The sequence below is a fragment of the Telopea speciosissima genome, chromosome 7 (assembly GCF_018873765.1).
Source record: "Telopea speciosissima isolate NSW1024214 ecotype Mountain lineage chromosome 7, Tspe_v1, whole genome shotgun sequence".
NCBI classification, from domain to species: Eukaryota; Viridiplantae; Streptophyta; class Magnoliopsida; order Proteales; family Proteaceae; genus Telopea; species Telopea speciosissima.
Window position 1 is genome coordinate 43,386,561 of NC_057922.1, and position 72,089 is coordinate 43,458,649.

Here is a 72,089-nt window from a genome sequence, read left to right on the forward strand (position 1 = left end):
ACTTTCTTCTTCAAACATATTGTTGTTGAAGATCTTCACAACTTTCAACGCATCCACCTTGTCATAATTGAGAACTTACTTTACCTCCTTCTTATTCATGGTGAAGAAATCTTTCAAATCTCTGAAAAGTTGTTCTTTCTTCATGGTTGGGAGGAACAATCTTCCTCGAGGGGGTGCCTTCATGCAAGATCGGAATTCTTCAATGGTTGGAGCCAGCCAGACTTTTTCAAAATGGAATACATGTAATTGGGGATTCCAGCACTTCATCACTTCTCTTAGTAAGTCATGATGGAGCTTGAAACAACCGATTCTTCCCAGTACAGTTAGATGGAGATCCTCTAGAAGTGTAGGCTCATCTACATTCATTCGGAGAGTCCACTGGCGCAACTATTCATCCAGCCCTTCTTTCTTTGGTCCCCTCATACTACCTACATCAAGGATTGGGTTAGCATTTTGTGACATAAAATGAATAAATCCTTTGTTAATAACTAGTTCCAAATGACTCTATACCTAAGCTAAGTCACCAAAAATGGATTTAAGGCCAAATGGCGGGATTTACCCATATGTGCAAGGGATGCCGGCTGGCAGAATTGTGGAAGGAAACCAACACAGTGCCCTCTCTTTTTTTTTTTATTATTACTATTTTTTGAGACCGTACCCGAATACATCGAGTTGCCTACATATCCCTTGGGAGGAATCAGGTCAAACGTAGTTCAAGTTACTTCACATATCTCAGACAAAATACTTCTTTAACTGGTTCATGTTGACCAATCCCCGAAGATCTTCTCCTTCAAGATCAGAGAGTTGGGTTACCTGGCCTGGAAATATGGTCTTGACTTTGTAGGGTCCACTCCAATTGGGTCAGAATTTTCCTCTTGGGTCATGAATCGGAGCTCACTGTTCTCTAAGGACCAAATCTCCTTCTTCAATGCTTTGGGTGCAGACACCCTTATTGAATGCCCTAGCCATTCTTTGCTGATATTTCTTGAGATTGTCCATGACCTTCATCCTTTTTTCATCCAGGAGGTTGAGCTCTTCGTATCTAGCCCTTACCCATTACCCTTCTGGTAATTGACTATCCAGTAAGACTCAAAGAGAAGAGACTTGAATTTCTACTGGCAATACAGCTTCTGTCCCATACACAAGGGAGTATGGGGTAGCTCCGGTAGAGGTTCGGATAGATGTCTGATATGCCCATAAGGCCAATAGAAGTTTCTCTACCCAGTCATTGTGGGTATCTGCCATCTTTTGTAATATGGCCTTCATATTTTTGTTGGCTGCTTCTACGGCTCCATTAGTTTGTGGACGGTAAGTAGTAGACTTATGCCTCTTAATGCCAAATCGGTTACAGAGTTCTTCCATTTTTCCTTAAAAATGCAAGCCTTGATCAGAAATCAATTGCCGAGGGACACCGTATCTGTAGATGATGTTCTCTTTTATGAATTTTGCCACCTTGGCGGAAGTCAAGACTGCATAAGATTGAGCCTCCACCCATTTTGTGAAGTAGTCGATGGCGACTAACACGAATTGATGTCCATTTGAAGCTTTCAGAGTTATCTTACCAACTACATCAATTCCCCAAGTAGAAAACGGCCAAGGGGCATTTAATGAGTGTAACTCTGTTGGAGGAATATGAATGATATTGGCAAATATTTGGCATTTATGGCATCGCCTTACAAAGGCAGCACATTCAGCTTTCATAGTGGCCCAATAATATCCCATCCTGAGAATTTTCTTGGCTAACATCCTTGCATTCATGTGTGGTCCGCATATTCCTTGATGGACTTCTTCCATGATGGTTTGAGCCTAATCCTCATCTACACATAATAATTGGATGCCATTATAAGACCTCTTATACAACAAGTTTCCTTGGAGGATGAATTGAGTAGCATATTTCCGTAAGTGCCTCTTCTCTCTTTCTGAAAACTCTTCAGGGTACCTCCTTTCCTTAATGTAATCGATCACTGGAGCATACCAAGGCCTTCCATCCTCGGTGAGTGCATTGACTGGCTCTCTATATGCTGGGCGGGTCCTTCTTTCTATCAGAAAAGGCTGGATCTTATCTTGAGTATCACATTCCACCATGGATGCCAAAGTGGCTAAAGCGTCAGTGAACCGATTGCTATCCCTGGGTAGATACTCAAAAGAGACTTCCTTGAAGCATTGGATCAGTTGCTTCAAATAAACTTGGTAGGGTTTTAACTTCTCATTCTTAGTCTTCCACTTTCCTTGTGTTTGATAGATCACAACGGAGGAATCTCCATAAATTTTAATCTTGTCCACCCCTACAGACAAAGCCATTTCTAACCCAATAGCACAAGCTTCATATTCTGCTATGTTATTGGTGCAACTGAATTCTAATCGGAAGGCCATCGACAAGTAAAAATCATCTGGGGTTATTAGTAATACCCATGCGTCAAATCCTTTTTGATTGACGGCTCCATCAAAGTATAATTACCACCCTTTATTTGGTTCCGCTTCTATGGAGTGCAAATCTTCATCTGGGAAAAGGTCCTCTGTTGCTCGGGAATCAACTTCTTAGGGAAATGCTGCCAGATGGTCAGAGATTGCTCGCCCTTTCACAGATTTTTGATTGACAAAAGTTATGTCAAATTCTGATAATAGCAACAACCACCTAGCCATCCTCCCTGTCAATGCTGGATTCTCGAAAAGGTACTTAATTGGATCCATTCGCGAGATCAACTTGACGGGATGTGATACCATGTAATGCCTTAGACGCTTAGTTACCCAAACCAGGGGCATGCAGGTTTTCTCCATAGGAGCATATCGAGTTTCATACTCCAACAATTTCCTGCTCACATAGTAAATTGTATGTTCTTCTCCATCCGCCTTGCCAACATGGGCCATCATTGATCCGATCGCTATTTCTCCTACTGACAAATATAGGAGCAAAGGTTCACCGAGCACTGGAGGGACAAGTATAGGAGGAGAGAGTAGATACCCTTTGATTTTCATAAAGGCATCTTGGCATTTCTCATTCCACTCTTTCGGCTCTTTCTTCCTTAGGACTTTGGAGATAGGTTCACAAGTGGATGTCAATCGAGATATGAACCTGTTGATGTACTAGATGCGACCTAAGAACTCTCGTACCTCCTTTTCTGTCCGGGGTGGTGGCATTTCTGTGATGGCCTTTATTTTGTCAGGGTCTACTTCTATTTCTCTTTCACTGACAAGAAACCCCAACAGTTTTCCTGCCTTGGCCCCAAACACACATTTCTGAGGGTTCAGCCTTAGCTTGTATTCCTTGATTCTTTCAAAGAATTTTCTGAGGGCTACAAAATGGCCTTGTCGGTCAACAGATTTGACTATCATATCATCGACATACACCTCTACTTCTTTGTGTATCATGTCATGTAGGATAGTCGTGGCCGCCCTTTGATATGTTGCCCTAGCATTTTTCAACCCAAAAGGCATCACTTTGTAACAAAATGTTCCCCATGGTGTAGTGAAGGCAGTCTTCTCCCTATCCTTCGGGCACATATTGATTTGGTTATATCCTGAGAACCCATCCATGAAGGATAGCAGAGCATGGCCTACAGTATTGTCTACCAAAATGTCAATGTGGGGTAGCGAAAAATCATCCTTAGGGCTGACCCTGTTTAGGTCACGAAAATCCACACACATCTTGATCTTCCCATCTTTCTTAGGGACTGGGACAATATTCGATAACCATTGAGGGTATTGGGTTACTTGGAGAAATCCTGCATTCCACTGCTTGATGACTTCTTCCCTGATCTTCTCACTCCATTCTGGCTGCATCCTCCTTAACTTCTGCTTGACTGGGCGAGCATTCGGATATGTCAGTAATTCGTGTTGCACAATCTTTGGATCGATTTCGGGCATATCCTTGTAGGACCAGGCAAAGACTTCCTCAAATTCCTTGAGGAGAGGCATCATTTGGGATGTTTCATCATTATTGAGAGAAGAACCAATTTTGATCATTCGAGGGCATTGATCGGTCCCTATATTTATAGGATGGGTGTTCTCTCGAATGGGTTGAGCTATTCTTTGCTCGAATTGTTCTAACAGATTATGATGTTCTAAGACATTATCATCATCAGAAGAATAGGAAGAAGAAGAAGAAGGAACATACTCAGAATCAGCAATTTCATTCATGATAAAGGGAAGAGTACAGACAGACCCAATAGACTGGACATTTCCACGGGACTCAGATACAGACTCAGGGACAGACTTAGACAGAACTATGCTATAGGTGGTTATAACTTTAGACTCATTAATACGGAAATCTTCCATCATTCTTGCCCAATTTGCTATGGATCCTTGGAGGGGTTGTATGAGAAGATGTGGTGCTAGTCCCTCTTCCTCTTCTTCAATGATCATTGCCACTTCGAATAGTTCGCCGATCCCACAATCTCCTTGAGCTTCTTTCTTGCTGGCTTGATCCAATTCCATGGCCACCCAATCCACTTCATTCTCGAAGAATATTTCAAGCCCTGGTAGACGTTTGCCCTGCTCTTGATTGAACCATGGTTCTTGATTTCCACAGTAAGGGAAGTTTTCTCCCTCCTTCACGAAGTACCCGTTCAGAGTCTTAAAGTACGGAGTACCATTTGCCGCACTATATTTTTGTCCTGAGGCTTTCTTCTTTGGATCGTTCGAATTAAACCCTAGACCTTGATGGTTGGTATTAGCTTGTATCTCTGGGACTGTTGGTATCCTTTGTTGGTTCTTTCCTAACCCTAGTCCCGGAAAGTACTTCATCTTTTTCATGATCTTTATAGAGGCCTTGCTCCATATCATCGGGAATTTCTCTAGACTCCAATCTTCTCCATTTGCAGAGGTAGTGCGAATGTGGCCAATTTCAAACCCACCTAGCTGTACTTCCTGTGAGGGTGAACCACCTACTTCAATGTTGGTCAAAATGTGCACCATTTCTGGGTCTCCGAAGATGGTAATCACTTTTTGGTCATGTATGAACTTCAACTTCTGATGAAGACTTGATGCTAAGGCTCCTATTGAATGCAGCCATGGTCTTCCAAGCAACATATTGAAGGATGCTTGAATGTCGATGACTTGGAAGTCTATGATAAAGTGGGCTAGCCTGATCTTGACATTGGTGGTAAGAATCCCAATTACCTCCCTCATGGAATTGTCGTATGCCCTGATGGTTTGACTGGATGACTTCATCTTGTCAAGAGATAAACCCATGCATCTTGCTGCTTTGAGAGGCATTACATTGAGGGCGGACCCATTGTCTATCAGAACATTGGGGACTTGGTTCTTGTTACATTCCACAGTAATACAGAGTGCCCAATTGTGGTTCCTTCCTCCCGGGGGTAATTCCTCTTCTGAGAAAAAGAGAGATTGAATGGCATAAGTGGCCCCCACTATGTGAGATAATTGTTCAGGTCCCATTTCTATGGGTACTTGAACCTTGGTGAAAGCTTTCAAAATAGCTTCTCGGTGGGTTGGTGACGCCATTAATAATCCCCAGATTGAGATGTTGGCTTGGGCCTTTTTTAATTGGTCTAGTACTCGGTTTTCTGGCTCAATGACCATCGTTGATTGGCTAGACCGATATTTTTCCACTATTAAATCCTTATTCTTGAAGCTTCGGCCACTCTTGATTTCCGTAACTTCTTACTCTCTTCCTTTGATGACCAACTTGACTGGACAAAAGTTACCATCCTCTTCGTCATTATCAGTGATGATAAGGGGACCCTTGGGACAAGTTCAGATTTCAGCTCCCTCATTGGACAAGGCCACAATAGACTTCTGGCCTTGATCTAGGATTTCCGATTGGGTTTCTTGCTTCTTAGCCACTTGTTAGACTGTGTGAGAATCTTCTGGTATCAACTAGCTAAATCTTTCTTGCTTCCGCCAATGACTTGTAAAAGTTGCGATCCTTCCTTTCCCCTTTGGAACCTGAACTTTTGGCACTCTCTTCAGGGCTTGAAATAATGGGATGGATGTTCCCTGTAGGGTCATTAACCGTTCCTTCCTCATTGACATGACACATATGGAAATTATCATGCACTCTTACCCACGTACAGTATTCTCTGTTGCCCCGATTTGGGAACGGAGGAGGAATCCCACATAGGTCTTGTACCAGAGCTAAAGTTAGCTTTATAGAGTTCTCCAAGTGATGGATTGCTTGAGGGAGCGACCACTACTCTTTGACGGGTTCTAACTGTTGAAGCTCTTCTTGGTACTTATCATCCAAGACCACCGTCCTCATATGCATTTCCTGGATCTTGTCTACATCCTAATGGATCTTGTTCACCTGGAATGACAAAGCCCATGGTGCGGGTCCGTAGATGTTTTCATACTTTTCCCGACGTGTCCTTGGTTGCCAAGGTTCCTCATCCTCTGTTTCTTCTTCCCCTTCGGACTCTTCATCATTGGATTCTTCGGATGCAGATTCTTGTTCACTTTCATCTTCTTCAGATGATTGTTCTTCTTCTAACTGTTGTTCCCTTTCATCATTGATGTCCATAAGAAAGATGCCTTTGGTGGGGTCACTCTGAAATTCCCCGAGACTGATATCAATGCATCCCATGTTTCACTTCTTCAAGGTGGGTCTGGATAGGAGAATGAATCCGAATACAAGGCCAGATCTTCAGGAGGGGTTCCAAACAGGTCCCGAGCTAAAGCATTGGCTAACCAAGTCATGTTTTGCAACTCGTGGAGGGTCCAAGTGAGTACATCACTCTCATTTGGCATCACCAATTTCTCACATCATGCTGCGAAATTGCTGCACACGAGGTTTGGGAATAGAGAAGTGGCCTTGTAAAGGATCTCTTGAGTATTGGTGGAAACATCCAATATATTTGTCACCTGGTAGAATACGCTCATGCTCCAATGCTCAAAATCTTCTCTAGACACGGTCCAATCACTTCTGGGGACTTTTGGTGAGGATATTTCCTTGTCATCCCTGCTTTCGTCCTCATCTGATGATATGGGTTGGATGAGATTGGTCGGGTCGCTGTTATCATCGCTCCCGATGTTATTCACCTAATCCATTGCAACCACTCCTTCATCATCCATCGTCGGACTCTGCTCGGCATACTCTATCCATTCCTCGTGGATTTCTTGGTCGTCCACCTCATCTGAGTTGTTGTCAGTATCTCCCCCTATATGGATAAGAGAGACTTCTTCTAACAGAACTTGACCAATAGCCAGTGCTGAGACTACTTTGAGGAATTGGGGTGTGACTCTGGTGATTTCTTTTCCTTCTTCTTCAGGGACCAGGTGGCATACTTCGGATGGTGAGAAGCCATATTTGCACAATGGCGTCATTAACTCGAGACCTTCTAGTCCAAACTCTAAGAAATCCAATTTTCGAAGCCGATTGATGGATGCTATGCCTCTACCGCGATCACATGGCTGTTCACCTGTTTGAACATTCCTATCACAGTTAGTTATGGCACAATATATGCAGACCTACATCTTCTCTGCCCGTAGTTGCCGTGACTGCTCATCTTTCCCTAAATACCATGGAATGGGCTGGATCTATGTAGTAGGATCTTGGAACAATGCTTCTTCCTGCAACATGTTTACTGATCCTGTAGATGATTCCGGAGAATAGGTCCCCTTCACCAGTGGTTGTGAGACTTTCCATGCAGGCATCGGGTAATCCGCTCAGGTGGCACCTTCTGACTTTGGATGATAGAAAGGGGAATCGGGTCAATCCACTTCTTGAGACATCTCTTGTTGAGTCTGTGGTTCTTTTTCCTCTTTAAGTCTCTTGGTCAACATTGCTATATAGACATGCGCCTTCATTAGCTTCCTCTTCCCGACTGGGTGAATCAAAGCGGTACGATCTATATGCTTAGCATCTTCTTGAAGCATATTTAACCCATGATTGGGCAGAGGATTTGTGGTGACATTTGACGGCTGCTTCTTCTGAAGTTCAATTTTGCCCTCGTCAATCAAATCCTGGATCGCATGCTTAAGAAATTGGCATCTATTAGTGTGATGGCCTTGTTGGTCATGATAATGACAGTACTAATTGGGCTTATACCAGGCTGGTGGGTTGCTCAAATCCACAGGCCTAGGGGGAACTGGATTGATCATTCCCTAGTTCATGAGCTTGGTGAATAACAATGAGGGTGTCATTCCTTCAAAGTTAAAAGTCCTCTTGGGTGCTTCGGGTTCAGTTTGGATCACAAGAGGGGTGGATCCTGCGGTTACCACTTGGACTTCTACCACTTGGTTGCTTGTTCCTGCTGCATTTCCTCCTTTGGCTCTTGGACTCTTCCTTGTCGAATAGCTTCCTGAGCCCTCACGGGTCATACCCTGATTCTGCCTTTCTTTGAAGATTTTGTCTTCAATCTTCTTCCCAATCGTCATAAGAGCATCAAATGTCTTGATATGTTGGTAGTATATCCTCTCACAATACTCCCTGTATAGATTTTTTAACAATATCTCGACCTCCTCCTCCTCAATAGGGTGGTTCCACATCTTTGCGGCCTTCTCTCTGAACCGCATGATGTAGTTTGAAAACTCTTCACTTGGTTCTTGCCTCAAGGTCTCCAATTCTCTCCGGGTAATATCCATCTCAGTATTGTATGAATATTGCTTAGTGAATGCCTTAACCATGGAGGCCCATGACTGGGTTTGAGTGTGATCGAGCTGTGTTAACCACCCCAAAGCAGATCCGGCCAAAGAATACAAGAATGCCTATCCCATTTGGTTTTTAAAAAGTCCCCATGATCTGGCAATGGTGGCAAAATTCTTGAGGTGTGCCCTAGGATCTCCCGATCCATCGAACTTGTCCAATTTTCACTTGAAATCTTTGGGGATTTTTCCTTCAGGAAAGAACACCAGGTCTTCCTCATCTTTTTCTTTGACTTTTCCCTTGACAACCACTTCCAGTTCGGCTACTTTTTCTTTCATCTTCTTCTCCCTTTCAGTCTCAGGAGGGTTCGTAGGGTGACTGTCCTCTCTTTCTTCTACCACTATGGAGATTGGAGTTTTGGGGGTCGCGGAGTTGGTTTTCCGAACTTCCTGCTTTATTGGCCCAGATATGGATCCGCCCTTAGACTGTTCGTTGACTGACTGCACTAGTTGTGCCATGAGTTACCGCATTTCGGCCATGTCTGCTTGCAGCTTATCCACTCGATTTTTTACGTGACTTTCAGACAAATGGTCCTCTGTAGGATCCATGTTACTCACAAGTGATATCTCAGTTGATGAACTACAGGAATGAGAAGAGGTCGGGGATCTTGAGAAGAATGGTGGGCTGGCCCGAGTCAGCCAGATGGGCAAGGACGGAATTGTGCTACTAAGAAAAAGAGAAGAAGATCTAGTTCAGGTCCTAAGAAGGAATAAATATGTAAAAAAAAATTATTTTATTTCTCTTTCTTTTTTTTTTTTACCATTTTGTTTGATCATATATATATATATATATATATATATATATATATATATATATTTTTTTATTAAATTTTTTATTTTGTTTGGCTCAAGTAGTCGAAGCTGTCATCAGAGTTTCAGTTGGATCTCTCTGAATGCGAGCTTCGAATACCGTCATTGCCCAAGCATTTTTTGAACACAACATAAAAACAAACAGAAGAAAGATCCTAGTTATTGGGTTACTGACGATTGTGTCTGGGATCAACATGAGATGCCCTTATTTCGGGGGTCATGTAAGGTTCCATCATACGGAAGTGGACTTCCATATTTCTTCGAGGGACCATCGCGGGACTATGGAATTCCTTACCTTTGGTTGCATCTCGTATTGAATCTAGGTTAATCGTCAAGTGACCCTAAACTCGGTCTTTCTTACAGCTAACAAGGTTAGTTTGTGTTGTACCCTAATCGTATATGGTCTATTTTCCTACATGATGCATGTAATGGGTGGGCTTCCATAGGACAGAACAAGGTCACCCTTGACAGAACCGATATACCTATCGCTCGTGGTTGCGAATTGTAGGCACGTGATTCTTTTGATATACCTAGAGAATAGGTCACACAAACTCAGAGTAATCGAGCTAGTGCCTTTTTTGAGTGGCGAAAGCACTCCACAACACACTAGTGAATACCCTCACTGGTGATTCTACACTCGTACAGTAAATATCAAGGGCTGTAGCTTCGCCGCGAATTACCCATGACTACTCATGAGGTCCAACGACTAACTACGGGGGTAAGAGGGGTTCCCATACAGTGTGTGTGTGCAAGAGAGTGGTATAGGAAGCGGCTATCATCCAATCTCAGAGTACTTTGTATGATGTGCCTCACCTCCCCGGGGGTAAAGGCACGACAGGGAGTACCCTCGCTGTTTGATTTCACTTCGAGCACTATGCATGATGCGGTTAGTACACACACAAGGGTTAGCCAGACAAACATATTATGGTATTTATTGTTATTTTTTTATTTTCACACAAGAGTTTGGAGAGAACATTCTGTCATTTATTGGTAGCATCTATTTAGAAAATCTGACCTCGAGTGGACGTCTGTCCACTCATTATCCCCAGTGAAGGCGCCACTGTAAGTATCGTGGTCCTCGGGGTTTGATAAATGGGCTTCCGCAGCCTTCTTGGCGACCATATCGTATTGATATGGATAATATTGTCAATGTATAATATTGATAAATGGGAATTGGGATCATATAAAAAGATGCTAACATAATGTGAAGTCGCCACCTAGGGTTAGGGCCTAGGACCCATTAAGTGTAGCCCTATCCGTTGTGAACGGAATCGGACTACATGACTCCATATGGTCTGACCAAAGGTTCGGGTAAGGGGTCAGGTTAAGAGTGTGGGAAGGTTTTAGGCACCTACCCCGCCCGGCCGAAGCTGGTCTCTCTGTATTAGATGCTACATAAAGACGAATGTTCTCTCTCTTTTACTACGGGGATGGGAGATACTATGAACTACATTCAGACGTTATAAATTGAACTAGAACATAATAAACTACCTTACATATATGAAAGACACAGACTAAAGTGAGGAAATACGAAAGGACTACATTGAAACAACAAGAATGCGATAATTATACCTATACGGTTATATTCCCTTGGCTCAGGGGAGATGGATGAATGACTGACGTTGATTCCTTTTGAACAGAGCAACGGTTCTTTCAAGTGATTTGGTGGGGAGAAAACGGATAGAATAACGTCCGTAACGAGGAGTTTTGACTGTTAGCCGTACACTGACGAGATAACAATGCCTATGAGCAAAAATGCTCTCCGCTCGAAGGGATAATCGAAGGATCTACCCATGCGAAAGAAGGCTTCAATCACTCACACTCTCATAAGGGAAAGGGGAGAAAGGAGGGTAAAAATGGAACAAAGGGGGGTGGAAATCACTTGGGGAGGGTCTCTCTACCCAGAATTCCTTATTTTTTGGGGGAGGGGGACCCTCCTATTTATGGGGGAGGGGACCCCTCACCCTTGGGTCAGATAAATCCTCCACGGCGCCGTGGAGATGTCCACGGTGCCGTGGGGGACTTTTGCACGGCACCGTGGGTGACATCAGCAAGCTGATGTCACACCCCCTCATGGCACCATGGAAATTAGGTACACGCCTCCACGGTGCCGTGGGAGGGAGCCCCATGGCCCCGTGGGAGCGCAATACCTTTTCCCTTTGTTTTTGGGCCTAAAATGGGCCATTTTGTGTTCAGAATGGTTCTTGGGCTTATGGGTCAGGTATAGTGCGTCGTCCACCGTCCATGTCCTGTTGTCATCATCGCCAATCAGGGGGTGACAAAAATCAGTGTCTACAGAAATGCTTTCCATGTCATAAGATTAAATAACCAAAGCAGTAGGAAATTTTTGGTTTTGGCAAGGTTTTGGCTAACCCTAGCCCCAATCGATGGGTGTATACATGGTTAAACATGTTCACAAACAGATTAGGAGTTAAGGAAAACAAGAAGAATAAGATTTTAACATTATTCAAGCAATCAAACAAAATTCCATGAAAAGGGGAAGGGAAAACCTAGTTAAAAACCCTAGAAGAAGATCAAAAAAAAAAATCAACTCAAGGGAACCAAAATGGGAATGGATCTCATACTTTGAAGTAAGTGGGTTGGATTTGAGGTTGAAGGAATCTAAAATCCACAAACCTAAAGTGTAAGACCTCGAGCGGACAAAGTTTGGGCTTCCTTGCTCTGTGCCTCCGCCTTCTCCCAACAAGCCAAAATGAAAGAGAATGGCACGATTAGTATTCTTATTAAAATTTTTCGAACGGACGCACGACCGGACTCACTATCGTGAATCCATTGAGTATAAAAACCCTGACCTTTCATTTGTTGAACTGCATGGACGAACGAACGGAACCACGATCCAAGGGTCCATCTGTAGATCCGTTCGGCTCAGTCTTCTAGGCCAATGAACACCCTGAGAACGGACGAACGAATGGACTCATGTTCCACATCCGTTCGTTAGTCCGTTCAGTCTAATTTCGCGACGGAGTCACGAACGAACTCAGAAGATTAGATCCGTCCGTGAGTCCGCCCGTGTTCTAAAGGGCTATTGGCCTATATTTTTGGCTCAGCCTCACTCTTAGGGCCCTAGTTTCTCCTGTGTGTTGGTACACACACCTTGTGTACAATTTTATGCTTGCTTCCCTTAAGATCCCTTACCTTGCATTTATTTCCCTTGTCCTTGTGCTAACATGTGAGGCATCTTATCTATATCAGGTGCTAAATCATGGTCAATACTCGCAATCGGAATCGTTTCCCTCCTAGGGATGACGCCAGTGATGTTTCTGAGGAAGGTTTGCCTACACCGCCTCCAGTGAACACTAATGCGGATGTTGCCGCACTCTTAGGGAATATTTTGGCGACATGCAAAGGGAACACAGGGAATCCCAGAATGAGCAGCGTACTTTTATGCAGAATCTGACTGCCCAGCTTTAGAATGTTGGTCAGGAAGGACCAAGAGTGTCACCTCTAGTGCATGAAGTCCCTAATCCCACAGTTAATACCACTCTTATCATTCCTCCTCCTGGGCCAGCTGCAAGTGAGGTTCCTGCTGTGCAAGTGATTCAAAATCCACCTCCTCCTGCTTTGGCTACCTTACCAGTCAGAAATGTGGTACCGGAATGGGCTGATGCCTCCAAACTTTCTGAGAAGTTCCAAAAGCACCGTCCACCTACTTCTTATAAGTTGATCCATGACTCTATGTTCCTCGCTACCTGGATACGGGATCTCGAAAGGATCTTTAAGGTACTACCGTGTAGTAACCTTGAGAAGGTTCGATGTGCTACTTTCCAACTTCGAGGTGACACTGATGCATGGTGGCGTTCCTTAAAGGAACATTTCTGAGCCAAGTACAACTTGGGCTCAATGTAAAGAAGCCTTTCTCGAGAATTACTTCCCAAGGAATTTTTGAGAGAAAAAAGAAATTGAATTCATGAGCCTCAGCCAGGGATCCAAGTCGATCCTTGAATATCAACAAATCTTTGAGGAGTACTTCTACTTTGCTCCGACCCACTTGAAGACTGAGGACGTGAAAGCAAGAAGGTTTGAAAGGGGACTTAGGGCCAGCTTAAGTACTTCTGTGGTACTACACAAGTACCCCACCTATGCAGAAGTGGTTGAAGCCGCCAAGTTGATAGAAGATCAGCAGAGGGAGAACTATAGGGCCATACAAGCGGGTAAGAGGCCAATGCCATCACATGACTCTAGGGGGCCTAACAAGTTCGAGAGGAGAGGGGCCTACATCAATGTAGCTCCAATTCAGTCCCATAGACTTGATGTGGCCCAGGTGCCTAAAGCTACATCTACTCCTTATTATGGGACCCAGACTCTTGTTTGTTACAATTGTAAAGAGTCCGGCCACATGGTCAAGGATTGCTCACAACCTCGACAACCGGGTTCATGGCTAGTTGTGACTTCCAAGTTGCCCCAAGCAAAGACTGTTGTTCGCCCACTTATTTCTCCCCCAGCAAGCAAGACTCAGGGGCTAGTTTATTCTGTCACTCATGAATAAGCCCAGTCTGACCCTGGTGTCATCACAGGTATTGTACTCAACCACCTTAGTAAAATTCTTTATGTTAAGTTTATCATGTTTGGCTATTCGGTGTTTGTCAGGCATGATTTCTGTGTGCTCCTTACCTGCCTATGTATTATTTGACTCAGGAGCATTGCACTCCTTTATATCACCTTCCTTTGCCGAGAAATTACCAATTGAACCGGCCAGTATGGAACAAAAGCTGATAGTTTGTACACTGACTGAAAGCAAGGTCGAGCTCGACCAAGCCTTCAACTCTTGCCCTGTTCGAGTGAGCGACCATGGACTCGAGGCCAGTTTGATAATCCTAGATATGAAGGACTTTGATATCATTCTGGGAATGGATTTGTTGTCCACTCACGGAGCTAGCCTAATCTGCGCAGAGAGGAAGATACTCTTCAAGTCAGGGGAAGACAATGAATTTGTGTTCAAGGGCAACAAAAGTAAAAAGCCTAGAAAGACAATCATTTCGGCTCTCCAAGTTCAGAAGCTCTTAGCATAAGGTTGTCAATGTTACTTAGCCTCCGTGCTAGACACTGAAGCTAAGATTACACCTATGGAAGAGATAAGTGTAGTAAGAGATTTTTCTGATGTCTTTCCGGAAGACCTCACACGGTTACCACCCGATCGGGAAACAGAATTTATGATTGACTTGGTGCCCAATGCTACCCCAGTGTCTAAGGCCCCATACAGAATGGCCCCTTCAGAATTGAAAGAACTTCAAGAGCAGCTTAATGACTTATTGAAGAAGGGCTTCATCAGGCCAAGTGTTTCCTCGTGGGGTGCACCTGTTTTGTTTGTAAAGAAGAAGGACGGTAGTATGTGTATGTGCATTGACTACCGTGAACTCAACAAGCTTACGATCAAGAATCGGTACCCGCTACTTAGGATCAATGATCTATTCGACCAATTGCAAGGCGCAAGGGTATTTTCCAAGATTGATCTCCGCTCGGGGTATCATCAATTGAAGATCAAAGGTAGTGACATCAGCAAGACTGCGTTCAGATCATGATATGGACACTACGAGTTTCTGGTTATGTCCTTCGGACTGACCAATGCCCCGACAGCTTTTATGGAGTTGATGAACAGGGTATTTCACGACGTGCTAGATAAGTACGTTACCGTATTTATTAACGACATCCTGGTCTACTCCAAGAGCGAAGAAGAACAAGTTGATCAAGTTCGCTTTGTGCTGCAGCGCTTGAGAGAAAAGCAACTATATGCTAAGTTTAGCAAGTGCGATTTCTGGTTACATCAAGTGGCTTTCCTAGGTCACTTGGTTTCTACGAAGGGTATTGAAGTTGACCCCGACAAGGTACAGTCAGTAGTTGACTGGGAGACACCTAAGAATGTAGCAGATATTCACAGTTTCCTCGGTCTAGCCAGCTATTATAGGAGATTTATCAAGAATTTTTTAAAGATCTCTACTCCTATGACTCGATTGACCCAGAAGGGAGTGAAGTTCGAGTGGTCAAATGACTGCGAGAGAAATTTCCAGTTCTGAAGCAATGGCTGATATCGTCTCCGGTACTTACCATTCCAAATGGTACCGGGGGGATGGTAGTTTATTGTGATGCTTCCAAGATGGGCCTCGGCTGTGTTCTGATGCAGGATGAAAAAGTAGTAGCTTATGCTTCTCGTCAGCTGAAGGATTATGAAAGGAATTACCCAACTCATGACTTAGAGTTGGCGGTTGTGGTCTTTGCCCTAAAGATCTGGAGACACTATCTATATGGGGAGAAGAGTGAGATCTACAGTGACCATAAAAGCCTCAAATATTTCTTTACTCAGAAGGAACTCAACATGAGACAAGGCATTGGTTGGAACTCATGAAGGACTATGATTGCACCATCCATTATCATCCGGGTAAGGCAAATGTCATGGCGGATGCTCTCAGTCGGAAGTCCCAGACCTTGTCCATCACATCCTTGGCTATCAGTAAGGAACTTGTTGAAGAAGCTAGAAGGATGGATTTGGATTGTTGGAAGAGGGTGTTACTCTATCTCTAGCAGCCTTATCTGTGCAATCAACCTTAGTGGAAAGGATTCAGTCAACTCAGGCTTCAGATGAACGCTTTCAGGAGATCTTTGAAGCGATCCAGGGTGACACACAGTAAGATCTGGATTTCACATTGACAGATAGCAGTGTTCTCATGTTTAGAGATCGCCTATGTGTTCCTACAGACGATCAGCTAAGGAAGGAATAGTTGTCAGAAGCACATGATTCTTCCTATTCAATTCACCCAAGTAGTACTAAAATGTACAAGGACCTAAAAGGACATTACTGGCGGAGTGGAATGAAAAGGGATGTAGCTGAATTCGTGGCCTGGTGCCTCACTTGTCAGCAAGTGAAGGCAGATAGACAATGGCCCCATGGCCTTCTACAGTCATTGCTCGTGCCAGAATGGAAGTGGGAACATGTCACCATGGACTTCGTCACTGGACTACCTCGTACACCTAGAGGTGTTGATGCTCTATGGGTTATTGTGGATAGGTTGACAAAGACAGCTCATTTCATCCCAATCAAGGTCACCTATTCTATGGATAAGCTGGCCCACTTGTACATTGATAACGTGGTTCGTCTGCACGGAGTTCCAGTTAGCATTTTCTTGGATCGGGATCCTAGGTTCACATCCAAGCTTTGGGGCGGATTCCAAAGAGCTATGGGTACCCTATTGAGTTTTAGCATTGCCTTCCATCCACAGACCAACAGATAGTCAGAGAGGACAATACAAACATTGGAAGACATGCTCCGAGCCTGTGCCATTGATATGCAAGGCAATTGAGATGAGCACATCTCGCTTGTCGAATTCGCCTACAATAACAGTTATCAAGCTACTATCGGGATGGCTCCATTTGAAGCTCAGTACGGGAAGAAGTGCCGTACTCCATTGTACTTGGACGAAGTAGGTGAGCGGCCTATCCTTGGGCCGGAATTGATCCAAGCAACTTGTGAGAAGGTAGACTCGATCTATGAGCGAATCAAGGCTGCCTAGTCTAGGCAGAAGGGCTATGCAAACCAAAGGCGAAAGGATCTAGAATTCCTTATTGGTGACAAGGTATTCCTCAAGGTGTCACCGAACAACGCGTGATGCAGTTCAGCAAGAAGGGTAAGCTAAGCCCGAGATATAATGGGCCCTATGAGATTCTTGCGAAGATTGGACCGGTGGCTTATCGATTAGTGCTTCCACCATCTTTGGATGGCGTGCACGATGTCTTCCACGTGTTTATATTGCGAAAGTACGTGCATGACCCCAATCATGTTCTATCTCAGGAACCACCAGAGCTGGCAGTGGATATGTCTCATAAAGAACAGCCTGAGAAGATCCTGGACAGCAAGGTGGTGAATCTCTGCAATAGACCTATTCATTATGTGAAGGTAAAGTGGTGCAACCACTCAGAAGAAGAAGCCTCCTGGGAAGCCGAGGTGGAGATGCAAGCAAAGTACCCTTCCCTTGGATTCTTACAAGGTAAGACAAATTTTGAGGACAAAAATTTTGTAAGGTGGGGAGGATGCTACATCCGCGTCTGGATTTGCTATTAATTATAATTTCTCTCTTGTGACGTGTAGATTCTACTGCTGTGTACGCTGGTGAGCTATTTTCACTTGTGGTCAAACCTAGCCACAAGATAGTTGACCAGTTCACAGGTCTACTTGTGGAGGAGAGGTTCCTTAACAGGCAGTGGGGAAGATTTGTCGATGGTGACTTCGTCGACCATCCTCCTAGTACGAGTCCCCGGAGTGAAGAGTACCGAAAGGTGTTTGCTATGTCTCCACAACTAGACACCTCTTTTGGCGATGAGCTTACCATCGCGATTGGAAAATTCTTCGGGATCACGAAGGACACATCGTGATGGTCGAGGGGTAAGATACTGCCCTTATAAATGTTAGTATACCTTCCCTTTGTTGGCCTTGAAGTGCGGGCTAAAGCCCAATCAATTTCCTGAGGGTCCTGCCCTTTACAGCAGCAACGGACGCACGAATGGACTCACCAAGACTGTTACCGTCCGTTAGTCTGCCCGTGCTATTTAAGGCTTTTGGGTGACCCACATCCCGTGCCCCGGGCATCCTATCTAGGCACCTAGACAAGGTTGGCCCCACCCTTGGTTTCCTTAGTTTGTGGGTGTGCCATATAGGTGGACCCATTTGCCTAAGGAGGCTTTTAAATGAGTTTTGGCTCTTAAAGCCCAAGCCAAACGGACCCTAAGTGGGGATTAGTCTTAAGGGCAAGACTTGGCCATTAAGGCTTGTTACTTCCCCTATCAACCCAAAACGTTGGGACCTGAGGAGCATTGAAGGCCTCAGAGAAGAAAAGCTTGGAGGGACTACGGAGGTGGAAATCACCCATTAATCCATCCTTGAGGTAAATGTCCTAATCTTCCTCCCTCTCTTTTCCATTTTCGGGTTTGGGGATCCCCTTGGGATTGATTCCAAGCTTAGGGTTTCTCATGGAAACCCAATATCCTTATTGAATGCTCCCTTTGAGACTCACATTCCCTTTCCTTTAGTGCCTTCATGGCTTTGATGACCTAAATGTTGTTCAAGCATTAAAGACCTAGTTTAGGTTTGGGAAGAACCTTGGGGATGGATCCAATCCCTTGAATCCCCTAAATTCTTTAAAGGACTATGTGTTTTGGACCTCCAACGAAGGTTTGGACTCACCTCCCCAACCCTCGGACCTCTATGGTTCCATGAATGAAGGGCTAGAGGTGATGATCTTCACAGATTTCAAAAGAATGGCGACGGATCCACGAGCGGATCCACTGTCGTGTTTCTGCCCTTTAGTCCGTCTAGTGTAACCTAGCTGCTAGCCTGGGGCGGAGCCACGAGCGGACTCACTTGGTAAATCCGCTCGTAGCTCATGTTGCTCTCGGGAATGTCTCAAGGTTCGGACGGATGCACGAGCGGATCCATGTTCCATATCCACCCGTGAGTCCGTTCCATATATTTTTTGGGTTTGGCCTAGACGGATCCACGATCGAACTCACCTGGCTGCCTCCGTTCCTGCATCTGCCCCTGCTGTCTTGACCCAAACTTTAAATAAATTGTTGGGACCCCTTATGGGACCCACTTATACACTTCTACCGTTGTTCTCATGCATCCTCAGACTTTAGAATCTGTACGGAAGTACGTGCACCAAGGTAAACCTTACCAAACACATTGAATGACAAGCAAGCAAACTGTGAGTGGGCTTTGGTGATGTTTGGGCTTGATATATAAAATATAACAATATAGATCACATGATGGTTGACATGCTTGCATTCATTCTTGCCATGTTGCATCTTTGCATATAAAACCCTGTTGGATATGAATTGATGAAATGTGGATATCTTTATTGTACTGTATTTTATTGGGTTATGGTGTCGGATATGCCGATGCCGGAACCCCAGAAATTCTTATTGTATTCATTGCTTGCCATCCTGATCTGTATGCGTCGTGCCGTGCTGGTATCCGGGTACTAGATGGAATGGGACGTTAATGCTTCCGGAATACCTCTCAGGACGATAGGACTTGCATGTAGTATATCTATGGCTAGAATTTATGCTCCCTTATGCTACGACTCTTGCCAACAGGGGTTTATGTGTTGGATAGTCTGAGCACCTATTGCTTGTAGAAGTGGGAAAGGCCAGGTCAGGGGTAGTGATGACTATCGGGGTCTGCCACTAGGTGGTCTATGGCTTCTACCAACGTAGGCTCCCTCGTGATAATTGAGGTTTCACTGGGGCGATAGGATAAGTGACCCTTAGTGTCTTCCGAGTTATCACAGTAACATATACCATGACTTAGACTATTTGTTAGGAGGAAAATATATTTAACATTACATGCATCATGAACTATGTGTGATTGTGTGTTTGTGCACTCCCTTTCGGCTCAGTGGAGCTAACCCCCTGTGTACACAACTTTTTAGATTTTGATGCAGATGGTGGCTACTTGGCTAGCTTAGAGGCTCAACCAGCAGAGTATGACAGTATTGGTGCAGAGGAGCCTGAGTTTGTGTCAAATGAACATGGCGACGGTTACCCCTGTGATGATTGTGCTTACGGGCATTGATGGTGTTGGGGATTGTCCCCACTTTTGATTATTTAGGGACTTTGTGTCCGTCATTAACACTTTTTATAATAACTTACTATTATTCTGAGTAGTTATGTCATGGTCAGCGGTTGTCGGTGTTAGACTATTACTGTATCACCTAGCCATCTGAACACATTGTAACTGTTTATATAAATATTGCTTCCGCTCTTATTCTCTCTAATGTTTAATGGATTATTCCTTTCTTCTTAAGCAAATGTAATCATTTGGGTGGGTCCTTGATTTTTTACTATGGCTTGGGATACTGTGTCGTTGATCCTGGTAAGAATTGGGGTGACACGTGTCATCTAAATCACCCTCTTGACATATATGGCCGCGGTTTTTACATCCACGCGTGTAATGGTTTTTTCGCCGTGATTTTTTAAAACTGTGTCCATAAATTACAAGATACATTTTCATGACAGAATGTAATTATTTTATAAAAGTTTTTATTTTCAAATTTTATTTTTTAATATAATAACTTTTAACCAGGGTTTCTAAAACTGCAGCTAAGTAAAAAGTATTTATTAAAAAAAAAATCCCACCCCTGCCAGTTCCGGTAAGGGCAGGTTTTGACCGCCTCAGCAAACCACCAGCACACCACCCCTTCCCCTGGACTCCCATGCCCACGCACCACCCTGCCGCTGCACCCCCTGACCACCCGCCACCTGTCGCTACACCCCCATGCCCATCCGCCACTATCCCTGTGACCGCACCCCACTTCCCTGCCCCCTGCTAAGTATCACCTCCCCACCCCTTCCTTGCACCGCCATGCCATTCGCCACCACCCATCTCGTCTCTGCAACGACATAGAGACAGAAGGTTAGAAACTAAGGGGAAAAAATAAGTAACAGAGATTTGAAAGTGACAAAAGGTTAGAAAAATAAAATACAAACTTACCTTACGGCCTCTATAAACCTCCATCTCCCTACCCCTTCCCCTGTACCCGATGCCCAACCGCCTCCACACATCTCGTCTCTGCAACGAGAAATAACAAAGGTTAGAAACAAAAAAAGGTAAAAGTAACAAAGATTGAAAGAGACAGAGATTAAAAACAAAACAAACAAAAAAATGTAAATAAATACAAAACACAAATTTAGTTTACCGTGTCTCCTCCTCCTGCTCCTTCGTCTTCTTCTCCTTCTCCTTCTCCTTCATCTTCTTCTTCTACTTCTACTTCTACTTCTTCTACTTCTTCTTTTTTTTAGCTCCTTCTTCTTCCCGCGTTTGCTAAAGTCTAACTAAATAATAAAATAAGGTTTGTTTGCCTTCTTCTTCTTCTTCTACTCCTACTTCTACTTCTTCTACTTCTTCTTTTTTTTGCTTCTTCTTCTTCTTCCCGCGTTTGCTAAAGTCTAACTAAATAATAAAATAAGGTTTGTTTGCTTCTTCTTCTTCCTGCGTTTGCTAAAGTCTAAATAAATAATAAAATAAGGGAAAGAGACGGGGGAAGAGAGCGGCGATCGAAAACTTAGATGGGAATTTTAAATCTTAAAATTTCACTAATGACCAAGGTTTCTATAACTACGGTCGTATATATATATAGGGTAAATTATAGATCACCCCTTGGTTTTCAATTGAAACTCAGATCATTCCTTGGTTTTTAAAAAAACTCAAATGTCTCCCTCTATGGTAACGATGTTAATTTAAATCAAACCAAAAAATGAAAAGACAATTTTAACTTCAACCAAAATAAGATAAATAATGACAATTGAGGTATCCAACGTTTGTAGAAAATGCACTTTAGATACACAATTTCATATTTCCAATTATACCCCAAATCACCACCACCCTACAACCACCATTGCCGCAGCCACCACCATCACCCTCACTTGGATGCACTCCTCAGCTGCCAGCCCACGAGCCATTGTCACCTTCTTCCACATGTGCGACAGAAGACACTCCAACGTGTTGTACCGATGTTTTCCTCCCTCATTGACCTTCACCTTCAGCTTGGCTATGAATTCTGCCGAGATGTGTACAGCGGTGTTGGCGATGGAGGAAAGCAGAACCAGAGCTGCCATGAGAGCCATGTAGAGAAGTAGATTTTGGGGTTTTTAGATCTAAAAGCCATTTATGCTCACTAAAGTTTAACCATAAAGACCTAATAATAAAGAACAGAGAGCTTAATCAAGATTTTTGATTCGATGAAGAGCTGAAAAGAATTTGCTTAGCCTTCACTCATCCTCCACAAAGCTTAGAAATCACCCAAAAATCCCAACCAATTTTCTTTCCGTGTGTATTCCGACTGCAACAACTACGTCTCTCCGTCATGTCCCTCGGCGCCATCATCACTGCCACAAACCCTCTCAACACCCCTCAAGAGATCCGCAAACAGATCGCTGATTCCAAACCCATTCTCGCCTTCACCACTCTACCTCTCCTCCCTAAACTCTCCGGAACCGGTCTTCCTGTAATTCTCAACACGACAGCAACTGCAATTTTTTGTCTAAAATTCAGTTTTTATCTTTCAATTTTTTTCGCTTTTCCAACCTAATTCATCATTACTTGTGGTTGTCTCTACGCTTCGATTTGGCAACCCAATAGCCCGGGATGCTAATTGCCGAAGACCGAAGACCTTTTCTTCTTTGCTTCCGTTTGTTTAAACGGAAACAAAGGTTATTTGCTCAGCCCTAGAAGGGTGGGTAAACCCCTTTTCTTCTTTGCTCCCTTTGTTTCCGTTATTTGCTCAGCCCTAGATGGGTAGGTAAACCCTTAGGATAACTTTTTCCATTTTTTTTTTCTGTTGATCTTTCCTTTTTGATAATCTCAATGTTTATAGGTATAATCTTCTACATATTCCCCTCCCTTCACCTCCAGATTGTTGTTGATTAGCTGGGTTTTAACTCGTTTGGTAAATAGGAGGTAAACGTATCTTCAAACATAGTTCTTGCAAATCTTCATTATTATGTTTTTACAGGAACGCAATTATCTTCTTTCAAAATTGGGGGAAAGGAGGACAACGTTGCCCTTTTGAACACCCATCTCCGATAGGCAGGAGGTGACGGAATCAACCGCACGCCAGACTTCCGGGAAGGTGAGGTAGCAACCGATGGAGGCGTCGATGAAAGCGATCTTACCATTGTGGGCACGGGAGGAGATGAAGGTGGTGACATCAAGGGATTCGTTGCAGGGGAGAGCAATGAGTTTTCACTTGCTGTAGTAGACGGAATCGGACTTGTAGAAGCAGGTCCTTGGATCGATGTCGATGGGTTTGCTATCAGACGCCATGGTTAATACTCTACTCAACTTCCGATCTTCTCTCCAGCAACTCTTCTGCTTGAGATTGAGTTGCAGGTAATGTGACGAAGAGAGTGGTGTGACGAAGAAGATTTATTTTGGGATTTTTAGATCTAAGGGTTAACAAGTAACTTTACACTTGTAAGGGTAGTTTAGGGATTTAAATTTATTTAAGTGGCTGACATCATCACTTAACAGTATAAAACTAACGGCAGGTACTAATTTGTCATTTTGGGGTCTAAACCAAAGGGTGATTTGAGTTTTTTCAAAAACCAAGGGGTGATCTGAGTTTCGATTGAAAACCAGAGGGTGATCGGTAATTTACCCATACATATATACGTGTTTGCTTTTGATTGGTGAGTTAACCACTCATTCCACCGCGGTTAATAAAAACCATGGTGTTATATCAATATGGGAGAATGTTCTCTATGCCACAGCGTAGGCTACGCCAGACACATGGGCCTATGACTCAGGGGGTAGGGTGGTCATTATGCCCACCCCCATGTGTCTGGGCGCAGCCTGTGTTGTGGCACAAAGAACATCAGCCCTATCAATATTTAGCTATAGTTAATAAAAACCACAGCTTTCTACCAATATATATATATAATGTATTATATCTTTTGGGGGTAAAGTATAGATATATTTACAAAACAAAACAGAAAAAAATTATTTTGAAAGTGGGATCCGAGGACATTGTTTGGGAACCATGGAAAATTGATAAACCTAGGTCTTAACTACCTCTTTTTTTAAAGTGGTATTTGATGACATTGAAATCAGGTTAATCAATGTTCCATTTCGAGGGCCTTCATTGCAGACATATATATAATATAGGCATATATGTATCTTTTTTTTTTATTTATAGTAAATTATAGATATATCTGTAAAACAAAAAAAACAAAAAATAAATAAAAATATATATATATATATATATATAAGAATAGGGATAGACCATTCAGGGGTTTCAGCCTAACAAATCAGAAAAGAATCTAAGTCTTACAAAAAAGAGTTAGGAGGATTTTGTGAACAATTTGGACTTGCATCCAAAGAAACCTCACATAAAAGGCATAAAACTCATCGCCATATTAGGAAATCCAGACATAAATTTTACAATAGAGATCAAATACCAAAGAAAGAATCCGATAGTAAGAGAAAAACATGGCGACCTTCTAAAAATTCATTCCAAAAATCAAAACTTACCCAAAAGCTTGGATGTTACAATTGTGGTAAACCAGGACACATTGCCAAATACTGTAGACTTGCCAAAAGGATAAATTCTCTAATTATGCCTGATGATACTAAAATCCAACTTCTTGCTGACTTAGCAGAAATCAAATCCAACTCAGAAACTAAGTCTGAAGACAATGAAATTAATCAAGTAGAATCAAACAATGAAGAACAAATCTCCCTTTGCACTTGTAGTCAAGGAATATTTTGTGATAATTGTAACGAATCTGAAGAATCCAAATCTATTAACATGACACACACAAGTCTAGGAATGAAGAATTTTGAGAAACTAGAAGAATTTCTTAATTTTGTTGATCAAATCAAAGATAAAAATACCAAAAAATTATATCTTCAACATGCCCAAGAACTCGTACAGCAATTATCAACAATTACAACACAACCTAAAGCCACATCTTACGATATCAAACAAATTTATAAAAGGTTCAGAAAAACACCCATTGCCTCACAAACACCTGATCAAATACAGTTCACAAACTTAGAACCCACCACCAATGATCTTAAAACAGAAATTAAAAATATCAAAGCCGATATTGCAAAACTGAAGAAAATCCAACAATCCATTGAAATAGAAGAAGAAGAACCACAAACGAGCAATAACAAAGATTTTATTGATATTATCAACAATGTTTTCATGTCAACAATGGTATGTAAATATAACTCTTGTAATCTCTTCTTCCCATAAAATAAACACTGTGGCATTAATAGATTCAGGAGCACAATTAAACTGTATCCAAGAAGGATTAGTCCCAACACAATATTTTGAAAAATCAACGCAAAAACTAACCGGAGCAAACGGATCTAGACTCAACGTAAATTATAAACTCTCTAATGTTCATATCTGTAACCAAAGAGCCTATCTTAAACAAGTTTTTATTCTAGTAAAAGATCTAAATACTAAAGTAATCCTAGGGCAACCATTCCTTGAACTCATTAAACCTTTTATAGTAACCAACCAAGGCATTTCAGCCCAACCTTGTTCTGAAGTTGAGTCCATAAACCAAAGCCATGATGGAACTGTTACAATCACTTTCCAACGACACAAAGAGAAAGCTAACCTTGAGGAATTTGAAAACCTCAGCCAAGTACCTAGCCGTGCTTCAACATCCAATGCGTCTACCTCTACCCTAACAAGTTTACATCTAGAAAACCAACGTTAATAGGAACAACTAAGAACTTTCAAACTACTAGGGTTACAGACACATAGTAATGTTGCCCAGGGTTTTTACGAGGAAAGATCTCGACCTCCTTCTCCTACTAATAATCCATCCTCACCAACACAAATAGAAATGCAACATGATGCTAAAGTTAGTGTCATTTTCTTAGAAGACTTCCAAATAGACAAACCAAAACTCCGACAAGATTTCAATCTCCCCAAAAACAAAGAGAAAAAAGATTGGTTTTTTAGTTATTTCTCTGAAACACAATAACAACAGATTAAAAATCTTTGGTATGACAAAATGAATGTTATTAAAACCAATATTATGTTTTTTACATATTTAGATATCTATACAAGTAATAGAAATATTAATTATCCCTTTTCAAACATTAGTGTGAATAAAAAGGTCTTCCGTATTTACACTATGGTAGAAGATAAAACTATTGAATCAATCCACCCTCCTACCTCAAACATAAAACTAAAGTAAATAATGGTGAAATTCTTGCAACACCTTTCAGGTCTATTGAAGGAGTAAGTGATAGATCAAAGAAGGTTATTGAACAAGTCAATTATACAAACCAATATCTACAAACTATAGGAAACCAGCTAGTTCGAATAGAAAACCTTGTCCAGAAAGATCTACATACTGAGTCTCCTTCTCCTACTACTAAGGATACGACCTCATCAACAACCACACTATTCAAACCTTTTACTATATCAAAAAAAAATCTGAAAAATCTCAACACCATAGAAAGTAAAAATTTCCTGGACCAAGTTTCCACAAGATTATCTTCTTTGGTTATCCCTGACACACCCCAAAAGGAATCACAGGGCAGCACTGTTGCTACCATACATCAACAATCTTCCTCTGAAACTTTCAGTGATGATGAGGAACAAGTCAACGCCATAACCAACTCCTACATGTCCCCAAACTACTATCCTAGACCTACTTACCAGATCTCCAACTTGAAAATGGAAAAGATTTCTCCCAAGCAAATTATCAAAGCGACATCATCTATGAATGGAACATAGATGGAATGTCTGATTACAATTTAGCCAATAAACTTCAAGAAATGACCATGGTCAGCAATGCCCATCGTATCAAAGAAATACCTGACCAGACCATTGCAGAAATAATTATTTCTGGGTTTACTGGTCAACTCAAGGGATGGTAGGATAATGTTCTTAGCCCAGCAGACAAAGAATCAATATTAAATGCAATACAAATTACTGAAATAGGCCTTCCCATCATAGTCAATAATCAACCAATAGGAGATGCTGTTAATACCCTTATTTTCAGTATCACTAAGTATTTCCTAGGAGATCCTACCAGACTCAAGGATAGATCCTCCGAACAATTATCAAACCTCAAATATAAAAAACTCCATGATTTCAAATGGTATAAAGACACGTTTATGACAAAAGTCCTAACTAGAGAAGATGCAAACCTTCCATGTTGGAAAGAAAAATTTATCACAGGACTTCCCAGTCTGTTTTCTGAAAAATTGAAACAAAAATTAAGAGATGAAAAACAATGATGATATTCCTTATCAAAGCCTTACATATGGAGACTTTATAAGTCTAGTTCACAAAGAAGGACTAGCTTTGGGTACAGACTGGGAATAGGGATAGACCATTCAGGGGTTTCAGCCTGTTCAATGGCATACTCCCAATACATGATCCATGCCAGACAACATTGGATAAAGAATCGGAGGAGGTCTGGTTGTTCAGGGATCTGTTCAGTGTGTTGGCAGAAAATGTGAAAGGCTTCAAAAACTGGATCTAGTAAATGTCAAGAATTGGGCTAAAGACAGCCCACCATCTAGGGAACCAATGAGGAATTGGACTAGAAAATTTGTAGTCAAAACAAAAGAACCAGGAATGTTGGTTCCTACTATTTTGGTAGAAGAAAGCATGGTGCCAAGCATCCATGTAGTCAAAATAGTGATAGTCTTGAGGTTGGTAACTTTGTGAGAATCTTTTTGTAGTGAGAGGATGAGTGTCTCAATCTTTTGGGCTAAGGATTTGGAGGATTGTTACTGAAGTATGGGAGACTACATGAGGATCATTTTTATCAAAGTTCTGTTTTATCCGAACAGAGTCCGTATCAACAAGGATAAATCATAGAACTCTTGGGTTTTGGTGTTATTTGGGGAATAAAAGTGCCATCCTTGGTAGCCCTACTCCTTGGACTATTGACCAAACCACAGCCGTTCAAAATATCAAAAAACTTGTCAAAGAAATCCCCTGTCTCCATCTTGCTGATCCTACCTTATTCAAAATAGTCGAAACTGATGCTTCAGATTTAGGCTATGGAAGTATTCTTAAGCAGGTTCAAGATGATAAAGAACAACTTGTCCAATACGCCTCCGGATTATGGAACCATGCTCAACAAAATTACAGCACTATCAAAAAGGAAGTTTTATCAGTCGTTTTATGCATCCAAAAATTTCAAGGAGACTTATTAAATAAAAAATTTCTTGTTCGCGTTGATTGTAGTGCAGCAGAACAAGTTTTAAAAAATGATGTTCAATTTGTTGCTTCCAAACAGATTTTTGCTTGATATGTATATATATATATCTTTTTTTTTTGGTAAAGTATAGATATATGAAAAAATATATAATTTGAAAGTGGAATCTAATGACATTGAATCAGGTCAATTGGAGTTCTAGAAAAAAAGATTCTATTTTGAGGGCCATCATTGATCGACAATGATATGACCAAAAAATTGTTTAGGGACCATGAAAAATTGATAAACATTAGTCTAAACTACCTATTTTTTAATGTTAATGTTCCATTTCGAGGGCCCTCATAAGTATATAATTTATATATATGTATATCTTTTCTTTTTGGTAAAATATAGATATCTACAACTATATAATTATATAGTTATAGTTTTTATAAACGGTAACTATGCATCTATATATGACCACGGTTTTTAGAAAGTGCGGCTAGAAGAATGGTAACTACGGTTTATAGAAACCGCATCTAAAGGACTAGTAAATACCAACAGTTTATAGAAACCGCGGCTAAAGGACTAGTATTTACCGCAGTTTTTATGTTTGCAACCCCAGAGTACATTTTACCGTATTTTATGAAAACCGCAGTTAAAGAGTATCTTTCACCACGGTTCTCGGCCACCGCGGCTAAAGACCTCCACCCAAGTGTGGTTTTGGGGCACTTTTTTTGTAGTGCAGTTGCAAGGTCTCGGTGACTCATGTCTATCACATCCTACATCTAACGGTAACACATGAGGGAATCGACAAAGTAGATTCTTCGCCAATACACACATCGAACATGTGAGTACTCGTATTCGTACCCTGACATCACATGTCAGGATTTATGTGTCCATCAAACCTCGGTTCGGTCCAGTTCAGTCCGATTATCCTTTAGTATAATTTGTAAGTTGAAATGGACTTATTAATATTTGTTGTAACTAATCTTCACGATCATGTGGGAACATATTTTTTATCCAACCAATTGACGGTTCCAGCTGTATTTTCCATTTCCACAAAACCGATTAACAAGAAGATGCATGGATATACATGGAAGGGTAAATAATTAAATTTGAAGTCAAAATGTGATACATGGTCAATCTAAATCATTTCTTAAATATTCAACTGTTAGGACCATCTGATAGCCCTTCCACTTGGCATAGACCAGGTGGAATGAACACACCTAGCTTTTGCAAAGTGAAAAAATGATGTATCTGAAATATTCTTGTCATTTGTCAAAAGAATAAAATTTGATAGAGGATGGTTCATGTGCCCACCATCCTAGGGTTCACAAACCGTTCCTAGGATTTAGTATGTTCCAAAATACCCTCTTGCTACCCTTTCCCGCCTTGAGTCACCGTGGGTGAAGGGAAACTCTATCCTTTTATGTATATAGTAGCCCTTATTTTGTCTTGCCTTAACTCTATTAAAATTGAAACTCAAATGTGTGAGCACGAGAGTGAACAATCCACAAAATTAAACCCTATCTAAACTCTCACATGGAGTATATTAAGGTATGGTCTTTAAGATATTAGGCAATAAAGCTTTCTTATGTGGGCCATTATAAAATGGAAATGAAAACCTTTTTGTTTTTCATGTTGTAAAGCAATAGTGACTTTGCTGGTCGGGTTGCCTATATACGGATCACCCCTTTATGGTAGAGTCCTTGTAGACCAGTAGCTCGCGTGAATCACATGACTTAGGACTTCACATTTGCTTGGCACTTCCCATTTTTTTATTCAATCCTTAATTAATCTCATTCTTTTGCCATAGGTCTAATATCAAATATATAATATGTTAAAGTTCAAAAGAAGGCTGCCGGGTGGTGTGGATCTTGCGCCCACAATAGTGTGCAAAATTATCATCGATACCAGCTCTCATGAAATAAAAATGCGATCTATGTTGATACCCCATGTATGCATTCTCATTTGCCCTCATGCTGGGAGATTACACGACAAGGCAGCGATCTTTTGCCGTATGTTAAAATTGTTAACTTGTTCAAATGGGAATAAACTACAAAATGAACTAATAGAAAAAGTGAGCAATTGGTAACGGATCTGGTATATCGACCAATCAGTGAATTAGCTTGAACTAGGGAAGTAAATAGATAACCGAAATTCGAATCCGCATCTGTATCCGTTTAGGGATAACTGTATTAGTTTAGAGATATCCGGAAAAAAAAACCGAATACTCCGTTAAAAATCTGTCCCAAAAAAAAAAATCTAAATACTTAATAATAAAAAATTAAGTAAATAATGATTTTGAGGGTTTTTGAAGATTCAACAGGTTCTAGAATATGATGAAAAGAGATTTATGATCTAAGAGACATGGATTGAGAGTGAATTGTATCCGCTAGGGGGAGGAAGGTCCAAGTTACACAAGGTAGAGATGTAAATAGATGGTCGAAAATCTGAATTCGATCTGTATCTGAATCAGTTTAGAGGTATCTGTATTCGGTTAGGGAATATCCGGATCCGATCACATATGATCCGTATCCGATCCGTTTACATCCCTAACTTGAACCCTAGATTTTTTGTTTGAAAATGACTTTTTGATGACCAATACAAACCAAGATAGATGAACTAAAACCCCTTTGTGTGACCTTATTTTTGTCCATGAAAAAGGAAATCTACACAACGATCCACTCCCATTGATACCACTGGATTGTATTAAGGAAGGGTATTTTGACTTCGTCAATACTGGATGAGAGTGTGATGATGATAAAAAAAAAAATACAATTACATGGTCACATCACCAATGAAGAAGAGATTTCTCTACTCCACGGGTGAAGGAAAACTTACTCCAAGTAAGAAATTGAAATGTGTTTTTATTTTTTATTTTTTTGGTAGAAAACTAAAACGTGTTTGAAGACCTCATTCCATGAAATCATCCTCCTTTTGTTTTTTGTACAATGAAATCATCCTTTTACTGGCGCCATTTCTGAAGATAAACATGTCTAGATACACATTTTTGTACATATATAATCCATGTCAATTCCTTTGGTAGGTTTAGTCCAAAAGAGAAACCTACAGCTTTGGTAGGTTTAGTAGTCCAAAGAGAAACCTCCACCATGTGGGGTACTACATTGTCTTGTAGACTTTTACTTCTAATGCAATAATATTGTAAGGGAAAAGGTTGGACACGCATGAGGTGAATTTTTATCAGCTCAAGGCTGATGCACCTTCCAGTGCACTTTGAAGTGGTTTTCTTTAAAACACTTCCTCAAATGCATGTACACTGTCCGATGTACTTTTTAGATGCACTGAAAACTTGAGGGGTTAAAGGTCCTACATCGGGCTGTCTCTCTCTCTGCCCCATGTCAAATGATGCTCCTATCCAGTCCATCGTGTGCTCCCCATTGATGCATTCCTACTAGATTATGGAAACCAAGCGCCGTGACTAACCGTCGCCCATCTTTTCATTAATGAATTTTTTTTGGCAAAAATACTACAGTAATAGTTTGAGAGAACAATCATAACACCCAACCACTCCCAACCAATACCTTAAAATTTTTAAAAAACTAATTTGAGAGTAGAAGGGATATTATTTTACTTCAATTTTTTTACAATAAATCTTCATTATATTAAACTATAAGAAAAGGCTAGGCACATTACCCATTGTGTCAATTTCTCTTTCCCCGCCCCTCGAAAAGACCCTTGCCCCTCATGTATTATGTCTCGTCCCACATCCTATTGGTGTCATCTGCTAGTTTACCACATGCAGACAGTGTGCCTATTGTTCTCCCTTGAACTATTTATCTTTAATTTTTCTTGCTTTGTACGCATGTTTAATAACTTCATATGTACATTTTATAAAGCCATATTACAAAGTCATATTATAGACATTGAATTTTGTCACCCTAAGAAACCCTTTGGACATTGTTGTTTGGTGAATCCAATTCTCAGTTTAGTCAAGGAAATACCGTTCACTCTTCCCCAGCAAAGACGGTCCAACTTTGGTGCGACACTGGGGATAGGTATAGTTTATCACTTTAAGCCCGAACCTAGCCTTTGGTCCAAAGGCAATGTCATTCCACCATCATTTTATGCAAGAAAACCTGTTTACAGGTCCTCACTATGAGGACAGTTTTGATTGTATTCCCAGTAGAATTCACATCTGATTTTTGTATCAACTGATAGTACTCATGTCACCAAAACAAAAAAATAGTACTCGGAAAAAAATTTCCAACGATATATAGCTCTCAAAATCCGAAGGTCAGACCGGAAGATACTGTTGCCAAAATTTTATCGGAAAAAACGCGGTAGAGGCGAACCTTGGCCGGAGATTTCGCAAGTGAAAGAGAGATGCTAGCGAAAATCGTGGAATTCAACAGTGAATTCTCCATTCTCGGGCTAATAAAGCAGGTTTTCGTCGGTAAAATGCCAAATCCCATGAGATTCAGAAATTTACAGTTCAAAAAAATCCAGAGAAAATGCCTTTGAAAATCCCTAACAAACCCCTAGAAACACCAAAAATATCCTCAGGGCTGGAATTTTGCCAAAAGATTAAAGGGTTAAATACGTGTACCCCTAAAATGCACCAAATACTCCTCATATCCCCCTAAGGTTCTGACAAGTCCATGTACCACCCCTGAAATGGCTTTAGGGGGTAAAGTAGGCATTAAATGTTAAAAAATGATCAAACTACCCTTTCTTCTATCTTTTCTAAAATTTGAAAAGACCTAATTGCCCTGACCTATTTGCTAAAATTTGAAAAGACCAAACTATCCTCATCTTCCCTAAATCATGATCTTCTTTTACAATGTAGATACCCAATACCGCCACCACCACCACCACCACCGCCGCCACCCACCATTAACACCGTCACCACCGTGAAGCCCCACCTCCAACTCCTCCACCTCTACCAATTCCACCACCGAGTCCCCCTTCCTTGCTTATTCCTCCACCAACACCGCGGATTTGGTAAGGGCGGCGGTGGCTTTGAAAGGTTTCCTTCAAGACCCAGGTGGGTTTTAGCTAAGAGCATTTGGAGATTGAATGTGTAAGAAGGGGTGGAAGAAGAATGACAGTTTTGGGGGGAGTAACAGAGAAGAAGGGTGAGATTAAGAACACCGTATTGGTTGGAATCAGAAAAGATAACATTAGCAGACAACTTCTCAATTGGGCCCTTGTTAAATTTGCAGAACCAGGGGACATCGTCGTGGCTGTCCATGTCTGTCGTGATCTTGGTAGTACTTAACTTTTCTTTGATTCCTTCTGTTTCCATCTTAATTTTGCATTCCTGGTCTCTTTAATTTCATTATACTATTCTGCTTTCAAGTGATTAATGTCAAACCCGCCCCTGACTGGCTGGGGATTTGAAGGTAGGACAAGAAACCCCTGACATGGCATCCAAGCACACTGTGGAGTGACACTCCAGTGATTGAATTTAATGGATAAGCCTCGAGGATGTTCTCCTGCATATCTGTCAAAAGATGGATTGTAGACCTTTGTGGATGTACAGCCCACTGCACAATGTACAGCCTGAGGAAGTTATCATCCCTTGACTCTAGAACCCTTGGACTGAATCCTAGATCTAGGCTAAACTAATGATGACCCTCATCACCTTGAATGTTTTAGATAAAGCATTTTTAATACTCAAATATCAATTCTCATGATTGGTTTGATAATAAGAACCCAATTCCATGCATACATCTTAAATCCTAACATAAATGACAAATTCTGCTAATTTACAGATTGACCTTCTCTCAGTTAAAGTGATATAACTCTACCACCCAAACTTCATTTGTGTTGGTTCCAATTTTTTTGGAAAATAGACTCATAGGGCTGCATTTTGTTAGAAGACACCATTACCTAGTTCTGTCTCTAAGTTAGTTGAAAGTTTAGCTCAATTGGCTGTCAAAATAGGGATCCTGCTGTTTTGACAGGTTGACCTTTGTGTAATAAAAATAGCATAACTTCATAACCTAATCTTCATTTCCTTTGATTCCAATTTTCCTAGAAACTAGACTCATAGAGCTTCACTTTCCTAGAAGGAACCATGGCCCAATTATGTCTCTAAATGGGCTGAAATTTCATTTCAATCCAAAACATTCTGCAGATGAATTCTCTGGGCGATGGCACTGGGCGATGCAGCAAGGCCCAGTGACATCACCCAGAGTGGGAACTTGCTGTATTTTAATGTACAGATGTGTGGGGACCACCCATATTGGACATGGACACCCTCCAGAGATAGAGGGGACTCTGAGGGACCACTTCATATCCCTGGTTCACTGCGGACCCCACCAGAGAGCCCAGAACTGAATAGAATCAGTTTCAAGAATCAGTTTTTAAAAGAAGGACTAAAGCCAAACAGGTCTTAGTTGGCCTTGGCTTATAAATAGGAGGCCTTGGGCTCATTTTAGAGCCCTTGGCAGATCTGAATCCGAGAGAGGAAGGAGAGGAAAGAAAGGAGAGAGAGAAGAAGAAGAAGAGGGAGGAAGAAGGAAGGAAGAGGGGAGGCTGCTGCCATCACCCATAGAGGCTGGAACCGAGCTTCTCCAAGCTCCCTCAGGTATAACAATACCCCTTGTGCCTGCTGTTCTCTGTCTCCTTTTTTGAATCTGTGTTTTGTGGAGGCAAATCGGGCTAAGGAAAGCCTAGATCAGCCAAGGGCTGCTTTGTGCTGCCTCAGATCGAACATGCAAACCTGTTGCGTGTGAGATCTGAGCATTTTTCATATAATAAACCTGCTGTTACTATTCATCTCCTTAGGTCCATGCTATTTGTTGAGTTTTTAGCCATCTGGCAGCCCCGAACAGCTGGGAACTGCCTAGAACAGCTCCAGATCTACCATGCAAGCTTTGAGCATGGAAGCTCTGGGCTTTTTAGTCCATTTAATAATTCTGTTATGCTGTTTTTGGGAGCCGATTCTGGTTGTGCTCTACTGCACTGCCCAGATTTGCTCCTGATGGGCTGATTGAGGTCCTGGGTATAAGCCAAGGCTAAAGAGACCCAAACCTAGGTGGTTACAGCCCTAGACCATTATTTTCCAGCCTTACCTAGGGCTGAAACTGAAATCCAAGCCTAGCCAAAACCCTGAACACTATTCACCAGGGTTATTTGGGCAGCCACAAACAGGTTGACTGGAACCCTGATGGGAAAATCAATGGAACCATGAGATAGACCATTGCAAGGGCTACCTAGATCCCCAAACATGCAGAGGATCAAGTGTGAGCCCAGCCCTACAGGGCCGACCTTGGAAACTCAGCCCAAGGCCGATTCTGCAGGCACTGGGTCATGCACTGGGTGATGCAGCAAGGCCCAGTGCAAGGCCCAGTGAATGGAATCTTGTTGTATTGAAGGAGTAGATCTATAATTTCCTGATGGCCTTGATCCCTGGACACTGTGGGATGTGGGAAATGATAAAAATGCCCTTCCCCCACATCTGTCCGTATGTGAAAAATATTTTGGAACCCCAAGTGAGCCCTGCTTGTGAATGTGCACTGCTGTGTTTGAATCTGCATCACTGACCTAAAGTGCACAGCAGTGTAATGATGTCATAGACTGTTGTGGGACCATGTTCTGACCTAGAGGTAGGTATGGGCACTGACAAATGATTAATTTGCCCCTGAACCCTAGGCACTGGCCCGGAGAATTGAAAGTGATCTCGGACTGAGCACCGAGTCAAACCAGTGAGCCTAGACCAACACTAGGTTATCCAAAATAGTGTTAATAATTAAAATAACATATTTCTAATTTATTGCTTTAGGATTTGTTTTCGTGCTCGAGGTGCATAGCCAGATATCGATCGGAACTGAACAAACATCTGAACCAGTAGGATCTAACCAAGGTGAGTGGAATTACGCCATGAGTGTAGGTGTAACACGACTGACGGGTCATGATAACAACAACAATATTTATTGTCTTTAATTACTTTAAATTGTTTTATATTCGCATTTGAATTCTGAATCTTATTTGATGAACATTGAAAATGTATGATAATGCTTGTGTGTGAAATTGCTAGATTAGATGCCGTAACCGGCTTGAAAATGAGGCCTGTGGTAGCCCGTATTATGGGATACGGTTGACACCGCCTGACTCATACGATGCCACATAGACATGGGGCTAGAGTTTCATCACCCGTGCTACGCACCCTTGCCAATAGGGGTTAAGGTGTTGGATGCCTGTGGGAGTCAAAACAAATGTCAGGAGCTATATGCCGGGCTTTATGCCAAATGTTAGGAGCTATATGCCGGGCTTTATGCCACAATTAATATCAGGAGCTATATGCCGGGCCTTATGCCAAATGTCAGGAGCTATATGTCGGGCTTTATGCCACAATATAATCCAAAGAAAGAAAAGAAAAGAATTAAGCTAAACACTAATGGTTACCCCACATGTTAATCATAGAGGGCTGGTCGGGCTGACCTTGGTGAGGGAGATGCTGGAGCTGACTGGTCCTCTCCGACAACTCAATGGGTGTATCATGGGAAGGGGTTGGAAGCCCGCACCAGTGATACATGTAACGGGGATTGTAGTAGCACAGACCTACCTTAGTTGTGATGTTAGGTGGCTAATAAATAAATGAACTGCATCTCATGTAGGACTCATTTGGTTGTGCTTGCATGAGCATGCATGGTTTATATTTCATTCACGGGCTCGATGGAGCTCACACTCTTGGATATTCTCTTTTAGTTAATTTTGTAGGTATGAGCCTGCCAGTGGGCGAGAAAGCTGTCGATGGAATTGTAGATCTTCCTCATCTCGTTGCGTAGCGACGACCTTATTATTATTTAAGTTTCTTTCTTTTAAGAAGTGTAATTACCAAGATAATGTGCCTATTGATCATAAACGGATATGTATATGGTATAACATACGAATTTGGGGTTTTATTATTAATGATATAAATCATCTGTGGGTAGTTTGATCTTTCGTTGCACTCTGATATTCATATATTATATCTTTTTTTGCATCAATGTGTGGTTTGTGACGTGTAAATACTGCTTCTAGATCCTTGGGACTGGCAGATGTCGTAGGATATCCGGTCACTTGCCTAAATCCTCCCAGGGGGTGGTTTGTGTCATGACAAAGTGGTATCAGAGCAAGAAGCTCTATTTACATTCATGAACAACGGAAGTAGGATGGTGGGTGGTCTAGAGACAAAGAAATAAAAGTTTTAAGAAAACACCAAAATAAAGAAGTAGAAGAGCACAGTAGGAGACTAGCTAGGTGCAAAAGCCGATAACTCTATAATTGAAGAGGCATAAACTTTTACATCTGGAAGGGAAACTGGGAGAGTGCAACCAATAAAGCAGAAACAAACACAGACATAATTTGGAAAATTCTAAATTCTAGAAATTCTAAAACTAGCTCTACTCTTGAGTTGAACCTTAAGCTTGAGATGATAATCAACAAATCATGGATACCTATATACCTAGTTGTATTATAATTGAACCTTGATAGCTAGGGACTTTTGTGTAATTAAGAGGGAAACAGAATACCTTTAGACCCATACTCATACAACCTGTATCAAAATTCTACTCCAACGATGGCCAGGCCAAAGCTGGTGCCTGGTTTGGGGTATGCTGGTGCATATCTTACCTAGCCCTGCCTTAAGATCATCACACCATGCATTTCAAATTTTTGCTCCAAATCTTTCAATTCCAATATTTTAAGTACATAAATGTCACCTCAATATATGAAATATATTGAATTTTTCTGTTGCATCCAAGTAATCATAAATCCTGAATTCCTTTCACAAAGCAAGCATGGTGCAAACTCGATCCAACAGAAATATTCCTTGTGGAGCATGTCCTCCTGTTAACCCTCTAGTCAATCCTCCCAATGAACCTGTTGCTCAGAACATAGAAGTTCCACCTGCATCCGCACCTGAGTCCCCTTCGGCTCCTGTTACCTCACCACATCCGGCTATGACTGCCGGTGAACTGAATACCATCGTAGTAAACATGATGTAGATCATGCAGCAACAACAAGAAATGCTGGCCCATATGACCACTCAGTTTGCGACCCTAATCTAGTAACAAGCGATGCCACCAGTCAATCAACTCCCATAATTTCCACCTTTGGTTCCTCAGCATGCTGTAGACAACTCCACTGCTAGGGTAATGGAGAGATTCAAGAAACTACAGCCGTCGGGTTTTTCCAAGATCAGCTCAGAGGCGATGGAACTGGAGAGATGGATTAGTGCCCTGGAGAAGGCATTTGAAGTACTGGAGTGTACGGATGCACAAAAGATTATATGTATGGGCTATCAGTTGCAGAATGAAGCCGAAGCTTGGTGGAAGGCTACTAAGCCAAATCTGGAAGTCACCCATCCGAACCCCACGTGGGAGCAATTTAGAGAACTTTTCTTCAAGAATTACTTCCCAGAGAGCTTTAGGGATAGAAAAGAAGCTGAATTTATCGCATTGGAACAAGGAATTAAGTCAGTGCTGGATTACCAGCAGCAGTTTGAGGAATTGTTCCATTTCGCACCGGAACATATAAAGGGGGAGGCTAGCAAAACAAAGAAATTTGAAAAGGGGCTCAAGTCTGAGATCGGGTCCATCCTGTCAGTCATGGATATTCAGACCTATGCACAGATGGTCGATAAAGCCAAGACTATAGAAGATAGACTGAAAAGGGGGACCACAGTATCAACAGGGCTAGGCAAGAGGCCTAACATCTTCCAAAATTTAGAACGGCTCAACGAGACCTTCCGAGGATCTAACTTAAGTCCTAGCCTGACACAATACCGTGGGTTTGAAATGGGTCAAGCATATCAACCCAATCACCCAACATTCGAACAGCCTACACAATATTGTGGCCATGCTTCGAGCCAATCGGTGCAACTTACCGTCGTGCCCCAACCATCTAAGTTGAATAACCAATGCTATGTCTGCAAGCGGCCCGGACACATGGCTAGGGATTGTCGTCATCGCAGAATTCGTACACCACAACGAGGTCCATCTACTGCTCAGCCTTTCCCATCCTAAAGCAACAAAGTCCAAAAACAAGTATATGCCTTGGACGCAAGGGGAGCTGAGGCCAATTCGGAATAATAATAGGTACTCTACCCGTATCATCCTCACCTGTTCGAGTGTTATTCTGATTTTGGCTTATTACACTGTTTCGTTCTACTAAGTTTGCTGATAAGAGGAAGATGCCCACAGTTCCAAATGGGTGGTTAGCATTGTTATTTGAAACATTGTGAAATTAAATGAAGATTATAGACCCAGGCCATTTGGAAATTCTATATTCATATGTAAATTCTGGGAGGACGATAAAAGACTGTAGGCGCGTAGTTAGGTCTTGGTAAAGCGTTATATTATAAACCAAACGAATAGAACAACCAAGATCAAGATGAAACTGGAACTAAAGGATCCGACAAAACCTTGCTCAACAATAGGTATGAAGGGGGTAATGGGTCACCGAATGTCCCCTCCGTTATTGGGAGTGAACAATAGGGATTCCATCAATATCCCAATTCATCCTAAAGTTGAGACTAGGTATTGGGATACCAGAAGTTAAAGTATTCATAGGAAGAGCCATGTAGGAAAGATGGTGTAGACTTATGCCACACAACCTAAAGTCGTAGGCGTATAGATTATTAGGCAAAATATGCGGGGGTAATTGGATCGTTTGACTTCTTTTGGGGTATATGTTGGGAGTTCAATTTTCCTTAGGCCCTCAAGATCAAGCTGGACATTAGATCAATCAAATTTGGGAGTTGGATATGTTTGAGGACCAGATCTTTATAGCTCAATAGAACCAATGAGAGATCCCGATACAAGACAAAAGGGCCTGAAGTACGTCTTGGGCAATTGAGTATTTTCTTGGGAATTGCCAACCAAAGGGGTGTTGCAGTTTGATAAAAAGGGAAGTTGAATCCGAGAATCATGACCAGTGGCGTACTGATTGGAAGAAGTCCATAACGTATTCCATGCATTGGTGTTAAAGAAGTACCTCCTGAACTCGACTCATGACTTGACTCAGGAACCACTTTGGCTCGCTGCCGCCATGACCTGTCAAGAGAAACCCGAAGAGAATGTCGGATGTGAGAAGTACAATCTCCACAACCTGATTATCTTGTTGTAAAGGTACTGTGGGATGGTCGGCTCGTTCGAGGAATGTCCGATTGATGAGAAAATGAAAGGCGGTTAGAGTATCCTCATCTACTTGAATCCTCGGACACGTTCAATTTCGAAGACAAAATTTTTATAAGGTTGGGGGAATGTAAAACCCGTGCCCAAAAATACAGACTAACTTGAAGTTTTGTTGAAAGTCCGGAATCTGAGGTCAAAGTTACCAGTACACTAAGGAGGCATCATGGGAACGCAAATAGGAAATGCAGGAAAAGTATCCCCAACTCTTTGAGCTACATGGTAAGAAAATTTCGAGGATGAAATTTTTGTCAGGTGGGGAGAAATGTCAAACCCGCCCCTGACTGGCTGGGGATTTCAAGGTAGGACAAGAAACCCCTGACATGTCATCCAAGCACACTGTGGAGTGACACTCCAGTGATTGAATTTAATGGAGAAGCCTCGAGGATGTTCTCTTGCATATCTGTCAAAAGATGGATTGTAGACCTTTGTGGATGTACAGCTCACTGCATAATGTACAGCCTGAGGAAGGTACCATCCCTTGACTCTAGAACCCTTGTACTGAATCCTAGATCTAGGCTAAACTAATGATGACCCTCATCACCTTGAATGTTTTAGATAAAGCATTTTTAAAACCCAAATATCAATTCTCATGATTGGTTTGATAATGAGAACCCAATTCCATGCATACATCTTAAATCCTAACATAAATGACAAATTCTGCTAATTTACAGATTGACCTTCTCTCAGTTAAAGTGATATAACTCTACCACCCGAACTTCATTTGTGTTGGTTTCAATTTTTTTGGAAAATAGACTCATAGGGCTGGATTTTGTTAGAAGATACCATTACCTAGTTCTGTCTCTAAGTTAGTTGAAAGTTTAGCTCAAGTTGCTGTCAAAATAGGGATCCTGCTGTTTTGACAGGTTGACCTTTGTGTAATAAAAATAGCATAAATTCATAACTTAATCTTCTTTTCCTTTGATTCCAATTTTCCTAGAAACTAGACTCATAGAGCTTCACTTTCCTAGAAGGAACCATGGCCCAATTATGTCTCCAAATGGGCTGAAATTTCATTTCAATCCAGAGCATTCTGCAGATGAATTCTCTGGGCGATGGCACTGGGCGATGCAGCAAGGCCCAGTGACATCACCCAGAGTGGGAAATTGCTGTATTTTAATGTACAAATGTGTGGGGACCACCCATATTGGACATGGACACCCTCCAGAGATAGAGGGGACTCTGAGGGACCACCTCATATCCCTGGTTCATTGCGGACCCCACCAGAGAGCCCAGAACTGAACAGAATCAGTTTCAAGAATCAGTTTTTAAAAGAAGGACTGAAGGCAAACAAGTCTTAGTTGGCCTTGGCTTATAAATAGGAGGCCTTGGGCTCATTTTAGAGCCCTTGGCAGATCTGAATCCGAGAGAGGAAGGAGAGGAAAGAAAGGAGAGAGAGAAGAAGAAGAAGAGGGAGGAAGAAGGAAGGAAGAGGGGAGGCTGCTGCCATCACCCATAGAGGCTGGAACCGAGCTTCTCCAAGCTCCCTCAGTTATAACAATACCCCTTATGCCTGCTGTTCTCTGTCTCCTCTTTTGAATCTGTGTTTTATGGAGGCAAATCGGACCAAGGAAAGCCTAGATCAGCCAAGGGCTGCTTTGTGATGCCTCAGATCGAACATGCAAACCTGTTGCATGTGAGATCTGAGCATTTTTCATATAATAAACCTGCTGTTACTGTTCATCTCCTTAGGTCCATGCTATTTGTTGAGTTTCTAGCCATCTGGCAGCCCAGAACAGCTGGGAACTGCCTAGAACAGCTCCAGATCTGCCATGCAAGCTTTGAGCATGGAAGATCTGGGCTTTTTAGTCCATTTAATAATTCTGTTATGCTGTTTTTGGGAGCCGATTCTGGTTGTGCCCTACTGCACTGCCCAGATTTGCTCCTGATGGGCTGATTGAGGTCCTGGGTATAAGCCAAGGCTGCAGAGACCCAAACCTAGGTGGTTACAGCCCTAGACCATTATTTTCCAGCCTTACCTAGGGCTGAAACTAAGATCTAAGCCTAGCCAAAACCGTAAACACTATTCACCAGGGTTATTTGGGCAGCCACAAACAGGCTGACTGGAACCCTGATGGGAAAATCAATGGAACCATGAGATAGACCATTGCAAGGGCTACCTAGATCCCCAAACATGCAGAGGATCAAGTGTGGGCCCAGCCCTGCTGGTCCAACCTTGGAAACTCTGCCCAAGGCCTATTCTGCAGGCACTGGGCCATGCACTGGGTGATGCAACAGGGCCCAGTGAATGGAATCTTACTGTATTGAAGGGGCAGATCTGTAATTTCCTAATGGCCTTGATCCCTGGACACTGTGGGATGTGGGAAATGACAAAAATGCCCTTCCCCCACATCTGTCCATGGGTGAAAAATATTTTGGAACCCCAAATGGGCCCCGCATGTGAATGTGCACCGCTGTGTTTGAATCTGCATCACTGACCTGAAGTGGACAGCAGTGTAATTATGTCATAGACTGTTGTGGGACCATGTTCTGACGTAGAGGCAGGTATGGGCACTGACAAATGATCAATTTGCCTCTGAACCCTAGGCACTGGCCCGAAGAATTGAAAGTGATCTCAGAGTGAGCACCGAGTCAAACCAGTGAGCCTAGACCAACACTAGGTTATCCAAAATAGTGTGAATAATTAAAATAACATATTTCTAATTTATTGCTTTAGGATTTGTTTTCGTGCTCGAGGTGCATTGCCAGATATCGATCGGAACTGAACAAATATCTGAACCAGTAGGATCAAACCAAGGTGAGTGGAATTACGCCATGAGTGTAGGTGTAACATGACTGACGGGTCATGGTAACAACAACAATATTTACTGTCTTTAATTACTTTAAATTGTTTTATATTCGCATTTGAATTTTGAATTTTATCTGATGAACATTGAAAATGTATGATAATGCTTGTATGTGAAATTGCTAGATTAGATGCCGTAGCGGGCTTGGTAATGAGGCCTGTGGTTGCCCGTATTATGGGATACGATTGACACTGCCTGACTCATACGATGCCATATAGACATGGGGCTAGAGTTTCATCACCAGTGCTACGCACCTTTGCCAACAGGGGTTAAGGTGTTGGATGCCTGTGGGAGCCAAAACAAATGTCAGGAGCTATATGCCGGGCTTTATGCCACAATATAATCCAAAGAAAAGAAAAGAAAAGAATTAAGCTAAACACTAACGATTACCCCACAGGTTAATCACAGAGGGCTGGTCGGGCTGACCTTGGTGAGGGAGATGCTGGAGGTGACTGGTCCTCTCCGACAACTCAATGAGTGTATCACGGGAAGGGGTTGGAAGCCCACACCAGTGATACATGTATTGGGGATTGTAGTAGCATAGACCTTCCTTAGTTGTGATGTTAGGTGGTTAATAAATAAAATGAACTGCGTCTCATGTAGGACTCATTTGGTTGTGCTTGCATGTGCATGCATGGTTTATAATTCATTCACGGGCTCGGTGAAGCTCACACTCTTGTATATTCTCTTTTAGTTAATTTTGCAGATACGAGTCTGCCAGTGGGCGAGGAAGCTGTCGATGGAATTGTAGATCTTCCTCATCTCGTTGCGTTGCGACGACCTTATTATTATTTAAGTTTCTTTCTTTCAAGAAGTGTAATTACCAAGATAATGTACCTATTGATCATAAACGAATATGTATATGGTATAACATAGAAATTTGGGATTTTATTATTAATGATATAAATCATTTGTGGGTAGTTCGATCTTCCGTTGCACTCTGATATTCATATATTATATCTTTTTCCGCATCAATGTGTGGTTTGTGACGTGTAAATACTGCTTCTAGATCCTTGGGGACTGACGGATGTCGTAGGATATCAGGTCACTTGCCTAAATCCTCCCAGGGGGTGGTTTGGGTCGTGACAAGTCTTCTCAGATGCCAATTCAAAATCTTACCAACAAAAAAAAAGGATGCCAATTCAAAAGAAAACCCCTCAATGGATGATTATTTAGAAGTTTACATAGGTTTATGCCATGTGATACATCCAATATTCACCGGGCCAATCAACGATCGCCATGTGTCACAGACGACCGGCTCCATAGCCAAGGGGAACGAACCGAGGTCCCAGCACCCGGGCGCGGCCTCACCCAGGCGCGGCCACCACTCGGGCGCGGCCTCACCTAGGTGCGGCCACACATCAGGGCGCGGCCTCACCCAGGCGCGGCCTCACTCAGGCGCCGCGGCCTCACCCAGGCCCGGCCATCACTCGGGAGCGGCCTCACCCAGGCGCAGCCACCCCTCGGGCGCGGCCACACATCCGGGGCGCGGCCTCTCCCAGGTGCGGCCACCCCTCGGGGGCGGCCTCACCCAGGCACGGCCTGCACCCAGGCACAGCATCGTGGGCACGTGAGGAGGAGGCTACCCACCTATGACCCGATCGTATCGCTAAGACTCATGTCACCACCAGGACTCTAGACCGCCGCTTAGAGGTCACGTCACCCAGATGGATTCAAGCACCAAGGACGTTATCACCACACGCGGGTATCTATCCACCAAGGATCTTGATACCACTAGGACACTCCCTCCCGCGGGGAGATGATCAATCAGGATAGAGCCCCGTTACCCAGGGCCTCTATCCACTCAACGGGACAATCGCCATCAAACTGGGACTCTCCACACCGCCATACGCTACTATAAAAGGCAAGGTACACAACCCCATCAGGGGACATCTAAACTCGTACTGAATAATCACTATTCATCTATTTGCGCCAGGAGATCTAACTTTGGCATTGGAGAGCCCTAGGTCGGGACCACACCGGTTCTCTCTGTTGACCCCTTTGATCCACTTGCAGGTGACGGCACTCGCAGGAACGATCGACGATTTCTTGACGCAACACCATGTAAAGCAGGTCTGTAATTCCTTCCTTTGATCAAATTTTTTTTTCTTTCACTATCGCATCATTTTCAATTTTTTTTTTTTTTTTTTAAATACGGGTTCCTTGCAAATTTTAGGGTGTACCCTATATATGAAAAGTATTGATCACAAAGTCACACCACGGTTTCAGGTGACTCTTACAGGGAAGATCATATGGGGACGTTCTACTAGGAGGGCTTTGGTGAGAGAGGCAAAACATTGCAATGCCGCCGCGTTAGTTATTGGGATAAACTCACAAAATCATCTGCGGTTAGTCGAGCTAAAAATCTAATCTTGTTAGAATTTGGTTTATAGAAATTCATCTTTAATTTCTTTGAACTCTGAAAGCTTCAGGGGTTGGTAATCCACCGCCGCCAAATCAGCGGTGTTGGTGGAGGAATAGGCAAGGGAGGGGGACTCGGTGGTGGAATTGGTAAAGGGGGAGGAGGTGGAGGTGGGGCTTCACAGTGGTGTTAATGGTGGGTGGCGGTGGTGGTGATGGTGTTAATGGTGGGTGGCATTTTGGTCTTTTCAAATTTTAATAAATAGGTCAAGGCAATTAGGTCTTTTCAAATTTTAGAAAAGATAAAAGAAAGGGTAGTTTGATCATTTTATAGCATTTAATGCCTAGTGTGGAGTTAAATTGCTTTAGGGGGTAAAGTAGGGGTGGTACGTGGACTTGTTAGAACCTTAGGGGGGTACGAGGAATATTGGGTGCATTTTACGAGAGTACGCGTATTTAATCCAAGATTAAAAGAAGCGTGGAACTTTGTCGAACTAATTTGCACCCCGTATTTGGGCCAAAAAGGTAAATTTAATCGCTCCTTCTTTTTCAATTACTTACGTTGTTTATTAGATATACTGGAGATAATTAGATTAAATTGGGTAGTGTAAATACTCTTTTTCAGCTTTTTCCTAAAATGCCCTTTTGTGCCATTGTAATGGCAAAAGTTGCACACATAGTCTACTTATTTTTTTTGGTAGAACATACATAGTCTACTTCAAAAGACCCTTTTTAAAACCATGATAATGCCAAAATTAGGATTTTCAAATATTGAAATATTCCTCTTTTTATGTCGATCGTTATCCTGCTAAAATGAATTTCTAAGGAAGATAAAAAAAAACAAGGCAAAATTTCACAGACACCCCCTCTAAGTATTCATTATATTACGGATTTACCAAATTTTGGAAAAATATCACGGACTACTCTTACTTTATGTTTTTATTTCAACTTAGTCCATTGCGTTAGGTCTATGCAGTTAAGTTGCTATTAGTTCTTTTATAATGATAAAATTACCCTTATCACAGGATGAACTTCCCATAATACCCTTAAGGATAAAACCCAAATACTCATGTTTTAATGATATTACCTTTGAGATTCCTTATTTTTTGTAAATCCAAATTTGCCCCTCCCCTATCCATTCCCTTCTCCCCTCCCTGCAACCCCACCCTCAAAATTTTAATATTTCCTTAGATTGATTCAAAGACCGCTAATATTTCCAATTAATTCTGCAAACATTTAGCAACCAAACTGAATTTCGATCAAAATCTATTACTTCATAGAAACTGAGAAACCCTAAAACTGATAATCAAGAAAGTTAAAAGCTTTACTGAAAGAGAAGGTCTGGTTTTACAATTTACAGATCAAACGATACAAAAAAGTACAAATCAATCTTCTTCCCCTTTTGACCACTCCTGATGCAAGCCTGCGACCCCACGACCCCACCTTCTCCTCTTCTCGCGCGACCACCCCCACACCCACCCACCTTTGCGACCAACCCCGACCCCAGACCCTATCGTTGTAACCCTATCTACCCCCGCTATTGCAAACCCCCATGGTTAAGTATGTTTATGTGATCAGGTATCCTTTGATCCAAAACTGCATGTTATACGGTTACTAAGCGAAGAGACGAATGCCTCTGCATGTTATACGGTTCTTAACCCCCGAAATATCATCGTTTCTGTTACTGACCTCTTCAATTCCATCCAGACATATTCATTCTCCTTCTTATTCTTTAGGTCGCCGGCTCTATTTATTTTTTTGATTATTCTCTTTGTTCACATTTCTCTGCTCCTTCCTTTTCACTCTTCACGGATGTAAGCTCTGATCCTTCTCCCTCTGAAAATTTCTGATATTTGGGTGTCCTTTAATGTCTAAAAATTTCAAAAATGCTGCAAGATCAAATTGTTCACTCGCTTCTGCTTGAGTTTTTAACTTATAAATATGTGATTCATGTTGCATTAGTGAAGATCTCCAAAGAAAAAAAATTGAATATAAATCCATTTTGGGATTTTTCGATTTTTGATTTACCAAGTGCATTGGCTTATCATTTTGGATCTGTTTCTGTGGTTCATCCTTGAATTAACAGCTTTGTTTAATTTTGGTACATGATGCATTCATTTGAAATCTTGTGAAATCTATGGCTACCCATCTTCTTCTTGAATTAATACTGGAAGATCTTGAATCTCTGGTGGTCTAATTCTCTCTCTCTCCCTCTCTTTCTGCATTCGTTTCTGAATCCAAATATTTGCAATGTGCACAGGCATGGATGGGGTTTTAAGTGCTCATAAGAAAAACTATTAGCTCCTCTGTGATACGTTTGCGGAACAGAGGGTATAGCGAGCGAAGGTTGCAGAACTGAGGGCATGGATGGGGTGGGGTTGTAAGGGGTGTATGTCTGGGCGGTGATTGCAGCGGTAGATTATTGCGGAGGTTGGGGTTCGCAAAGGGGACTGGTGGTTGTACAGATGGTGGTGGTGGAGGTGACAGATGAGAGTCTTGAAAACGAGAAGAAGAAGAGGAAGAAGAAAGAAGAAGAAGAAGAAGAAGAAGAAGAAGAAGAATAAACAGTAGGTGGGTCCCACTTATTTGATTAAAAAAACGTTAATAGGGAAGATGATGGAATTATAAGAGTTTTATTTATTAAATTGTTAAAGGGGTAAAATCGACATTTTAATTTTGGGTGCTAACCCTGCTTAACGTCAGGAGGAAGTTTGCCATTTTGACCAAATTTGGTAAGTTTATGACGTATTGGATACTTCCAGGGGGTGTCCGTGAAATTTTCCCAAAAAACAATGATTATTAGATTTCCTCACCGACCAGATTGGGTTCTCGAAACAAAATCATTTTTGTAGGAGTCCGATTAATCCCCAGATTAGTTGCTTTAGATTCCTCTTGACCTAAATAGGTGGTTTTGACGTGGTTTTGACATTCATCTTACCCAAGTATCGAAAAATTTTGTCAGCTACCATCGAAACAAAATCTTTTTCTATTCAAACACAAAATCCAAAATCTTTTTCTATTCAAACACAAAATCCAGGTCCCAAATGGAAAGCCTTGCAACGCCACAGAATTTTTCCTCTTCCAGATTTTTTAGAAAATAACTACATGAGATGTGAAACAATGTGCCTGATCTCTTTTTGTCAAGTCAGGCCACCTTCCCCAACAAAGAACCCAATCTACCAACCCCAAGTGGGATGGACGGAACACCTCAAAATTTTACAAGAGAAAAACTACATTTGGTGAGCCAAAAAACATGTAAAGAGGGTATGAACAACCGTCTCGATCATTACTGATACAAACAATTTCTCATTATTCAATCCTGTGAGGACATGTGAAAAGAAGGAATCAAGAAATGAATGATAAACAGAAGAAAGGGGTAAAAGGTCTACTACAACAAAGGTTAGGTAAGCCCAAGAGTAGGGAATCAAGATTCTGGAAGGGGCATTCTTGAAAATGCACTATGAAAATTGGAATAAGGGAGAAGGCTATAAATAGGAGGAAAGGGGACAGTAAAAAGGTGTTAGAAAAGGAAACCCAATGGGGGAATATTGGATATTCCACCCAATATTGGATTCCTCTAGCAATGTAGATCTTTCTTCATTGAGAAAGATTGGATGGGTAGATAATTGAGTCATAATCGGAAACTCAATATATCACACCCATGTGACATAGCTTTTGGGGATTATGTGAGATACAAATATATATTATTTGTGGATTGCAAAATCATACATAGAGATACACAAGAACCCAAAACGTTGGAGCTCTCTCTCCCTCTCCAAAATTCGTTTTCTCCCTCTCTCTTCTTTGGTGTTTGATAATAGAAGAAACACAAGGTGGTGTGTTCCTTGGTGGTGTGGAGGAGATATACATTTTGACCGTGTGGAGAACGCAAAGCTTGCGTGGTGCGTGGAACGATCGAGAAAGGGCTATCATCGATTGGAGGTCTTGCATCTATGAGACTTAGGTAATAATCGATCGCTGTTTCGTTCTATTTTGAATGACTTCTCCATCGATATTGTGATCTTGTTTACGCTTTCGCATGGATTGCACTTGCGATGCCTACAAAAGGGTACTGGAATGAAAAATTCTCCCGCCCCTCCAAAGGATTCAGATCTATTTTCTCTCTCCTACTCACTCTCACACCTCCATGAATGTCTGGATCTTGTTTCTCTTCATTCACCTTTGTATATTCCAATTCTGATTTGAACGAATTAATTTGATTGAGATCTCTAGATCCTCGATCCTTGAATTGAAGTGTTGTCAAAGGATTCCTGCAATTTACTTTGTATAACATTTTTGGGGCCGTCTGTGGGAACGAAGTTCGATCTTCGAAGATCCACAATGACAAATACTCAAAATCAATCAAAGACTGCAAAGGTGACCAACGCAGCTATCACAACGACAATCACACAAGATCCGCCAATCGAGAGAGTTTGTGAGGAACGAGAGGATGATGTAATTTCGGAGGAGAACAATTCAGAGAAAGGAAACTCACAGAGAAGGACCACCGGAGATCCACCATGTTATGTTACGGTGGAACAGTTCGAGGCGATGCAAGTAAGATGGAAAGATCAGATGGAAGAAATGATGAATTTGCAACGCACAATCTTACAAGGTATCCCTCAAAAGATGCCTCAACCGGAGTAGGAACGAGAAAGGATCGAGTCTCTGGAACACAAGGAGAATCACAGTAATGCTAACTATGTATGCCAAAGAGCAAAAGACATACAAGATGGTAACAAGAAACTTGGATTGCAGATGACGAAGGGAGAGCAGGCTCTGAATGAGAGGGTAATAGAGCTGCAGGAATAAATGCAAGAAATTTTGAAGAAAGGTTCTAGATCGGGTCAGGAAATACAGTTCACGGTAGATCTGGCCTTTGTACACGAGATCAGATTGGAGTGATTACCGAAATGTTTCAAAATGCCTCCAATAGAGTAGTATGACGGGACGGCAGATCCAGAACGTCACCTGGAGACTTTCAAATCTCTAATGTATTTGCAAGGAGCCTCTGACACGATCATGTGCAGAGCGTTTCCATCAACATTGAAAGGATCAGCGAGGCAATGGTTCTCGCACCTTAAGCCACGATTCCTATCTAGTTTTGTAGATCTAGGAAGAGCTTTCTTGACCAACTTTATGAGCAGCAAGATCCATAAAAAGACTACGATGAACCTGTTTGCCATCAGACAACAAACTGGAGTTTCAATCAGGGAATTCCTCAACAGATTCAACAAAGAGGCTTTGGAAGTGCTAGATCTGGATCCAATGGTGAAGTTCCAAGCTCTCACCAGTGGAATCAGAGATAGGAAGCTGAAAGAGTTTGATCATGGAAGAATTGGTAGACATGTATGATCTCTATTCATGTTATGAGAAACACATCAACTTGGCACAGGTTCTCACTGCAGAGCAAGAAAAAGAGTCAAGAAACAAGAGGAAAGGTCAAGAAAGAAAGGAGTAGCCAGTTAGCGAAAACAAATGAATGGAGAACAGAGAGCAGAGAGAGGGGAAGAGGAAAAGAGATGATCGAGCATGGGTTCTGACGAGCGATGTGAAGCTAGAACCAGCATACACACCACTTAAGATGGTGAAGCCCGCCAACGAACACAATAAAAACAAGTATTACAGGTTTCATCAAGATTATGGACACAATACTGAAGAGTGTAGACAGTTGAAAGATGAGATAGAAACTTTGATCCAAAGAGGTCGATTGAACAAATTTGTAAAGAGAGTGGGAGGAAGCAACAAGCAAGAGAGCCGAGAGCAAAAGGTGGAAGGCAAAGTAAAATTATCTATCCGGGGAGAAGAGAGTCTGGGCATCCGAACACGACATTTAGAGAATCAACCACTTAGGGAGATTGCAACCATCTTTGGAGGCCCCAGGTTAAGAGGAGAATCCTCAAACTCAAGGAAAAATCATGTATGGACTGTATGTTTGATAGAAGCAGCGAGCAAGATAAGAAAGGCCGAGCATCAGATAACTTTTTCAGATGAGAATCTGGCGGACATACAGTCGCCGCATGATGATGCATTAGTGGTAAAGATGATCGTCGCTAATTGCTCGGTGGCTCGTATCTTGGTGGACAATGGGAGTTCAGTAAACATCCTGTATTTTGATGCATTCTTGAAGATGCAATTAACTTTGGAGATGCTAAAAAGGATAGATTCACCCCTATATGGATTCAATGGAGCTCCTATGCAAGTAGAAGGGTCCATTGAACTTCTGGTCACAGTGGGAACGGAGCCCCAACTATCCACAGTCATGAAGAATTTTCTGGTGGTAAATGTTAACTCTACTTACAATGAAATCCTCGGTAGACCAGGTTTGAATGCCTTGCAGGCCATAGTCTCCACCCCACATCTCGTGATGAAATTTCCAATGGAGAATGGTGTAGGAGAATGTAGGGGAAGCCAGAAGGCGTCACGTAAATGCTACGAAACATGCCTGAGAGTTAAGGGGAAAGAGCCATAGATGTTCAATGTTACATTGGAGGATGCTCGGGAGATTACCGACCAAGAAAAGTCGAAGCCTGTGAAAGAGTTGGTTTCGATTGAGATTCATGAAGGTGATCCGAGCAAGACCGTGTAGATAGGAGCAGGATTATCTGGCAAGCCAAAGGAGAGAATGGTGAGTTTCTTGAGGGAAAATGCAGACATGTTTGCGTGGTCGGCCACGGATATGCCTGGGATAAACAGGGGCCTGGCAGAACATAAGCTGAATGTCTACCCCAATGCCAAGCCGGTACTGCAGAAGAGGAGGACTTTCGCTCCGGAGCGACAAATGAAGATGGTAGAAGGAGTAGACAAATTACTGGAGGCAGGTTTCATTGAGGAAGCAATATACCCAGAATGGCTTTTCAACATTGTAATGGTGCCCAAACCTAATGGTAAGTGGCGCATATGTATCGATTTTACGGATCTGAATAAAGCATGCCCTAAAGACTATTATCCTTTTGCCTCGCATTGATCTGTTGATAGACGCCACAACAGGCCATGAAATGCTAAGTTTTATGGATGCTTATTCAGGATATAATCAGATTAAAATGTATAAGTCAGATATCTTGAAAACATCCTTTATGGATGGAAGAGATAACTACTGTTATAAGAGAATGCCATTTGGGTTGAAAAATGCTGGAGCCACGTATCAACGTCTCGTGAACCATATCTTTTGAGAACAAATTGGTCGTAACATAGAAGTTTATGTGGATGATATGCTGGAAAAGAGCATCAAGGTATCTGATCATGTTTCTGATCTCCAAGAAGCCTTTCACATTTTGAGAAAAACTAAAATGATGCTCAATCCTGTGAAATGTGCTTTTGGGGTGACAGCTGGAAAATTCCTGGGCTTTATGGTCTCAATGAGGGGCATAGAGGCAAATCCGAGACCAAGATAAAAGCCAGACTGGGTATTCCGCCACCAGGGAGAATAAAAGAGGTACAAGAGTTAACAGGAAGAGTGGCAGCCTTGGGAAGGTTCATTTCAACATCTGATGATCGATGCTTGCCATTTTTCAAAGCCCTCAAGAACCAATCAAAGGAGAGGCAGACCAAAGGGGCCAAGTTATATTTTGAGTGGACAGAAGAGTGCCAAAAGGTATTTACTGATCTGAAAAGGTATTTGACCAACCCACCCTTGCTAGCAAGGCTAGAACCGGGGGATGTACTTCAACTTTATTTAGCAATTACCACGATGGCGGTAAGTGCAGTCCTGATAAAAGGCGATGGCCGGATTTAGAGGCCAGTATACTATGTGAGAAAGGTACTGGTGGATGCGGAGACAAGGTATAGTAACATTGAGAAATATGCCTTTGCATTGATAATGGTGGCAAGGAAGCTGAGATCATATTTCCAGGCTTACACGATTGAGGTATTAACAAACCAGCCCTTGAAGAAGATTTTGGTGAAACCTAACCATTTGGGTCGGATGGTAGCGTGGTCAGTTGAACTTGGCAAATTCAATTTGCATTATAAGCCGCGCACAGTAATAAAAGCTCAGGCCTTGGCAGATTTTGTAGTGGAGTGTACACTGCCTGAAAAGGCCATACCCCCAAAAAATGAAGAAAATCGAGCATCTGAGGAGCCATGGATGTTATTTGTTGACGAATCTTCAAAAAAAGCTGGGTGTGGAGCTAGGTTGATATTGTTCAGTCCAGGAGGTTTCATGATACAAAGTGCTCTAAGATTTGAATTTCAAACAACCAACAATGGAGCTGAATATGAGGCATTGATAGCAGAGTTAAATTTGGTGAAGAGTCTCATGGTAAAGAACCTTGTTATACATAGTGACTCACAGCTGATCGTCAATCAGGTAAACGGGGAATATGAAGCCAAAGAAGAGCACATGGCTAAATATTTAGAAAAGGTACATCAATTGATCATAGGGGTCACCTCTTTCCAGATACATCGAATTCCCCGAGCACAAAACACCACAGCAGACGAGTTGTCGCGTTTAGCTACATCAAATTTTCAAGACTTAAATCGGGCAGTCTACATAGACATTCTTCGAGAACCAAGCATAGAAGAAAATGAAGATGTGATGCCCATTGATCACAAGCCTTGCTGGATGGATCCCATTATGTCATATTTGCTCCAAGAAACACTACCAAAAGATAAGGGGGAAGCCAGGAAGATCAGAATGAGAGCAGCACGATATACCATGATTGAAGGGGTGCTATATAAGAAGGCATACTCTATGCCCTATCTGAAATGTCTCTAACCATTAGAAGCTGACTATGTCCTCAGAGAGGTTCATACTGGAATTTGTGGGCGGCATTTAGGTGGCGGAGCATTGGCACACAAAATGATTAGGCAAGGATATTTTTTGCCACATTTGTGCGAAGAGGCAATGGATTTCATACACAAATGTATGAAGTGCCAAACCTTAGCTCCAATCACGTACCAACCAGCAACAGAACTAACAAGCATTTCAAGTCATTTACCATTTGTTCAATGGGGCATGAATATCCTGAGGCCATTACCAAAAGCGTCAAGAGGAAGGCAATTTGTAGTAGTGGCGGTGGATTACTCTACCAAATGGGTTGAGGCAGAGGCGTTGGCTACTACGATCACAACGGCGAATGTATGGAAGCTTTTCCTGCATTCAGTCATTTACAAATATGGGATACCGAGGATTCTCATCACAGATAATGGGAAGCAATTTGAACATAAGTACAAATAATTTAGTGATCAGTTTGAAATTCAGTTGCGTAAAACCTCGGTAGCACACCCACAGTCCAATGACCTCACAAAAGCCATAAACAAGATCTTGCTAGATGGAATCAAGAAGAAATTGGAAGCAGCAAAAGGATTATGGGTAGATGAATTATCAAATATACTTTGGGCCTGTCGGATGACTACTAAATTGTCAACAGGAGAAACGCCCTTTATGTTAGCATATGGGATGGAGGTAGTTATTCCGGTGGAGGTAGGGGAAACTTCCCTCAGAGTACGGCTGTATAACCCAGAAACCAACAATGAAGAATTAAGGGAAAATTTAGACCTGTTAGATGAAGTTAAGGAAACAGCACAAGTGAGAAATGCAGCTCACCAGCAGCGAACAACACGCCATTTCAATACTAGAGTAAAATTAAAGACATATCATCTTGAGGATCTTGTGCTAAGGAAAATGGAGGCATCTGACCCTAGAGCTATGGGAAAGTTGACACCAAATTGGGAAGGACCGTATAGAATCTCCTACCAGGTTTCTTCAGGAGCCTACCATTTGGAGACTTTGGAGGGAGTACTCATACCAAGATCATGGAATTCAGAAAACTTGAGGAAATTTTATCAATGAAGGTTAGCCTTTACCCATTTTCAGAGTTTGTCCTCAATTTTATCATGTTCATAAGATCAATAAAGGCATCTCTTGAGTCACAATTAAAGGGTATTTTCCAAATCTTTAAATTCATGGTCATCCGACCATAATGGTGAGTTTCATTATAGGAGAGTTTCCCCAATAAAATTCCATGATTTTTCGACCATAATGGTGAGTTGCACCATAGGGACGTTTTCTCAACAAAATTCCATGGTCATCCGACCATAATGGTGAATTGCACCATAGGGGCGTTTCCCCAACAAAATTCCATGGTCTTCTGACCATAATGGTGAGTTGTACCATAGGGGTGTTTCCCCAACAAAATTCATGGTCTTCCGACCATGATGGTGAGTTGCACCATAGGGGCATTTCCCTAACAAAATTCCATGGTCTTCCGACCATAATGGTGAATTGCACCAAAGGAGCATTTCCCCAATGAAGATCATGGTCATCCGACCATAGGTGCATTTTCCCAAGGAAGATCATGGTCACCTGACCATAATGGTGAGTTGCACCATAGGGGCATTTCCCCAACAAATTTCATGGTCATTAGACCATAGGGGCATTTTCCCAAGGAAGATCACGGTCACCTGACCATAATGGTGAGTTTCACTATAGGGGCATTTCCCCAATGAAGATCCTGGTCATCCGACCATAGGGGAGTTTCCCCAAGTAAAGAACAGGGTTATCAGACCATAGTGGTGAATTACGCCTTAGTGGAGCTTCCACATCAAAACTCAAGATCTTCGGAGCACATTGGCCGTCCTACATCTAAGTCTCGTGATCGGACGCTCCAAATTCAAGTCGCTCCGGGAATGGTGTAAGAGCACTAAAGTTTATGGTTTGAGTGATTTTAACTTGAGCAAAAATTTAATGAAGGACAGCACCATGAACATCCATTTGAATTTAACGCAACAGCAGAAAAGAAATTAAAAAGATAATTTTGATAGATACATCGATATTCCGAGAACATCAGCATCAAACAAGCTTCAATAGAGAACACATAGAATAAAAGAATGAAAGAAGGACGTATAGTTAAACAAAACTAAGGATATTTTATTCATCTTATGGTTGGATTTTACAACATGGAAATGATAAGGGGATACATCGAATCACCTAAAGAAGCTTAAATGACAAGTAAACACCTAGACAAAGAAGAGTTCAAATCTCGACTTTTCTGAGTACCTTTCGAAGAAAAGCGCGAAACCCAAAAAATGACTTTTGGGGGAGAAGAGACAAAAAGTAACAAGTTGTGGCGGAGAAGTGACAACCAAGCCATCTCAGGCAAAGACGGTTCCCATCCATGGTCACAGGTATGAACGGGAAAAGAGGCAACAATTCTGAGTATGCTCAACAAATGAAGATAATCCGATGAAGCCGAACAAGGAAGTCATACCAATCATCAAAGGTGCATGCTACAGTCCAGAGCATTAAGGCCATGATTTGAAAGGCTAAAATCCAAAGAAAGGGTAATAACTCCTTATGTCCAACCTCAAAAACATAAGGAGTAGGGGGCAAATGATATGAACAATTTCTCATTATTCAATCTTGTGAGGGCACGTGGATAGAAGGAATCAAGAAAGGAATGATAAATAGAAGAAAGGGGTAAAAGATCTACTACAACGAAGGTTAGGTAAACCCATGAGTAGGGAATCAAGATTCTCTGGAAGGGGCATTCTTGGAAATGCACTATGAAAACTGGAATAAGGGAGAAGGCTATAAATAGGAGGAAAGGGGACAGCAAAAAGGGGACTAGAATGAAAAATTCTCCCACTCCTCCAAAGGATTCAGATCTGTTTTCTCTCTCCCACTCTCTCTCACACCTCCATGAATGTCTGGATCATGTTTCTCTTCATTCACCTTTGTATATTCCAATTCTGATTCGAACGAATTCATTTGATTGAGATCTCTGGTTCCTCGATCCTTGAATTGAAGTGTTGTCAAAGGATTCCTACAATTTACTTTGTATAACAATTATTCACAAGATGATAGCACAAATTTGAAAAGACAACCTAGCATCTCTATTCTCTATGCCTTAGCAACACCAATGTAAAGAGGGCATGAACAACCCTAATCTCTTTTTGTAACAACCACCTCTAATTATCGGTGTTGCCTTAATGAGCAAACAAAAAAATCTGTTGTAGATGATTAGATGGTAATATCAAGGGAAATTATCAGCACCACCCCTTCATGTTTGCCTTTATTTTAAAGCACACCCACTGACTACCATAATATCAATGGTTACCCATTTTTGAACGGTGTTAATCTCTAAAATTATTTTGACCAAAATACCTTTTACACTAAAACATAAAAAAACCTTACCTAAATCATTTCTTGAACGGTGTTAATCTCATCAGAAGAAGAAGAAGAAGCCCTCTCTTCCTTCACTTCCCAAGCCCCCAAAACAATGCCGCCAAAACAAGCGGCACCGGAAACAATCACCACAACACCACTAAAAATGGTAGTGACAGCGATGGCACCCAACCATTTCTTCCACCCTGAAGTTATGGAAAACTTCAAATATTGGCAATGGAGGTCGGTCTCTCTGATCCGGGTATGCGCTTACGATGCAGGTCGGTGGCAGAAGATCGACGAAGGTCAGTCATGGGCAGAATGGTGCGACAAACAAAATCAAAAACAAGGGTGGGAATTCATATTACAGACCGACACAAACAAATAAAATTAAACAGAAACCATAGGAATTGCAACAACAGAAACATTGAGGTTCAATCGTGGTTAATCCGATGGAGGTAGAGCAGCAATAATGAAGAAGTCAGAGGGTTCCCTGAGCTCCCAAGGTTGGTACCATGATGAAGAATTAATGTTACCCCTCTCACGGTTGTCAAAATTGAATGGTTCGAATCACTTCTTCCCTAGGACGAACTGAGCTGCCATGGATCCTGAAATTATTTTCATCAATTGTACCGTGGCTACTTCAGAGAGGACGACCATGGCTATTTCTTCCTACAGTTGGGGTCACAAGGATACATCGAAGGTGAGGAAATCGAATAGAAGAAAGATGGGGGGAAGAATGGGTTATAGGTTCATATGGTCACAGAAACACCACAGTAATGGTGTAATAGCTGACAAATATAGAAAAGAATAGAGAGTGAAGAATGGAAAGCCAATTTTAGCAACAGTAGAATGGAAATGGTAGTGTAGACACTGATTTTTGTCACCCCCTAATTGGCGATGATGACAACGGGACATGGACGATGGACGACGCACCCCCCCCTCTTCTCAGACCCAAAGATACCTGTTCCATAGGACCAAGAATCATGCTGAGCACAAAATGACCCATTTTAGGCCCAAAAAAAAGGAAAAATGGCATTGCGCGCCCACGGCGCCGTGGACTATTCCCACGGCGCCGTGGACGCCTTCCCACAGCACCGTGGGTACCTTCCCATGGCACTGTGGGGAGGTGTACCGGATTTCCACGGCGCCATGAGGGGGTGTGACATCAGCCTGCTGACGTCACCCACGACGCCGTGGAGGACTTTTTGGCCAGGAGAGAGAAAATGTCCCTCCCTATAAATAGGAGGGTCCCCTCCCACATTTCCCAAGGAATTTTGGGTAGAGAGACCCTCCCCAAGTGATTCCTTGCATCTTTTCCCCCTTTTCACCTTCATTTCTGCTCCTTCTCTCATGAGTGTGTGAGTATGTGAGGTTTCCCTGGGGTGGACAGATCCTTCGATTGTCCCTCTGAGTATAGAGTGCTTTGGCTCCTTAGCTTTGGTATCCCGTCTGTGCACGGATAATCATCAAAACTCCCTTGTTACAGACATTATTCTGTCTGTTTACTCTTTTCCAAATCACTCGAAAGAGCCGTTACTCTGCCGAGAAAGAAGCAGCGTCAGTCCATTCGTCCATCTCCCCTGAGCCAGGGGCATACAACCATACAGGTATAATTATTGCATTTTGTCGATCCAATGTAGTCCTTTCATGTTTTACCGCTTTAATCTGCACTTTTTACATATATAATGTAGTTTATTGTACTTTAGTTTAATTCATAGCACCTGAATGTAGTTCATAATATCCCCCATCCTCGTAATAAGAGAGAAACAACATTCGTCCTTACGTAGCATCTAACACAGAGAGACCGGCTTCGGCCGGGCGAGGTGGGTGCCTAACACCTTCCCACACTCGTAACCTGACCCCTTACCCGAACCTTTGGTTGGACCATATGGAGTCACGTAGCCCGATTCCGCTCACCACGGGTAGGGCTACACTTAATGGGTCCTAGGCCCTAACCCTAGGTGGCGACTTCTCATTAGGTTAACATATTTTAATGCATGATCTCAATCCCCTATTTATCATATATTGATAATGTTATCCACATCCATACACACACACATGTATCTCCCAAAATCCTATGTCACCAAGACACCAGAAAGAAGGGCTGAGGAAACCTTCGTCCCGAAGGACCGCGGTACTTACAGTGGCGACTTCACTGGGGAGTGGTGGGCAAATGTCCACCCGAGGTCAAACTCTCTAAATAGGTGCTATCAATAAATGACAGAATGTTCTCTCTAAACTTTTATAAAAAGAAAAAAAAATATGCAAAACAAAATACAAAAAAATAAATAAATGAATAAATAAATACCATAATATATTTGTCTGGCTAACCTTTGTGTGTACTAACCGCATCATGCATAGTGCTCGAAGTGAAATCAAACGGCGAGGGTACTCCCTGTCGTGCCTTTACCCCCGGGGAGGTGAGGCACGTCATACTAAGTACTCTGAGATCGGATGATAGCCGCTTCCTATACCACTCTCTTGCACACATACACTGCATGGGAACTCCTCTTACCCTCGTAGTTAGTCGTTGGACCCCATGAGTAGTCATGGGTAATTCGCGTGGCTACACCCTTGATATTTATCACGAGTTTAGAATCACCGGTGAGGGTATTCACTAGTGTCTGTGGAGTGCTCTGCCACTCAAAAAAGGCACTAGCTCGATTACTCTGAGTTTGTGTGACCTATTCTCCAGGTATATCAAAAGAACCACGTGCCTACAATTCGCGACCACGAGCGATAGGTATATCGGTTCTGTCAAGGGTGGCCTTGTTCTGTCCTATGAAAGCCTACCCATTACATGCATCATGTAGGAAAATAGACCACATATGATTAGGGTACGACACAAACTAACCTTTGTTAGCTGTAAGAAAGACCGAGTTTAGGGTCATTTGACGATTAACCTGGTTTTGATATGAGATACCGCCAAAGATAAGGAATTCCATAGTCCCACGATGGTCCCTCAAAGAAAAATGGAAATCCACTTCCATATAATGGAACCTTACATGTCCCTCGAGAAAAAAAAAAAGAAGGCATCTCATCTTGACTCCAGACATAATCATCAATGACCCGGTAACTAGGATCTTTCTTTTGTTTGTTTTTTGTTGTGTTCAAAAATGCTTGGGTAATGACGGCATTCGAAGTCTGGTCTCAGAAGGAGTCTGCTGAAACTCTGATGACCACTCCGATTACTTGAGTCGAATAAAATAATAAAATGAAACAAATGTTATAAAATACGAAAAAAATCACAAACAAAAAAAAAAGATAAATAAAATAAAATTCTTCTTTAGCCTTCTTAGGGTCTAAACTAGGTATTCTTCTCTCTTTCGTAGAAGCACGATTCCGTCCTTATCCATCTGGGTCCGACGCGACGGAAGGTTGACTCGAGCCAACCCACCATTCTCCTCAAGATCCCTGATTCCTTCTCATTCTTCTAGTTCATCTTCTGAGATATCACTTGTGAGTAACATGAATCCTCCGGAGGATCATTTGTCTGAAAGTCACGTCGAAGATCGAGTGGATAGGCTGCAAGTAGACATGGCCGAAATGCGGCAACTCATGGCACGACTAGTTCAGTCGGTCAATGAACTATCTAGGGGCGGATCCATAGCTGGACCTGCAGAGCAAGAAGTTCGGAAAACTAACCCCGCAACCCTCAAGACTCCAATCATCATACCAGTGGAAGAAGGGGAAGATAGCCACCCTATGGACCCTCCTGAGACTGAAAGGGAGAAGAAAATGAGAGAAAAAGTAACTGAGTTGGAAGTGGTTGTCAAGGGCAAAGTCAAAGAAAAAGATGAAGAAGACCTGGTGTTCTTTCCCGAAGGGAAAATCCCCGAAGATTTCAAATGGAAATTGGATAAGTTCGACGGATCGGGAGATCCTAGGGCTCATCTCAAGATTTTTGCCACCATTGCCAGATCATGGGGACTTTTTGAAAACCAAATGGGACAGGCGCTCTTATATTCTTTGGCCGGATCTGCTTTGAGATGGTTAACCCAGCTTGATCACACCTAAACCCAGTCATGGGCTTCTGTGGTTAAAGCCTTCACTAAGCAATATTCATACAACACTGAGATGGACATTACTCGAAGAGAATTGGAAACCTTGAGGCAAGAACCAAGTCAAGAGTTCTCAAACTACATCATGCGGTTCAGGGAGAAGGCCGCGAAAATGTGGAACCGCCCTACTGAGGAGGAGCAGGTCGAGATATTGTTAGAAAATCTGTATGGGGAGTACCGTGAGAAGATATACTACCAGCACATCAAAATATTTGATGCTCTTATGACAATCGGGAAGAAGATTGAAGATAAGATCTTTAAATAAAGACAGAATCAGGGTATGACCCGTGAAGCATCAGGAAGCTATTCGGCAAGGAAAAGCCCAAGAGCCAAAGGAGGAAATGCTGTAGGGACAAGCAGCCAGGTGGCAGAAGTCCAGGTGGTAGCCACAGGATCCACCCCTCTCGTGATCCAAACTGAATATGAAGCACCCAGGAGGAATTTCAACTTTGAAGGAATGATGCCCTTGTTGTTATTCACCAAGCTCAAGAAACAGGGAATGATCAATTCCGTCCCTCCCAAGCCTGTGGATTTGAACAATCCACCTACCTGGTATAAGCCCAATCTGTACTGTCATTACCACGACCAACAAGGCCATCATACGGATAGATGCCTAGCTCTTAAGCATGTGATCCAGGACTTGATTGACGAGGGTAAAATTGAACTTCAGGAGAAGCAGCCGCCAAATGTCACCACAAATCCTCTACCTAACCATGGAGTAAATATGCTTCAAGAGGGTGCCGAGCAAGCAGATCCTACTACCTTGATTCATCCAGTCGGGAAGAGGAAGCTAATGAAAGCACACGTCTATATAGCAATGTTGACCAAGAAACTCAAGGAGGAAAAAGAACCACAGATTCGACAAGAGGTGTCTCAAGAAGTGGATCGGCCTGATTCCCCTTTCTATCATCCAAAGTTAGAAGGTGCCACATGGGTAGAATACCAGATACCTGCATGGAAAATCTCACAACCATTGGTGAAAAGGACCTATTCCCCAGAGTCGTCTACGGGATCATTGAACATGCTGTAGGAAGAGACACCATTCCAAGATCCTACCACATCGATCCAGCCCATCCCGTGGTATTCAGGAAGAGACAAGCGGTCACGACAAGCACGGGAGAAAGGATGTAGATTTGCATTTATTGCGCCCGAACCAACTGTGACAGGAATATCCGAACAGGCGGGCAACCATGTGACCAAGGTAGAGGTATAGCATCCATCAACCGGCTTCGAAAGTTGGATTTCTTGGAGTATGGATTAGAGGGTCTCGAGATGATGACACCATTGTGCAAGTATGGTTTCTCCTCATCCGAAATATCTCACCTGGTTCCTGAAGAAGAAGAAGGGACTAAAATCACCAGAGTCACATCTCAGCTCCTTAAAGCAGTCTCAGCATTAGCTATTGGACAAGCTCTGACCAAAGAAGTCTCTCTTGCCCATATAAGGGGAGATATTGATAACAGCTCAGATGAGGAAGACGTCCAAGATATCCATGAGGGATGGATAGAGTATGCCGAGCAAAGTCCAACGATGGAGGATGAAGGAGTAGAAGAGATGGATTGGGTAAATAACATCGAAAACGATGATAATAATGACCCTACCGGCCTTATTCAACTCGTATCATCGGATGAGTATGAAAGTAGAGATGATGAGGAGATATCATCTCCGGAGGTTCCCGAGGCGATTGGACAGTGTCCAGAGAAGATTTCGAGCGTTGGAACATGAGCGCCTTCTATCAGGTCGCAGATATACTCGACGTTTCCACCCATACTCAAGAGATCCTGTATAAGGCTACTTCTCTATTTCCAGATCTGGTGTGTAGTAACTTCGCAGCACGTTGTGAGAGCTTGGTGATGCCAAATGAGAGCGATGAACTCGCTCGCACCCTCCATGAGCTGAAAAATATGACTTGGTTAGTCAATGCTTTGGCTCGTGATCCGTTCGAACTCCTCCGAAGACCTGGTCTTGTATTCGATTCATTTTCCTATCCCGATCCACCCCGAAGAAGTGAAACCGGGACGCATGGATCAATGATATCAGCCTCGGGAATTTGAATGACCCCACCGAGGTATCTTTCCTATGGACATCGATGATGAAGGGGAAGAACCGTTGGAAGAAGAACAATCATCTGAAGAAGATGAAAGTGAGCAAGAATCCGCATCAGAGGAATCCAATGATGAAGTGTCCGAAGGGGAAGAAGAAACGGAGGATGAGGAACCTTGGCAACCAAGGACACGTCTGGAGAAGTATGAGAACACTTGTGGACCCGCACCATGGGAATTATCATTCCGGGTGAACAAGATCCACCGGGATGTAGATAAAATCCAGGAAACACTCATGAGGACGGTGGTCTTGGATGATAAGTACCAGGAGGAGCTTCAACACTGGAATCGTTAGAGAACAGTGGCGCTCCCTCAAGCAATTCGCCATTTGGAAAACTCAGTAAAGTTAACTTTGGCCTTGACACAAGACCTGTGTGGGACTCCTCCCTCGTCTCCGTATTAGGGTAACAGAGAATACCGCGCATGGGCAAGAGCACATGATGATTTCTATATGTGTCATGTCAATGAGGGAGAAGCGGTAAATGACCCAACAGGGAATATCCACCCAGTTATTTCAACAAAGAGGTCCGAAATTTTAGTTTCTCAAGGAGAAAAGAAGGATCACAGCTTCTATAAGTCATTGGCGGAAGCAAGGAAGATGTACCAAGCGGCTTCGGAAGCCTTTCATGCCATTGGCCAATTGATACCAGAAGAACCCCATACAGTCCAGCAGGTTGCTGAAAAGTGAGAAACCCTGTCAGGAATCCTAAATCAAGCCCGAAAGTCTATCGTGGCCTTGTTTGACAAAGGAGGTAAAACCCGAATTTGTCCCAAGGGTCCTCTTATCATCACTGATAGTGACGAAGAAGATGGGGACTTTTGCCCAGTCCGGTTGGTCACTAAAGAAAGAGAGTCGAGGTGGCGTAAACCAGGAGTGGCCGAAACTTCAAGAATAAAGAGTTGAAAGTGGAAAAATATCGGTCTAGCCAGTCCACGGCAGTTGTTGAGTCGAAAACCGAGTACTAGACCAATTGAAGAAAGCCCAAGCCAACATCTCAACTGGGGTTTATTAATGGCGTCACCAACCCACCGAGAAGCGTTCAAAGCTCTTACCAAGGTTCAAGTGCCCATAGAAATGGGGCTGAAGAGTTATCTCACATAGTGGGAGCCACTTATGCCATTCAGTCACTCTTTTTCTCAGAAGAAGATTTACCCCCAGGAGGAAAGAATCAAAATCGGGCACTTTACATTACGGTGGAATGTAACAAGAATCAGGTCCCCCAGGTTCTGATAGACAATGGGTCTGCCCTCAATGTGATGCCCCTCAAAGCAGCCAGATGCATGGGTTTATCTCTAGACAAAATGAAGTCGTCCAGTCAAACCATCAGGGCATACGACAATTCCAGAAGGGAGGTGATTGGGATTCTCGCCACCAGTGTCAAGATTGGACCAGCCTGCTTTACCATAGACTTCCAAGTCATCGACATTCAAGCATCCTTCAATATGTTGCTTGGAAGACCATGGTTACATTCAACTGGAGCCCTAGCATCAAGTCTTCATCAAAAGCTGAAGTTCATATATGATCAGAAAGTGATTACCATTTTTGGAGACCCAGAAATGGTACACACTTTGGCCAACATTGAAGTAGGTGGTTTCATCCTCGCAAGAAGTGCAGCTGGGTGGGTTTGAAATCAGCCACATTTGTACTACCTCTGCAAGAGAAGAAGACCAGAGTCTAGGGAAAATCCTGACAATGTGGAGCGAGGCCTCTGTAAAGATTATGAGAAAGATGAAATATTTCCCTGGATTGGGATTGGGTAAAAACCAACAAGGGGTACCGGCGTTCTCGGAGATACCAGCCAATGCCAACCGTTGTGGATTAGGGTTTAACCCGAAGAACCTAAGGAAGAAAACCACAGGACAGAAGAATAGTACGGCAAATGGTGAGCCATATTTCAAGACTCTGAACGGGTACTTCGTGAAAGAGGGAGAAGACTTCCCTTCTGTGGAAATCCGTAACCATGGTTCAATCAAGAACAGGCGAACGTCTACCAGGACTTGAAATATTCTTTAAGAACGAAGTAGACTGGATAGCCATGGAATTGGATCGAGCCAGCAAGAAGGAAGTCACAGGGGATCAAGGGATCGGCAAACTGTTCGAAGTAGCAGTGATCATTGAAGAAGAAGAAGAAGGACTGGCACCGCATCTTCTCATACAACCTCTCCAAGGATCCATAGCGAATTGGGCCAGAATGATGGAAGATTTCCATATTAATGAATCTGAAGTTGTAACCAGCTCTAGTATAGTCCTGTCTAAGTCTGTATCTGAGTCTGTATCTGAGTCCGGTGGAAATGTCCAGTCCATTGGGCCTGTCTGTACTCTTCCCTTTATCATGAATGAAATTACTGATTCTGATTATGTTTCTTCTTCTTCTTCCTATTCTTCTGATGATGATAATGTCTTAGAACATCGTAATCTGTTAGAACAATTGGAGCAAAGAAGAGCTCAACCCGTCCGAGAGGATACCCACCCCGTAAATATAGGGACCAATCAATGCCCTCGAATAATCAAAATTGGTGCTTCTCTCAACAATAACGAAACATCCCAAATGATCTCTCCTCAAGGAATTTGAGGAAGTCTTCGCCTGGTCCTACAAGGATATGCCTGGCATCGATCCAAAGATTGTGCAACACGAATTACCAACATATCCGGCGGCTCCTGATTTCAAGCCGAAGTTAAGAAGGATGCGGCCGGAATGGAGTGAGAAGATCAGGGAAGAAGTAATCAAACAATGGAATGCAGGATTTCTTCAAGTAACTCAGTACCCTCAATGGTTGTCCAATATTGTCCCAATCCCTAAGAAAGATGGGAAGGTCAGAATGTGTGTGGATTTTCGTGACCTAAACAGGGTCAGCCCAAAGGATGCTTTTCCGTTACCCCACATTGACATTTTGGTAGACAACACTGCAGGCCATGCTCTACTGTCCTTCATGGATGGTTTCTCAGGATATAACCAAATTAGTATGTGCCCGGAGGACAGGGAGAAAACTGCCTTCACCACACCCTGGGGCACATTTTGTTACAAAGTAATGCCTTTTGGGTTGAAAAATGCTGGGGCAACATATCAAAGAGCGGCCACGGCTATCCTACACGACATGATACACAAAGAAGTAGAGGTATATGTCGATGATATGATAGTCAAATCTATTGACCGACAAGGCCATGTTGCAGCTCTCAGAAAGTTCTTTGAAAGAATCAAAGAATACAAGCTGAGGCTGAACCCTCAGAAGTGTGTGTTTGGGGCCAAAGCAGGAAAATTACTGGGATTTCTTGTCAGCGAAAGAGGGATAGAAGTGGACCCTGACAAGATAAAAGCCATCACGGAAATGCCACCACCCCGGACAGAAAAAGAGGTATGAGGGTTTTTGGGCCGCATCCAGTACATCAGCAGATTCATATCTCGGTTGACATCCACTTGTGAACCTATCTTCAAACTCCTAAGGAAGAAAGAGCCGAAAGAATGGAACGAGAATTGTCAAGATGCCTTTATGAAAATCAAAGAGTATCTACTTTCTCCTCCTATACTTGTCCCTCCAGTGTTCGGTGAACCTTTGCTCCTATATTTGTCAGTAGGAGAAATAGCGGTTGGATCAATGATGGCCCAAGTTGGCAAGGCGGATGGAGAAGAGCATGCAATCTACTATGTGAGCAGGAAATTCATCGAGTATGAAACTCGATATGCCCCAGTAGAAAAGACATGTACATCTCTGGTTTGGGTAACTAAGCGCCTGAGGCACTATATGGTGTCACATCCCGTCAGGTTGATCTCTCGTATGGATCCCATTAAGTACCTCTTCGAGAAACCAGCATTGACAGGAAGGATGGCTAGGTGGTTGTTGCTATTATCAAAATTCGACATAACCTATGTCAGTCAAAAGTCTGTGAAAGGGCGAGCAATCTCTGACCATCTAGCAGCATTTCCCTCAGAGCATGATTCCCGAGCAACAGAGGACCTCTTCCCAGATGAAGATTTGTACTCCGTGGAAGCCGGACCAACTAAGGGGTAGCAACTGTACTTTGATGGAGCCGCCAATCAAAAAGGATTTGCTGCAGGGGTGTTATTGATAACCCCAGAAGACTTTTACTTGCCGATGGCCTTCAGATTGGAATTTAGTTGTACCAATAACATAGCAGAGTATGAAGCTTGTGCTATTGGGTTAGAAATGGCTCTGTCTGTAGGAGTTGGCAAAATTAAAGTTTACGGGGATTCCTCTGTAGTGATCTGTCAAACACAAGGAAAGTGGAAGACTAAGGATGAGAAGTTGAAGCCCTACCAAGTCTATCTGGAACAACTGACGCAATGCTTCAAGGAAGTTTCTTTTGAGTATCTGCCCAGGGATAGCAATCGGTTCGCCGATGCTCTAGCCACTTTAGCGTCTATGGTAGAATTTGATACTCAAGACAAGGTCCAGCCCTTCCTAATAGAAAGAAGGACTTGCCCAGCATATGGAGAACCAGTCAACACGCTCACCGAGGATGGAAGACCTTGGTATGCTCCAGTGGTCGACTACATCAAAGAAAGGAGATATCCTGAAGAGTTTTCAGAAAGAGAGAAGAGGCATTTACGAAAATATGCCACTCAGTTCATCCTCCAAGGAAACTTGTTGTATAAAAGGTCTTATGATGGTATCCAACTATTATGTGTGGATGAGGATCAGGCTCAAATCATCATGGAAGAAATCCATCAAGGAATATGTGGACCACACATGAATGCAAGGATGCTGGCCAAGAAAATTCTCAGGATGGGATACTATTGGGCCACTATGGAAGCTGAATGTGCTACCTTCGTAAGGCGATGTCATAAATGCCAGATATTTGCCAACATCATTCATATTCCTCCGACAGAGTTGCACTCATTAAATGCCCCTTGGCCATTTTCTACTTGGGGAATTGATGTGGTTGGAAAAATAACTCCAAAGGCTTCAAATGGATATCAATTCGTATTAGTCGCCATCGACTATTTCACAAAATGGGTAGAGGCTCAATCTTATGCAGTCCTAACTTCTGCCAAGGTGGCAAAGTTCATAAAAGAGAATCTCATCTGCAGATACGGGGTGCCGCAACAGTTGATTTCAGATCAAGGCCTACATTTCAGGGGAAAAGTGGAAGAACTCTGCAACCAATTTGGCATTAAGAGGCATAAGTCTACTACTTACCGACCATAGACTAATGGAGCAGTAGAAGCAGCCAACAAGAATATGAAGGTCATATTGCAAAAGATGGCAGATACACACAATGACTGGGTAGAGAAACTTCCACTAGCTTTATGGGCATATCGGACATCTATCCGAACCTCTACCGGAGCTACCCCGTATTCTCTGGTATATGGGATGGAAGCCGTATTACCGGTGGAAATTCAGGTCCCTTCTCTTCGAGTCTTACTCGATAGTCAATTGCCAGAAGGAGAATGTGTAAGGGCCAGGTACGAAGAGCTCAATCTCCTGGATGAGAAAAGGATGAAGGCCATGGATAATCTCAAGAAAGATCAGCAAAGAATGGCTAGGGCATTCAATAAAGGTGTCCGCACTCGGAGCATTGAGGAAGGAGATTTGGTCCTTAGAGAGCAGCGAGCTCCGATCCACGACCCAAGAGGAAAATTCTAACCCAATTGGAGTGGACCCTACAAAGTCAAGACCATATTGCCAGGACAGGCGGTCCAACTCTCTGATCTTGACTGAGAAGATCTTCGGGGTCTGGTCAATATGGACCAACTAAAGAAGTATTTTGTCTGAGATATGTGAAGCAATTTGAACTACGTTAGACCTTATTCCTCCGAAGGGATACGTAGGCAACTCGATGTATTCGGGTACGGTCTCAAAAAAAAAAAAAAAAAAAAAAAAAAAAAAAGAAAGAAAAAAAGAAGGCATTGTATCGATTTCCTCCCATAAATTCCGCCAGTCGGCGTCCCTTGCACATATGGGTAAATCTTGCCATTTGGCCTTCCATTCCTTGACCTAGCTTAGAAGTAAAAGTCATCTAGAGCTGGTTATTAACAAAGAATTTATTCATTCAGTGTCGCAAAATGCTAACCCCATCCTTGATACAGGTAGCATGAGAGGATCAAAGAAAGAAGGACTCGATGAACGGTTGCGTCAATGGACTCTCCGGATGAATGTGAACGAGCCTACACTCCTAGAGGATCACCATCTGATAGTATTGGGAAGGATCGATTGTTTCAAGCTGCATCATGATTTACTAAGGGAAGTGTCGAAGTGCTGGAACCCCCAATTGCACGCGTTTCACTTCGGAAAAGTCTGGCTGGCTCCAACCATTGAAGAATTTCGGGCTTGCATGATGTCACCCCCTCGAGAAAAGTCATTCCTCCCAACTATGAAGAAAGAGCAGCTTTCCAAAAATTTGGGAGATTTTTTTGCCATGAATAAGAAGGAGTTAAAGCAAGTTCTCAATTATGACAAGGTGGATGCGTTGAAAGTTGTGAAGATCTTCAACAACAATGGGTTTGAAGAAGAAAGACAGATCCGACGCAAAAAGTGGGCATACTTATTCTGTATGATTAGGAGGTACTTGTTAGCATCTCTAGGAAAAGGCATGCCATCAATAATTGCAGAAGTGGTGAGGCAAATTGAAGAAGGATGCGACATCGCTCCTACCGTTTTAGCAGAAACATTCAAAGGGTTTGATACCATGAGTCGAGTCTCGAAATACGGTCTGATTTCCTTCATGGATCTCCTGGTATTCCAAATGTGGTTGATGGAAAAACTAAAATTGGTAGCACCAATTCCGTGTCCTCATCTCCGGCCTATGCATTATCAAATACAAAGGGAAAAGTCAGAATTCCACAAGGTCCAAGACTGGAAGAAATATCTGGAGGAGAGAGATGTCCAAGAAATCCAGTGGAACTGCCCTTGGATGAAGGCCGAGAGAGAAAAATCAGAAACATCAGGGAACAATTATGTGAGATTCATGGGTTTAACTCACATCAGTTTTTATATCACTTCCTTAGTATCTCCAAGGCAGGAACAACCTAAGATGGAAAATTTCAGAACCTCAGAGATGTGACACAAGAAGTGGTGATGCTATTATCCGAAAAATGTTACAAATAAGTGATATCAATTGGATGTTCCTATCTTTACTTGTCTGTCTTTCTTTTCTCAATTTCTCTGTCCTTGCTCATGTAATGGAACCATTTACCAATGGAATTTGTGCTTCTAAGGAAAGGGATGGAGTCTCATGTGCATTTCAAAGAAAGAAATATCCAATGAATTCATAGACAATTCGTTTGTGTACAAAAAAAAAAGAGAAGAAAAGTATACATAAAAATTACACCAGTATCCATACCAAAGTGTATAAACAAAAAAGAGAAGGGAAGGAAAATAAATGTACATAAGTGTAACAATATCTCCAAATAAAAAAAATATAAAAGAAAAAAAAAAAGAGAAGAGCAGTCATGACTCAGGGGAATAATCGTCAACGTCCAAGCCTCCCCCCTCTCCGCTTTGGGACGCTATCAAGGCATCCCTCTCGACCCCAGCCCGCGTAAGGTTGAACTGTAGCTGATCATTTGCAAGCCTGAGTCTCTCAATCTCTCTCCGACAATGGTCGAGCTCAACCCTCTAAAAAAGGAGAGAGAAAGAGAGAGAGAGAGGAAAATCAAAAGATAAGCAAGAAATAACAATAATAAAAATTGAAATAAAAAAAAAAAAGAAAGAAAAAAAAAAAAGAAAAGAAGAAAGGGGGGGGGGGAGAGACAAAGTATTACCATACTATGGCCTGCGTCCACACGCGAGATGATCATCTCATCCATGCTCGCCATCATGCGCCTCATATCGGCATATCGGCTCGCATCCACCTAAACATGATAACCACCCAAGATGTCAAGAGTTTGAAAAATAATGGATGAAGTTAGGAAAGTCGGATGTGCTTACCCCGTCATAAGGAAGAGGGAGGCCTAGGTCCGTATCTGCAGCCCGAGGGGGTGGTAAGATGACCTCAACCATCCCAGGCTCGTGGTGGCGAATGAACCACGAACGATACCCTGGAATGTGGTCTTCTGGACCAGCAATTCGCAGGGCTGGAACCTCTCCAGAAGGCCCAACACCTGACTCCACCTCCCCTACTCGGGAGGCGCGAGAAGAACTCCCACCACCATAGACCCCTGGAATCATGGGGCGACCTAGAAACTGTCAAGAGGAGAAAACACATCAGAATAAAAGATAGATTAACAATCTGAGAAGAAGAGGGGAAAATGGAGAAGATCTTACCTGAGGACCCTCGCGGGTGAGGGGGACGCAGACTGTCTCTCGAAGAAGGAAGTTGGTGTAGTCCGTCTCGGCTAGCACCAACCCAATCGCGGGCTCACCAACCCTCCAGTGCCTGATCTCATCTCGATCCATCAAGGCTAGCTGATGGACCCGAGCAGGAGGAGGGTAGGGCACCAAGC

General features: G+C 42.5%; 1 protein-coding gene and 2 long non-coding RNA genes across 3 annotated transcripts; 1 reads left to right on the plus strand and 2 right to left on the minus strand.

The window, feature by feature from the left end:
- Positions 1 to 6,356: 6,356 nt before the first annotated feature.
- On the minus strand, positions 6,357 to 22,425 carry LOC122669890. The gene is made up of 3 exons (XR_006334096.1): positions 22,270 to 22,425; positions 8,922 to 8,929; positions 6,357 to 6,366 (listed from the first exon to the last, which is right to left on the minus strand). It is a non-coding gene; the product is annotated as an uncharacterized LOC122669890 (long non-coding RNA).
- Positions 22,426 to 22,956: 531 nt separating this feature from the next.
- LOC122669159 lies at positions 22,957 to 36,968 on the minus strand. The gene is made up of 4 exons (XR_006333972.1): positions 36,959 to 36,968; positions 29,472 to 29,474; positions 26,122 to 26,127; positions 22,957 to 23,270 (listed from the first exon to the last, which is right to left on the minus strand). It is a non-coding gene; the product is annotated as an uncharacterized LOC122669159 (long non-coding RNA).
- A 13,929-nt stretch (positions 36,969 to 50,897) lies between these two features.
- Positions 50,898 to 51,887, plus strand: LOC122668593. The gene has a single exon (XM_043865136.1). The coding sequence runs from the start codon at positions 50,898 to 50,900 to the stop codon at positions 51,885 to 51,887; it is 990 nt and encodes a 329-aa protein (XP_043721071.1).
- Positions 51,888 to 72,089: the final 20,202 nt, after the last annotated feature.

Coding starts and splice junctions, on each gene's coding strand:
- LOC122668593 (XM_043865136.1), top strand. CDS start 50,898: ATGGAGAACAGAGAGCAGAGAGAGGGGAAGAGGAAAAGAGATGATCGA.